Here is a 54,853-nt window from a genome sequence, read left to right as displayed (position 1 = left end):
TTTGTAAATCGTGAGAAATTGCTATTTTAACCAAGGAACCGGGACGTGTGAGCTATGCGTTTGAGGGAGTCGCCTGTCGATTGCGTCATATCTGCGTTACCCTTCGTTTCCACGCTGTTCTCTCACTGCAGTGTGAACAAGTGTCATAGCAGCCGCCGAGCGAACGTCATAACTTCCTTTTCAACAAACTCAGATATATCTAATATGATAAACAGAGTTGCGTTACCTCATACTCATGACTGGAAAAGAGGAAGTGGCGCCGGCGACCGTGTCATAATAAAAGTCCCGCCGGCGACTATGCCATAATAACAGTCCCGCTCTTCAATCGCTCCTGCGGCCTTGTTCAGCTCCACAACACTCGGTCCTGCTCTGCTTCATACTACAGTAATGTTAATAATCGCATCTATGAACATGATTTCTGCCCGAGTCCTATCCTGACTCTTTTCCACCGACTGTGAGGTGAAGACCACATCCCAAGATTCTGCGCTCAAACGTGGCGTCATCAAACTACGCCTTTGTTTTGAACAGGTGACCTCTAGTGGACGGAAAAGTTACATAGTGTAGCTTTAACTCAAAACAAATGTTAAGAAAGTAACTATTAACTTCCACGAAGCAACATGTAGCTTAACACAACGTAGCTCCGGTAACAAACCAAATTGGTAACTCAGCACTGATTAGGCAAAGCAAACTGCGTCCCTGGGCGAATGTCCCACGCAGCCACGGCAAGGAAGCTAATAACTCATAAGACACAACTGGTCTTTGCATAAAGTATCTGCAAAGAAATAAGACTTCAAACAACGAGACCAACGCTATAATATTAACTGGGATTAAATTACATCAGATTATACCCCTGAAATATAACAACGGTCAATTGATGCAATTTCACAAACGTACCGTAAATATACGATCTCCAATAACCAGATCAATCAAGCAGCTAACGACATACTGGGAGGCTGCGGGCTCATTCAGTCTCTGACGGGCGGCATGCACAGAAATAACACGAGTCCGTGCTGTAAGGCAAACACCTGTACTGGCTGTATCCAAATTGCTGACGCGACCCTCTGGCTACAAACAAACAAAGATGCTGCTACAATACAAACAAAGACAAAACCTGCATCCAAAACAGCTGTCACATACCTGTATAAGAGGAGCAGCGCCAACCAATACCGGCCAACGGCTGTGCTACTCTAAGGCTCTAGAAGAATAAACTAACATTAGCTCTAGTGTGTCATCAACAACCCACTCAACAGTTACCAACATACCTGCACGGCGACTAGGTGGGACAGAGGAAGAAGGAGGGCGGCGGCTTGTGACGGCATTGCATCCTGCTAGCCATTTATGTACACTACCCTTGCCCACCGATAGGGTAATCACGGAGTGGAATAACTAAATTACATGCAGCTGGAAAGGAGGTTGCTAGACCTGCCACATTAAGAAACAACTTGCGTACACAGTCAACAATTCAATGACAATGCATTCTTCAAAATGAAACATCCAGTATCCCATTAATATAGAATATTCTCAAATATAAACTCATCAAAGAATATATATATTGATCAATATCTCTCTCAGATGATGTCGCTATGATGCAGGGCCGGCGTTTGCTATAGGCGAGCTAGGCGGTTGCCTAGGGCGACAAATTTGTTGGGGGCGCAGCCAGGCGCCCTCTAGTGGCGCCCTTAAACTTACTTCCCATTAAGCATAGAATTAAAACAAGCGAAATAAAACATACTGTTTATTAAACATGATCATCCTTGGGCGCCCCCTCAGCCGCACGTTTAATTACTTAACCTGATTATTAGATTGAATTGATGGTGATCGAGTATTGTCGAGCACAGGCGTTCAGGCGTTAGGTCAGGCAAGTGCTCAGCACTGGCGCGTTCTTCAAAAATGACGCGGTCTAAACCCTCGAGTGCACAGGGACGGAAAAAGAGAAAGGCAGACGATCAAAAGAAAGCCCAGTATAGAGGTAAGTCTTCTCATCTCCGCCATAAAGGTGTCAAACGAAATAAATTTACTTCGTATTATCGATATTATCAACTAATATTGGACAGCATTGGACGTTTCATTACTGTCACTAAGCTATCACTAGCTAGCTAGTTATCTACATATTACTACGCATTTCACTGACAATAAGGAAATCCCGACGAGCCAAATTTTAATGCTGCGTCAATTTTGAAGGTGAATAGAAATGCTAGAAACAACTGTTCATCTTTTATTATTTAAGATAGGGATAGAGCTACACGAACTTGTATATTTTAATTTTGTAGTGGTAAGTACAGTGTATCCATAATGGCACTTTTGTTTGTAGAGGGTATAGTTAATCCAGTTTATGGGTCATAATTTGCTTAAGTGTCTTTACAGGTGCTTAAGAGAGTTTTTGCACAGTTTATGGAGTTAATATTTGGTAAATATCCTTGAACATTCTTTCTAGCATTTGTGTATGACCAATTTATTGCAGTTGATCCTTCAAGTCTTAATTTTCTTGATTAAGTGTTGGAGTGACTATAAAAGCATTTTTGTTTGTTCATCCATAGTTTGAGTCATAATTTGTTAAATATCCTCCAACGTTCTTTGTAGCATTTTTGTATGTGCAATTTATTAGAGTGTATCATTTAAGTCATAATTAGCTTTTTAAGTCTTGGAGTAACTATAGGAGCATTTTTGTTTGTATAGTTTTTATAAATACTTAACCCATTTGTGCCCAATTTTTTCTGAATGGCATGTTCTGCATTTATTTTCCCCAGGTTTTTGTATTTTTTCTTGAAAATCGTATTTGAATCTGTGGCAACTATAGTTGCCGGTGGGCAAATTAAATATGTTGTATGCACCCCTTCAATGTCAAATATGAATAAGAGGAGAACATTTAGCATCTAACTCAAAATAACTGCTTTCAATAGATCAATCTTTATTCATAATCAAATTTATTATGTTTGACAAAGTATACTAAAAACTATAGATCTGTTGTAAGATTTGTTTTGTTCGGATGATTCTAGAGACCTTCATGATTATGTTGATATATATATGTCAACAAAAACACTTATTAGGAACATGAAAATATCCTTTCTTTGGGAGGGTTTGCCTTCGTTGTGCTCCCTGGAAGTAGGGGTAGGAAGTGGGCAGTCTCATGTGACAGGAAGGAAGTTGATACTTTTTTTTTTTCTTGAAATCCTTTATTTGGTTGTCTGCTTGTGTGTCATTAAGATATAAAACATGGATTATCTAGAAAAATACTTACAGAAGGAAAATGACAACTATACACTGGGCTTAACAATTAAGGGGGGGGGGGGGGGGGGGGGGCGCAAAACTCAATCTCGCCTAGGGCAACCAAAGAGCTAGAGCCGGCCCTGCTATGATGCGAGAAATTCCATCTTTTGATTTATCAGAATATCAAACTATTTACTTGAAAGTGATGGATCTGAATGTGAACTTTGCTTATTTTGGAAACTTCGGGCAATGCTTTTTCTTGTGTCTCCGTAGACAAGAGGAGAAGGTGAAACTCTTCCCACATGAAGAGCACTGATGTGGCTTCTCTCCAGTGTGAACTCTCTCATGATCTTTCAGGTTTCCTGACTGAGAGAAACTCTTCCCACAGTGTGAGCACTTGTACGGTTTCTCTCCAGTGTGAATTCTCTGGTGTTTGTTTAAGTCGTTGGATGAACTGAAGGTCTTCTCACAGTCAAAGCACATATAAGGTCTCACACCAGTATGAACACGCTCATGCACTTTTAAAGAGTTCGGTCGTGAAAAACTCTTTCCACAAAAAGAACAGACGTGAGGCTTCACACCAGCATGAATTGCAAGATGTTGTCTTAAGTATGATTCTACAGCAAATGTTTTGTCACACTGATCACAGCTGAATGATCTCACTCCAGAGTGAAGGCGCAGATGATCTTTGAGATTGTTTTTCTGAGTGAAACTCTTTCCACACTGAGAGCATGTGAACGGTTTCTCTCCAGTGTGAATCATCATGTGTCTCTTAAGTTTTGATTTATCTGTGAAACTCTGTCCACACTGAGAGCATGTGAAAGATCCGTTGACTCTCTCTTCAGTCTTTGAAGCGACTGCGTCTCCATCTTCATTTGTGAAATTATGAGGTTTTTGCTGTTTGTCTTCATTCACTTCCACCGGGTCTAAAATCAACATAATTCAATAAAAGACAAACAAATGAGAAATAAAAAGAAATATGGTTCAATCTGAATTTAGCCCAAATACAATGTAATTAACTCAGGATTAGAGTTGTCACGATAGCAAAATTATGACTTTGATACAATACCAGACTATAATACCTCAATTCTGAATCGATACCACTGCAAAAAAAAGTACAAAATAATTGAATAATATGACAGAACTTACTATTCATTGTTTTATTTTATTTTTACTAAAAACTCACTTGGCCAGCATGTTCCTGTCCTGCTTTTGACCATTCCCTCCTCTTATTGCAATAATAATTACATGCCAGTGTGAACATCCTTACAGAGATTATCATCAATCATGTTAACATTCACTAACCTTTCACTATCCTGAACAGGATGGATGACCAAAATCTTACTTCATGATGCGAGTAATTAAAATAATTAAATGTAATTGTATCTATGTTTTGTTTTTTAATTAAGCAAAAATGCAAATTACAAGCAATATGACAAAACAGTGCTTTATTTTTCAGCTACAATAGGTCTATTTAACCGTAGCATTCAATAAAGAGACTTCACTCTATAAATTAACTACAAATACACTGATTCTTAATAAATATATTTCAGTATTACTTAATAAAAGTTATTCAGTCAAGCATGGGGAGATTTTCTATATTTCAAACCATGTGTAACCATATTATGAACCTCCAGATGTGTTCAATAACAAGTGTTTTGGTGGAAGAGTGAAGTAAAATCTCAGACCAAGAACTGGCGAATCTTTCTCAGTCCATTAAGATGAGACGCACTGTAGAATTTAACTTACTGACGGCTGCTTTTGATATTGAGCCCCGCTCTGTTCAGGTACTCATTATTACATTTCTGTTTGTCAAACATTTTTATTTACATATATAAATTTACTGGGAAAAAGCATTTCATTTTTTGCTGAGTTTAGGATCTAGCTTTAGATGTAGCCTATTGTTATACACCAACCTGTTTGTTCCTCTGTCTCTTCATCTTTTCTTCTGCAGGGTTCTTCCTCAAACTCCATCTTTACAATAGTATGTCTGTAGTTTCTCCTGGAGTAATTCCTCCTGCTTGCTTCTTCTTCTCCTGTGGGAAGATGGGAATATTCCCAGCATTTAAACTCTCATGAACGGCTGTGGGAGCGGCTTCACTGACTGAAGGTGTGAATTGTTGTCGCTGTTGCTCATTTAGCAGATGATCATCACACTCACAATCACTCTCAATTATCCAGCTTTAAGTGTTTTGCATAAAGAGTCATTTAAAACCAATTTCATAAATTAAGTTTCAAACTCATAGGTTTTAAATTATATTATCATAGATTTATTTTTGGGAGTTTTATGCTAGAACATACAAACACTCTTGAACTGAAATGTCTTTGTTATTATGGTAATTCTGAAGTAATGTATTCTTCAGTTACTCATATTGTGTTACCGCTTATGTCTACCAGGTTTTATTTGTTTATTACATAAAATATCACTTTACACAATTCATAACCTTCACAAATTTCAATGTGAATAACCATCTTGAGTTTTACGCATGTAATCTACAGCGGTTTATTTTTAATTGAAGTAATAGTTTCGGTCAAGTTATGATTCACCAAACATTTGGATCTTAATTTTACCTGATAAATAACACAATGAATGCACTTACAGATTGAAAAACACAGTAGATTTACAGCATCATGAACGGCTTTTAATCTCTCACTGGCGCTCGTGAACGCGGGCCGGTTTTGTTGTCTTCGGGAGTTTATTGTTGTTCTTGTCCTCCTGTCTCTTTTGTTTCCGTGAAAGCAACGGCTCTGGATTGGGCCAGTGTTGCCATTATTATGTCAGAATACAAATCCCCGAAAAAACAACAACAACATGGTTACTACATTTTTCAGACATCCCAAGTCTCCCGGAAGTTCCGGGAGTCTCTCGCATATTTATAGCGGCTCCCTGATGCCCGCAAAGTAGTAAAATTATCCCGCAAACTAGAGCGAGCGAGCAAGAGCGCGCATGCGAGACACAAACTGTGCACGCGCGCACGGCAAAGAGGGGGAGAGAGCGAGAGACCTTGCGTGTGTGACGGAAAGCATGGAGAGCATCCTGATTGGCTTGTTTCGGTAAGTCAACCAATCAATTGTCAGTGTGGGCGGGCTTTTATCTCTTCTCCCGAACCGAATTAATCAGTTCAGTGTATTTAGAAACTGGAGCGCCATGGCAGAGGGAGAGTGCCCCAAAAAACGAAAGTATAAAGTATAAACATAATTACAATCTTGCACGCTCTACAGTTTGTAACTGACATGTTATGGTTGAGTTAAACAAGTTTCATTTCATGTGCATATTTTTCAGGTCGGCTAGTTGCCAAGGCTACATGAAAACAACAAACTCCATAGACCTGTATAAAGTTGCAATGAAATATAAATAAAAGCAGTTTACATAAATAGTATAAGCAGCTTATGTAAATAGTAAAAGTGATCTACATAATTTTACACAATTTTTTTTAAAATAATTGCATAGGCCTATAGAAATGATATATTAATGAAATATTATATTTTACTATACAAGTAAAGAAATTCAATACCTTTCCTCCTTTCATGTTTTTTTTTTTTTTTAGAGATACCTCCCTGAAATGACTTTTTTCAGGTTGGGATGTCTGATTTTTACTATGAAACCATGGTTAATTTTCGTAAGGGTGTTTATCAGTAAAATGTAAATTGAACAGATGAAATATGATTAGTAAGGGGAAAACGCTGTAAATGAGAAGACGAGCACTGGGACTGCGGCAGATTGGTTGGGAAATAAATGTATTTGTTATTCAGAATGCACATTTGGAAGGGATATAGTCAACTTGTCCTGTTTTTGTTTAGTCAAGTTTTTGTCGACTAAATGTCTGAGCATTTTAGTCTAGTTTTAGTCTAGTTTGTTTGCTTCATTTCACCGCAGTAGTCGAGACTGGATTTGCAGACATATTGAGATTAAAACACAATGCTGTGCCTTCTTCTATATTGGTTCCGACAGGAATGGTGCAACACACTTATGTGAGTAAAACATGTTTTTTATATGTGATAGCATTGCATTGTTCTCAGAGAGAACAAAAATATTTAAGAGAGATAGAGAGGGGAGGCTTATATCCAGGTGTTCCAATGCAATGCACTTGTACATAATGATTAGATTTGGGATTATTTTCATAGTCGATTAATCTGTTGAATATTTTCTCAAGTAATCAATTAGTTGTTTGGTCTATAATATGTCCGAAAAATGTGGATCAGTGTTTCCCAAAAGCCCAGGATGACGTCCTCAAATGTCTCGTTTTGTCCACAACTCAGTTTACTGTCACATATGAGAGAACACACTAGAACATATTCACATTAAACAAGCTGGAATCAAAGAATTTTACTTTTGTCTTAAAAAATTACTCAAGCCGACTAATCGATTATCAAAATAGTTGTCGATTACAGTTTTTGCCAATTGCTAATGAGGCAGGTGCAGATTAACGACAGAAGAATGAATTTGGTGAAGAAGAACGAGAGCTTTGTGTTGATGATGACAGGGTGCAGACAGCGATCGCTTGCGATTGCATTTAGAATGTAAACTTTTGATGAATTTATGAGAAATCTACAGACGCAAACAGGAAGTAAAACTCCCATTGATTTTTCTCCATTAGGATTTAGATTATCAGCCATAATGTCTAAAACATCTGAGGTAGACTGACCACGAGTTGTGAAAGGAAAGTTTCTGCTTCTGTAGCTAGAGGTCTGTAAGAAAAACTACACTACCCACAGCCCTAAGATTAACAGCGACGCCTCTGATTGGTCCAACTCGCTGTTATTACCATAGAAACGTTTACCGTACCCGCGAACGGCTGTAGCGATAACAATAACTAGCTAGCTGACTAGCAAAGGGAGCTTGTTGTCACAAACTTTCAGTGGTTTAAATACAAGAGAATGCATATAATTACATCGTTATTTATCTGATAATAATGTATCCTGAATTTTACTTGTAGGCCTACATTGGCTAATGGGAAAAGGAAGAGGTGACTTGTTGAGTCAGTGGCATGAATCTAACCGTGAACCAAATTAACCCCAAAAACAAAGTTTAGTACTGTTTTCCGAGCTCACTCACTTTGGGCTTGTAGCCGAGCCCGTTTGCTGGCATTAGGAGGAGGGCTGCTGTCTTGACGGCGCTTAAAAAATTGCCGGATATCCATGTTTGAATCTTGGTTGCGTGTCGTTCATGAATGATTCGTTCATTTTGAACGAATCTTTTATATGACTCGGGACTACCGAGTTGTCTCAGAGCGTGATTCGTTCATTTTGTGTTGACCGCGCATGCGAGTCTTTTCCGAGTCTTTTGTTCTTCCTGTCAGTCCCATAGAGACGGAAAGAGAAAAGATTAGTTCATTTTGCTGAACGAGACTCAAAGATCCGAGTCAGTAAAATGATCCGAACTTCCCACTACTCACACTGACAGTTGCAGCGCAATATGAAAGACTTTGTCTAACTGTACAACAAACAACCAATGAAAATGAACAATATGAAACTAAAACGACATAAGGTTAATTTAAAATGGCTTAGGAACTGTAGGCTATTTAGAGGTGGATAAACTCAATTTAGAGATGGATAAACGCACTTTGGAGGTGGGTAAACGCTATTTCTGAATTTTGGGAGGTGCGTAAATGCCTCTAGCCTCCACTACATCCCTGTGTATGGGCGAATCATCAAAAATAGAAAATAGCCTATTACTTATTCATTATGATGTGTTTGAATGTAAAAAACATGCAAATGTAATAAGTTGACCTCAGACAATTGTATAAAATAATAAAAAAGCCAGTTCATGACACCTTTAAATACTCTACGCGTCTGAAAGGGAAACTCCTACAAATGTGCAATAAGGTCAGCTGCAAAAATAACCTTTCACCTTTCAGTGCTAGTTTTTCACTGCGTGTCTTTAGTAAATCCTGACACTAGTTTTTTAACCCCATAAGAGGGTTTGCACTGGCGCAAACTGTTAGTAAATCTGGCCCTATATGTTTACAATGTGCAGAGTCTCAGTCATTTCATTGCACAAAATAGTTTTCAGTATGTTCTCAATCAATCGCCTCTAAACATTGCAGTAAAATTCACAATGTGAATTAGCCGAAACGGACCAGCCTAAACGTAAAATTTTAATACAGTGCAACAGAGCAGCATCAAGAATATGAGATATTGGTGACGTCTGTCCCAATCGATGTCTATTGATATTGCATTAATGCAAACAGCTAGCGTCACACGAATATATCATTCAAAAACGAGTAAATTCTCCCTTCATTAGAAAAAAATATATATTTAAAAACATATTTCATATATTAAAAACATTTCATACGTATTATCCTTCCTATTTTAAAGAAGACACATTCCAGAAGATGTAGTTGGGTCTTGAGAGAATTGTCAGACAATTCAAAAATCACTTCTCAGTGCAAAATTCATAGGCGTAATTCTATGGGGGGACGTCCCCCCCAATATTCAAAGAAGGACAATTTGTCCCCCCCAATATTTGATCATACTGTATGATTATGCGGGCAATATCGATGTGATTGCAAATGCGTCTTTCTTTCCAGCTCCGAAAATATAAAATCCCGGCAGATCCATTTCCCAAATCCATTCGACTGGCCTTACACTATACACTAACAAAACCTATTTCTCCTGAAATCCATGTCATGTTTTCCCTATACCTTTAGTAGCTCGTGCACCGTCAGTGAGTTAGGAAAAAACAAACAGAAGAAGAAGAGTTAGCAGCGCGAAATCTGACAGACATTTGGCACATATGAATGGTAAATATCCTGTATTTGGCTGACATAATCCCTTAGATAACGACCAGGTGAATTTCACTAGAATTTCGAAATGTAGAATTTGTGAATTTCGACTGTCATACTATACAGCTTGAATGAATGGGAGGGACTATTGAGAAGCTAGCCGACAGCTAGCTAACGTTACTATAGGCCAGGGCTCGACATTAACGCTTGTCCGGGACAAGTGGATTTTTTGAAGGGGCAAGTGAAAGAGAATTTTACTTGCCCGACGGACAAGTAGCCTGATAAAACGTAATTAACAAAAATAACTAGGGAATCACCCAAATGTAAGAATGATTCTGCATTCATTACTGTAAGTGGCGATTGACAGTGAATGATAATACTGTATGAACTGACGGTAACTAACGTTGCACTGTTGACGCTCGCGCAGCCTCTCGAGGAGAAATCGAAACAAATGTGTGTTGCATTAATGCAAGTGTGTAAGTCTCTGTAATCAATGCATAAACGAAGGCTGTCATCTTTCTTCCTTACGCAGACGATTGGAGATGAATATGATGAGTTGGATTTTTCAATCCATCCTTGTGCTATGAGGTCATGCAAATATTCTTTCATTTCACGATACAAGGGTTTTGGCACAGACAAGTAACTGCGACTGACTGGCTCCTCATCCTTAAGTGAGATACTCAATTGCAAATCTCTGATGCACCCAATGTCATTGTCTGACTTAGAAAATGAATGGCATTCTTCTCTTAGCATTTGCTGTACTATCTGTTTCTGGTATTGACTCAGGTGACTGACATCGACGGGCGGGTCCCATTCATCAGTGCTGGTGAGGTCAAGACAGTGATCCGCAGCCTGGATGTGACATACTTCAACAGGGGTAGGGTTTGCTGACACCTCAAACATACTAGCAGGTAGGACATTCTTGACAAGCTGTACTGTACCGATCGGAGTCTGGCCCATAAGAGTAACATCATGGTCAGTGTCATTGTACACCTCAATTGTGATATTTGTTGGAGCCCCCTTTTTTAGCTTCACTAGACTTTCTGTGAATTCAAGCCCCTCCGCCCACTGGTGATTCACATCAGGTTCAAAAATTATTGTGCTGTCCTCTTTCACTGGCTGTATATACACTCGGCATGAGACCTGCACAGTACTACGTTTGGGGACGTTAACATGCTCTTTTGTGGTCTTCACTGTGTATTCACATGAGCTCTCTGCACTCAGAAGTTGAATGAATGCCTGGACTTTGCTCCTCTTTAGGCTGGGAAATGCAGTTTTCACAGTTCTCTCCAGTATTTTGTGATTGACGGTGTTTGGTTGTGCTTGTTCAATGGCGTTCACAATTTGTTCTATCACATTGAAACCTATGAGAGGGTGAGAGAGGTTTTGACCCCTTGCTACGAGCATAGGAATGACAAGTTCAGCTTCGTGAGATGCCTGTGAGGATAATTTAAATGTCACTTCCACATACCCAATATATGGTATATTAATGCCGTTGGCAGCTACAAGGTTCAACGTATTTGGAGCCTCAAGAATGTCAGACACATCCCTCAATGGTACTTCTGGTAAGTACTCCTGTTTCCAAACTTCATCAATGACACATACCTGAGAGCCAGTGTCCCACAGTGCTTGAAATCGTTGGCCGTGCAGGTAACATTCAACAAGACATTGTCTCCCAACTAATGACGTCACCAGGGAATGCTGGTTAACCTGAGTGCTGCAAGGGTTGTGAATACTCATTGTCCTAGAGAAGTTTGACATTGATTTTGTTGCGTCGATGCAAGTTTGCTTATGTTCAGCCCAATGGTGAGTTTGGCAGGTCTTAGAACAATACAGAATTTTTTTACATTGTGAACACTGCTTCATCTGCCTATCGGTCTTTCCACAGGCTGCACATCTCCGGGACTGATCAGTAGATCTGGTTACTCCCTGTCCCGCGGAAGTAACCGGTCTCCGTTTAAAGGAGTCTCTCTTGAAGGCCTAATGCCACGAATTCTGCATCCGGCTTGGAAGTGCTCACCACTGCCACATCGAAAACAATGCATGCAGCGTTCCTCTGTTCTTTGCTGCTGACAATTGAAGCATTTTCTTGCTTGTGAACGAGGAGTCGGTCCATAATATTGTCGAGGCATATACTGGGGTTGAAACTGAGTGTTCACTCTTGTTTGGTTGGCACCCGGTGAGGTCCAATAGGGCGGCACTTGAAACTGAACAACTTCTCTGTCAGAATTTCTCTGTGAAGGAATGGGAAATTGTGGTGAGGCAAAGGCTGGTTGCTGCAACGATTCCCTGATGTGAGCTATTTCAGCATTGAGTGTTTTTTAGTGAAGCTACATCATTTCTCAGCTCTTTAAGTTCGGTCAACATGTCAAAAGATGATTTTGGCACATTTTGAGTCACATTGGATTTCTTATCAGTCACTTCATCACTGGACTTAACTGCATGGACAACCGTAGTTGTGTGCTGCACATTGATTTTCTTTTTCTTTTGTCTTTCTGCCTCATTAGCACAAACACTGTTTAATTTCTCCAACAGAGCCTCATCAGTGGTTTTGGGGTTCAGAAGTAGGGGCTGCATGTCTACTTTTATGCTGTCACTTTGGAGGCCGGTGAGTACAGTATGTAGGAACATGCTTTGGACTAATGCTGGATCATATTTGAGGCCCGATTCGGCTTCTTGAGATGCAAACAGGATTTTCTGGCGCAGGTCAAGAACATGCATAAGGAAATTCTGTGGTGTTTCTTTGTTTCCTTGACATTCAGAGGTGAGTAGCTTATAAAGTTCAGTTGCATTTTTTTCTTGGAAGTGAGAGCGCAGGATTCGTCTTAAGGTAGGTAGAGTCAGGTTTGATTTTCCTTCTAAATAGCTTCTTAACTGTGAGCCTGGGGAAATGGCACGAATGACTGCATCAACAATCTCACATTCTGGGTAGCCTCTGCTCAACCCGTTCTCAATTTGGTGTGCTAAACTTGAAAAAGTTAAAAAAAATTTTTGACCTGGGTCACCAATTTGTCCAGAAATGTTTAAATCTTTGCGCCAATGTGGGCTGGGGTGTTGGGTATTCACTAATTGTTGTAGGTATGCAGCAATTTGAAGCTGAAAACACTAGGTTTTGCGTTCACTTCTTCCAGCTGTTGAATTTCACTCAATTTTAGTTTCATTATACTTTGTAGCTCATCTAACTCCCTTTGCAATCGATCTTTTTCTGTGACTTCACTTGTTTCTGCGATTTTCTTTTCAGTGACTGTATTTACTTCTTTAATTTGATCTCTCAGGCTTAACAGTACCGACATGCCGCCATCTTCTAGTTCTGCCATGTCTTCTTCGAGATGTTGAAGGATATGAGAGATCAAAGACATGCAAGATTTAGATGAAATATTCTCTTGATCTGCTATTTTCAGGAACTCACAAACACTAAGAAGCTTGTCTTTGGGTAGTGGGTTTAGCATGGCGATCACTTCAACTTGCATTTCCTCTAGCACTGTTGTTTCCATTTTGACAATAGAGTGGGCCTTTTCACTGAGTTGGGGCTTACTTGAGACTGACTGAACTTTGTGTTTCACCTGATGATCTCTGTGGCCTCAGGTTTCTGGTTCTTTGCCTCGGTCTTGCCTTTACTGCAGGAACTCAATCCACTCTTCACTGTTAAGCTGGGTTGTTTTAGGGGATGTACTGCATCAGGAAGTGTCGGCCAGGTATGTGACGACTGCCCTCCGAAGAGTATATCCCAGCGGTGCCTCCAAAATGTTGTACCCCTGAAAAGGGGGAGAAGATTAATACACACAAAACTCGCGCAGTTTCTCCACTGGAAGCTTTATGTAGAATGGAAAAAACCCGCAAGCTCTCCCCCTAGTGTTGACGCAGACCTGAACAATCGATCGTCCAACTTATCGTGCCCATAAACTGATCACAGATTAACTCAGTATAACTATAAAGTAACATATTTATATTTTATAGACTTTTCTACGTATTGTAAATAGTGAATATATTTATATATTCTTGTATATAATTATATATTACCGTGTACACAGACTTATGCATTTAAATGTACATTTTCAATCTGTCACATGTGCACCGCTCACACAGAGAAACTCAGTTAACACACTGCCGTAAAAATGTCGAGTTTATTTATATTTATAACATGATACAGTTGCAATGTCACATTACCAAGAGTGCTGTTTTCCTGAATAACATCATGACTGAAAATGACACTGATTTCAAATGACAGCTCCATTAACAATTATTAACATTAAGTCACTTACATTTTGATGCAATATTGAGTGTTTTTGTTCTATTTCAGCAGCGAAAATAGTTCCAAAAGATCACAGCAGAACGAGTCACCGCAACAGCGTGTTAGTGAATGATTCAGCGTTTTGAATGAATCGATAGAATCAAAGATTCAATGAACGATTCGTAAACTACTACCTCATTCTTGAATGAATCAGCGTTTGAACAAATCGACTCAATGACTCACTCATTCAGACGATCACCTGCTGCCACCTACTGGTGGTTTAGTTTCATCTGTCCAACATTTCTTATTTGTATATTCAAAAAATATTTGAAACAATCTCATAACATTATTTAATGCAGTTGTAATTTTTCAGTGTAAATTATTTAATTTGATTGGTAACAGCCCGTGTCGTCTTCTAATTTAATTTATTGATCCAATTTAAGAGTATAAAAGGAAATCTGAATCATAGCCTATATTTAATAAGATTAGGGGAAAATGCCCTTTATAAAAGGTAAAAATATCACAAATATGCATATGTCAAAGCTGATTGAACACTGGTGAGAATATTGCTTCAGAATACATTTTATTTACAACACACACAAAACATTTATAAAGATGTGTCAAGAATTTAATTGTGATGCAAAAATATTCTTCTGGCTTGAGCACTTCAGCGAGTTTATTATTAAACTGACAAGTTACTTTTGTTTAAATTTGTACAAAATAAACAGCATTTTCCCTCATTAGTACATAACTGTTTTACTATCATTGCTCAAGACTTGATATTAGAATATTGTTATCCTGTATCCTTTAATGTTTATAGAAGAATATAAGAGAGATCACTGGCCACTTTGTTGTCAATTCAGACTTGTAATTGATGCCGATGCTGTAATCATTACAGGGTGAGTATACGTTGGTTTGACGATCAGATGTAAGAAAATTCCTTGTTGTTACAAACATTCAAACTCTGACTTTTATTTTATTTTGATTAAAAAAATGTGTGCATGCGGCACCACAAAAAGTCCCACAGTTGTCCACCCCAATGTGAGATTGACAATTTCGCCCGTGGCAAGATTTCATAATCTATCATACATAATATTGTGAAAAGATTTAGGGAATCCAGAGGAATCTCAGTCCGTGTCGGATAAGGCATCAATAAATGCAACTCAAATCTGTTACACAAGTAGAAATCTACATTAGATCAATGCAAAGATGCTGAGTTCATCTCAGATTATCCAAATAACAGTGGAAATGTGAGCTGTGGTCAGAGGAGTCCATGTTTCAGCTTGTCTTTGTATATCTGTGAAACTTCATACATACATTTTCCTGCTTTAAAAGCCTTGATAATCTCTTTCACAAATGTTGAAAACTGTAACTTACATTATCCACACAATAAGTTCCAAGAAAGGATTTTACAGAGTAAGATGTTAAAAATAGCAGCAACTTTAAGGAAGTCAGATTAATTATAATGGAGTCCGATAAACAATTGAATTACGCTTGGCATCTTCAACTGCTTTTTGTTCTGATAATTGGTTCAAAACAGCAGCGTAATCTTCCAGCCTTACGGTCAACATTTTTTAATAGTTTCTAAACGACTATTTGAGCACCTGGTTAATTGAGAGTGATTGTGAGTGTGATGATCATCTGCTAAATGAGCAACAGCGACCACAATTCACACCTTCAGTCAGTGAAGCCGCTCCCACAGCCGTTCATGAGAGTTTAAATGCTGGGAATATTCCCATCTTCCCACAGGAGAAGAAGAAGCAAGCAGGAGGAATTACTCCAGGAGAAACTACAGACATACTATTGTAAAGATGGAGTTTGAGGAAGAACCCTGCAGAATAAAAGATGAAGAGACAGAGGAACAAATAGGTTCACAATTTTCCTTCATTCTCTTTAATGAGGAACATTAAGATGAAAACTGACATATAACAATACATCTAAAACTAAACTAGTGCTTAATTGTGACTCTAGTATATTTCTTGTTCTCATTTCTCCTTCTTTGAATTTGATATGTTTATTTTAGACCCAATGAAACTGAATGAAGATAAACAGCATCAAATTCAAAACCCTCATCTTTTTAAAAATGAAGCTGGAAAGTCGATTCAAAGACTGAAGAGAATTTCAAACAAGAACAAGCTGGAAAATCTGGAGTCAAAGGATCTTTCACCTGCTCTGAGTGTGGAAAGAGTTACGTATATAAAAATCTCCTAAATGATCACATGAGGATTCACACTGGAGAGAAACCGTTCAAATGCTCTCAGTGTGGAAAGAGTTTCACTCACAAAAACTATCTCAAAGTTCATCAGCGGCGTCACTCTGGAGTGAGATCATTCAGCTGTGATCAGTGTGAGAAAACATTTGTTGTGGAATCAAACTTTAGAAGACACCTTAAAGCTCATGCTGGTGTGAAGCCTCACGTTTGTTCTTTTTGTGGAAAGAGTTTTTCACTCCTGCAGACTTTAAAACACCATGAGAGTATTCATACTGGTGTGAGACCTTATATGTGCTTAAACTGTGGGAAGACCTTCATTACATTAAGCGACTTAAACAAACACCAGAGAATTCACACTGGAGAGAAACCGTACAAGTGCTCACACTGTGGAAAGAGTTTCTCTCAGTCAAGTCACCTGAAAACACATGAGAGAATTCACACTGGAGAGAAGCCGTACCAGTGCCCTTCATGTGGGAAGACATTCGCCCAATCATCTAGTCTACAGATTCATAAGAAAAAGCATTGCCCAAAGTTGTCTAAGTGAGCATATCATTCACATTTACAAAAAATGCTCTTACAAATGCTTTGACACTCAGTTCAGTTGCTTTGGTCCAGACCAAATACTTAGTTTTTGTTTTGTTTGGTTCACTTTCACACTGCCCTTTTTGAAAGTGAACCAATTGAGTCTTTTCTCAAGCACTGTAACATGATTTATAATGATATGATTCAACTTTACTGAACTTCAAACACTTGTTTTGCATTAAAAAAATTGCAATGAGATTCATTTTTTTCTGGTTTTGCTTAATATCTAGTCCAGGTTAATATTTTAAGTCATTATAGCATTTTTTTATTTATTTTTTGTTTTGTTTTGCAGTAGGTGATGATGATAAACGGTCATAAAACAGCCCTACAGGTGTTGCATTAGGCTGTAAATACATCAAATCTGTTCTGAAGGTCAATAGACCTTATTCAAAGAAGCATCAGGACAGGTATGAAAGCGAGGTTGTGAAAGACTTGCTGTGTTATCAGTGGGATCCGCTGTAAAAAGGTCCAAGATCACTTATAATTTTCCACAGCTCAAATTTCTTGGGAAGATATTTTTGCAGTGTTTTGTCAGAACAACAATCCAAAAACACAATAACAATACAACCCACTGAAGAGATGTCTATCCCTCAAAGCCTCGCTGTCATTCCCATTAAAAATCAAAGATGCTGCTGCTGTGAATAAGGTCAATATACAGCACCGCAGTGATCTTGAGTTTTTGTAGGCTAAATCGTAAGCTACTGAAATGTCTCCACCATTAAGCTTTTACATATCTTTCAGTCTTCATTCTAAAAAAATGTCCAATTTAAGTTGCATACATTTTGTTCTTGCACTGATATTAAATGTGTAGCCATGTTGCACTTTGACAGCCAGATATAGGCTAAATTTGAGTATTGTGTGTATCGCATAGTTTACAAAATCAAAAGTTTCTGACATTTTTGATGGAAAAGCATTTTGTAAATACCATTTAGACATCACAGATATTTGAGATGCAGTGGTCAAAAGGTTTTACTGCTGCTGTATTGCTGGGGTTATTTTAACCTCTGACTCTTCAAATCCTCATCCTTTGAATTTGCTTTTGCAGAGCAGAAAACAGCGTCTTCTTGACAGGTACACAACACAAACCAGCGACAGTGTTTGAGGGTGGGTCAACGTAGATGTTGTTCATGGGCAGCCAATGAAGACCCCATGGGTATTATGCAAATATGTTATCCAGTGATTTGTAGCCGTAACGAAGTCGAATTCGAACCCAGGTGGAAAAAAGTGCACTAAGATACACTTTATTTCAGTACACTTACGTTATACTTAAAGTGCTCTATTTTCACGCACTGATTTTGTACTTAATATAAATGATTCTTAAGTACTTCTTACAATAATCTTAAGAACATCTAAGTGTACTCAATTCTGCTATTTTAACAACATGAATATTAACTAAAATGTGTTTTCAACATACTTTTCTCTGTATTTACCCCTTGTAGTACACTTGAACCAAACTTTCATACACTTTTAAATATACTCATCAGACATAGAAAATAGACTCATGAATTGTAAGACTGGAAAGCTGGAAGAGAGGGTGACTGTCTGAGAAAACGAAGGAAATTAACATCTGAACTCTCTCTTGTGAAATGTGCATCCCCATCCGAGACACAACCACACTGAGTCTAACCTTGATTTACATTTCATTCCCTTCATCCTCATCTCTCCTCTCCACATGTTGAAATGACTTGAAATTCAGCTAAAATCTATATGGGTTATTGTGAACAAGTACTATACAGTATTATACACATTTGGTATCATTTGAAACGTCTCAGTGTGACTGATACAAAGGTCTCATTCCCACAGAAGTAAACCAAAAGGTAATAAAAGTTTAGAGATATTTTGCTTACTGTGGAGGGCAGATCCTCCGCCAATTGGTCTTTCATGCAAATTGCCCTCATTCACCAAAAGGTGTAAACAACACAGGTCTTTGACCATTGTCAATGTAAATTTGTATAGTAAGTTCCTGTCTCACCTTGGGCGATATTTAAGGATGAGTTGCAAAGTGCTCAAGGCACGATCCGGTACTCATGTTTAGCCCGTAACGATGTGTGTCTTCCACTGTAATTTTCAGATGTCAGGTAGCCTATGCATCTTTTACTCTTTACTTCAGAGCTTTTGATGTATTGATTATCTTTGAATTGATTATGTTATTGCCAATTGATACATTGATACATTTACCTGACTAATAATAAATTGTTACATTTGGTTTTATTCTGACTTACTCTGTATCAGGTTAGTAACGGACTGAAGTCCAGTTTTGGGTGGAGCATTGGGGCACGCCAACTGAGATTTTAGAGCTCCGCCTAACGCTTGGCATTAGTTCAAGTCAGTGGCTGCTGGTCAATAGAGGGCGCTGGGGCGCCGCCCCCATCAAAATTCCAGAAATATACATGTATACAAAAATGATATAAAAGTGAAATATATATAATAAAATATATAATACTATAAGAAGTAAAAAATAAAATAGTTTACTCATACGATGTGCTGGCTGTTAGTAAGAGCCTCAGAATTGAATAAAAACTGGCTTTGATGGGTTAACTATTTTAAATGTTCTTCAATATGTTTCATGCGGTTTCATGGGAGAAGGACGCCGGACAAATGGATGTCTATCTGAGTCTAAAAACAAATACGGGCAGCATGTGACCTGAAGCTGGTCTCTAATTGGTTCTTAAAGATCCTCCTCCGGACGCAGGTCGTTGCGTCCCTGGCGAATCAGAATTGGATGCGTGTTATTTATTTTATCCGATCTGATTGGTTCTCGTCACCTGTCATTCAACTTTACACTCTTGGCCACTAAAGCGAAAGTGCGCGGGCGACACAGTCACTCCGCCAAAACCTTGCTAGGATGATCCGTTTCGTAGAGATGGCAGCAGTTAAACTAAATTCTTTCACAAGGCGTTCGTTGGAAGATCCCGAACCGGACCAATGCAATTTACACATCCAGCAGCAGCAGGCCAGTGACAGGACGCAGCTGTACTCTGAGCTTCACGCGCTTATGAGAAACGTAGGTGGCTGGCTGGATGTGTTGTTAGCAATTCTCTTTATTGCTTTCCCTGTCTTTTATTTCAAAGTGTCGGTACAACAACGGGGGTAAGAGACCTCAAATATCTGACTGAACAATGCAAACGTCATGACACTACTGAGATGACTGACTTTAATCAGAGAGTCATTGAGAAATTTGCTGGCCAGAAAGAAAGGAGAGCAAAATGTATGTTCAAGTAGTCAACATGCTAGTCTGTTGTTGCTGTTTTCTTTTGCTTTTCATTTCCTCATTCAATTATATGTGGGAAATAATGTGTAGAAAGATAAAAGTGAAGACACTGTTTTCTCTTTAATGCTTGAATTTAGTCAACATGCATCTTGATAACCCCCCTATTTAAAGCACAATAATACATGCAAGAAACACCAAACCATCAAATACATACAAAAATATCCTGTGTCAAAATGACCGGCTTCACTTAATCAGAGTTTATGTCTAATAGTTGGGGTGTATTTTTAGATCTGTATTTGGTCTTAAAGGGGCAGCAGTCTAATAAACTCTGACGATTGTTCCATTAATGTGAATCAAACAACAAAAGGTATAACTTTAGATTTAATAAGCATTAATCCTTAATTTATACGGTGAAAACTATGCAGTGTTATTTTACATATGTTATGTTACTTACCCAAACAGTAATGTTAGTAGACCTTCCAGAGATTAAAGCACCAGATTTCATTGGTATCTTTGTTTTATTGTATATTTATTTCACCATTTGTTTGTACACTGGTGCATTTACAAATAGATGTTATATATTTGTTTTGTTAAAACATTGCTGTTCATAATACGAAAGTTAAAAAAATCGGAAATATTCAAAAAAGCATAATAGAGTAGGGGCAGTTTAATGCAAAACAAATCTTTGAAGTTCAGTAAAGTTGAATCATATCATTATAAATCATGTTACAGCGATTATGAAAAGAGAAGGGCAATGCTGGACCAAACTGTCACCGGATTCAAATGTCACAACTAATTTTCGCAAATTACCCTCTTGGATTAAATCACTCTATCAAAACAATCTGAATCAAAATTATTTGTAAGTGCAATGAGCCTCATTCATGAAACTTTCGTAAATATAGGAGCAAATTCTGACTTATTTGCACGTAAAATGAACCTTTACGAAAACTCTCCTCCGGATTCATAAACGCTTCGTATCCCACAGATTCGGTAGTTAAACGTGTGTATATTAATTGATGCCAAACATTAGTAAATAGGACACACGTGCATGCTCATTCATAATTAGCATAATCCCCGCCCATGAGTTACAACTGCAAATGACATGTGCAGGAACGCTGTGGAATCTTCTGGACTTCTTTCTCAGGTTTGGCTCCAGTATTTTGCTTAAATGCTAAAGAGACTAACTGACCATATGCCTAGAAATAAATATTAAATTATCATGTATCACGCGTTTTTCCAGTTGAGATACTTTGATTGCTATGATACAGAATATCTATGGCAGTAATGTGCTACTAGTATCTCATTTTGAAGAATATTACTGAATATAAAAAAATGCAGTAAAAAGCAGTATTAACTTCTCCATTATTGTTGTTCAGTTGGTGTACAAGTGGGATGATTGGTCGGTGTAGTTTTTGTCCCGCCCCTCCTCCACTTATTGGCTGTTTAAAACGGAGTGATTATCTGATTGGTTAAAGCGCACAGTTTCATTTTAAGCTAGAGGCGCCCGCAATATTGATTCTGAAGGCCTCAAGGCAGATTTCTTTGACCCTGGCAACATATGATGGCTGAAATATGATTGGATAAATGCTCTAACATAAATAAACACTACTGGAAGCAGCGCAACCAAGAGAAAAGCTATGAAATTAAGAAAATAGACTATTGGGAATAATTTAACACTCATTCATGGAAAAAATATATTAAAATTTAAGTCAGAGATTCTGATAGTGATTAGGCCAGCAGAGAAGGCCTTGCTGGCCCTGATGGCCCACCACTGATTTTTAATAAATTTGCAAAGACTTCAAACAAACTTCTTTAACACTGTCATTATGGGGTATTGATTCCAGAATTGATGAACAAAATTATGAATTTTATCCATTTTGGAATAAGGCTGTAACAACAAAATGTGGAAAAAGTGAAGCTCTGTGAATACTTTCCGGATGCACTGTACCTTAATAAACCAAATGTTTTATTAATTTTTATTTCAATCCAGTAGTCAATTTTGACCGCCCCCAAAGTTGTCAAACAATCAAACTTCACTACAAAGTTTAGATTTAATTTCTGTTACAAAGGCAATTCCATATTTTGCTTAATCTGAATGTCAAATATCCAATTATGGATCTGAACTCACTTTGCAGACGCCTCCGGGCAATGTTTTTTCTTATGAACCTGTAGATTAGATGATTGGGTGAAACTCTTCCCACATGAAGAGCACTGGTGCGGCTTCTCTCCAGTGTGAACTCTCTCATGATCTTTCAGGTTTGCTGACCAAGTGAAACTCTTCCCACAGTGTGAGCACTTGTACGGTTTCTCTCCAGTGTGAATTCTCTGGTGTGATTTTAATTTGCTTAATGTAATAAAGGTCTTCCCACATTCAGAGCACATATAAGGTCTCACACCAGTATGAATACTCTCATGCACTTTTAAAGAGTTCAGTTGTGAAAAACTCTTTCCACAAAAAGAACAAACGTGAGGCTTCTCACCAGTATGAACTGTAAGGTGTCTTCTTAAGTCTGATTCAAAAACAAATGTTTTCTCACACTGATCACAGATGAATGATCTCACTCCAGAGTGACGGTGCAGATGAACTTTGAGAGAGCTTTTGTGAGTGAAACTCTTTCCACTCTCAGAGCAGGTGAAAGATCCTTTGACTCCAGATCTTCCAGCTTGTTTCTGTGTGAAATTCTCTTCAATCTTTGCAACGACTGCATCTCCATCTTCAATTTTGAGATGAGGTTTTTGAAACTGATGCTGTTTGTCTTCATTCTCTTCCATCAGGTCTAAAATCAACATATTCAATTCCCATAATTCAATAAAAGAATTAATATAGTTTACTACTAGTACAGTTTTAGATCTATTGTTATATATCAGTTTTCATCTTAATGTTCCTCTTTAAATAAATGAAGGAAAACACCAACCTATTTGTTCCTCTGTCTCTTCATCTTTTATTCTGCAGGGTTCTTCCTCAAACTCCATCTTTACAATAGTATGTCTGTAGTTTCTCCTGGAGTAATTCCTCCTGCTTGCTTCTTCTTCTCCTGTGGGAAGATGGGAATATTCCCAGCATTTAAACTCTCATGAACGGCTGTGGGAGCGGCTTCACTGACTGAAGGTGTGAATTGTGGTCACTGTTGTTCATTTAGCAGATGATCATCACACTTACAATCACTCTGTTCAACTCACACAATTACCAGGTGAAATATTTGCTAAAAACAGTTGTTAGAACAATTCCCTGATTACTGAATTTACACTTTAGGCTGTCCCACTAAAGCTCCACCTGGGTCCCCATATGTGCCCCGCATTTTACACCTGTATCTGGGCCCAAAAGGAACATGTTTGCTGGGGCCATCTACAAGAAAATTACTGACAAACTATTATCATAACTTAATTTAGAAAACTTGTGCGATTTATTCTGAGAATCAAAACCACGCAAAATCTGCTTTTACATGCACATGACACACTTTAATGATATCCCATTCTAAATCCGTAGGGTTTAATATGGGGATGCCCCCCCCTTTGCAACTATAACAGCTTCAACTCTTCTGGGAAGGCTTTCCACAAGGTTTAGGAGTGTGTTTATGGAAATTGTTGACCATTCTTCTAGAAGCGCATTTGTCAGTGCCTGAACTGATGTTGGACGCAACACGGAAAAACTATCGGTGTGGATTTTTGCCGATAACCGATTGTTCCACCAATCAGCTATCGGCAAAACCAATGAATCGGACGACCTCTCATAATAATATTTCAAGAGTTGATTTGCCCCGTCTTTTTTATTTTATTTTATTTTTTTACTGTTCAACGTTGGGTAATAGCCCTGCCGTCCAATCAGGTGGAGGAGGGGTGGGACAAAAACTACACCGACCAATCATCCCACTTGTACACCAACTGAACAACAATAATGGAGAATACTGCTTTTTACTGCATTTTTCTATATTCAGTAATATTCTTCAAAATGAGATGCTAGTAACTAGTAGCACATTACTGCCATGGATATTCTATATCATAGCAACCAAAGTATCTCAGCTGGAAAAACGCTGGCCTTGCAAAGCGTTCTCAAGCACCACGAGCTGGCCGTTTTCAGAAGAGCACCAGGCGTTTTTTAGCTGGCTAAAATGCTTTGAAGGACACATGATAATTTATTATTTATTGCTAGGCATATGGTCAGTTAGTCTCTTTAGCATTTATGTAAAAGGCTGGAGCCAAACCTGAGAAAGAAGTCCAGAAGATTCCACAGCGTTCCTGCACACGTCATTTGCAGTTGTAACTCATGGGCGGGGATTATGCTAATTATGAATGAGCGTGCGTCCTATTTATTAATGTTTGGAATTCATTAATATACACACGTTTAACTACCAAATCCATGGTATACAAAGTGTTTGTGAATCTGGAAGAGAGTTTTCATAAAATGTCCATTTTACGTGCAAATTTCTCAGAATTTGCTAATATATTTACGAAAGTTTCATGAATGAGGCTCATTGAACACTTATTGACTTCTAGAGTGTTTTCTGTTCATATTTCTGTGTATTTGATCGTTTTATTTCTGTTTTAATGAACTTGCTCTTTCCATGTGTGCCATTTTCCATGTGCTTCCTAACAAGTGAAATATGTTTCCAATAGATGAAGCTGAAGCCACTTTACTCACTACTTTCTCTCTTCCACTGCTCTGTGCAGGTTATTGTTTTTGTGAAATGGTATTTAATAATTGATCGTTTTGTAGAGCATTTTTTTTATTTCTATTCATTTTATTCTGTTTAATGTAAAGTGGATGATTATTAACTTATATTAAATATATTATAATATCTCTGCACTGTTAGACTTTACCGCAATTTTACAGTTACTTACCGCAAAAAAGCCCAGTAAAATACCATTTATATTATTTACGGTTAGCTACTGTAATATGCACTGCATTATGGGTATTTTTAATGAAATTTACAGTAACTTACTGTATATGGGAATTTGCAGTATTTTACTGTTTACGTAAAAGCAGTAGTGCTACTGTAAACGAAGAATACACACGCACACACACTGGATGTTTAAAAGTTAAATAAAAACATGTGGATGGAAGGATGTAAAATTAGTTATTTGTGGGAGACAAAGAAGTAATTTTTATATTTAGTATTTTCTCCTACCCTTTTCACATTTTCGGGTTTCTCAGAGCGGAAGTCGTCATAGTTGGGTTAAATTTTATAGCGGTGAATGAGAGAATACAATAATTATATATTTTTTGTGTGCCCATTTGCTCAAATAGCAAAAGAAAACTCCACAATAGTGATTTCACAACTTTCAAAAAGAGGAAAAAATAGAGTATAGAGTAAAGTATTAGTGTTATAAATGTATTTCGAATTCGCCTCATAGGAGGAGCTTCTGCCAGCGGCTCGTCTCGTTGAGAAATGACTGACATGGGCTGTGTTTACGGTCTATGGTTTACACGTCTTTTTGTGTTAAAACTGTTAATGTGTGACAAAACGTAGTTTTAAGACTTTTTCAGTCGGTAATGTAGTTGTTTAAAGCTCAAATCTGTGGTTTATTTATAAGAAGAGTGCCTATTTTAACATTTTATCTGATGTTTTCGGAGTTGTGAGCTCCAGTGAGTCAGCGGCGTTCAGCGCTTGTTTACCCGGCGAGAGTAGACTTTCCTCGGCCAGTCCTTCTGACGTCTGCCGCTGGCTCTGATGTCTCTGTGGCGTCTCCAGCTATAATTAGTCTTGTGGAGATTTAACGGCCCATATTTGCTCTCATGGATCTATAATTTGTTCCCTGGCAAATCGTTTAGGCTGAGGGCAAAGTGAAGTTTCATTACTTGTTTATTTTTCGGCTATAACTGTACGTTGCAAAATAAAATGACGGATCATGAGATATAAAATGCTAACGGTAGGCTACACACACACACACACACACACACACACACACACACACACACACACACACACACACCTACTGTTAGCATTTTATATCTCATGATCCGTGATTTTATTGTATTTATTATTATTTTAATGCCAGAGTAATACAAGTACAAGTGTGGTGATATAAATGTAATTTTTAAATGTTTAAAAAATATATTTATAAACTTTGCTTACACCTCACACAATTTAAATTGTTTACTCGCGTGCCAAGCCCGCGCAAATGAGGTTTGTGTCGAGTGCGCGCATAACGGACGTCCCTGCCTGCGGATCGGATCGCCAGACACCAGCTGCGAGCTTTCCTGAGGTAAGAAGTTTTTATTTGACAAATTTGTCACAAATGTCTTTGATACTTTTCAAACGTAAACCAATATCCATTAAATATAGCTACATATATGAAGAAAGTAAATTATAATATCGAATTGCTATTACTAACGTTATATGACAGTCTAGGGGAACTGTTCGTTTTCCTCAAGAACCGCTTTCATAACCCATTAAATTTGCATACAATTGACTAACTGTTACCTGCATTGTACATTATGTACCAAATGTTGTATTTACGCGAACAATGGTTTCCGTCTTTTCACGGCCAGTTATAGTTACATATTTTCGTTGACAGTTAAATGTGTGTGACGCCATTTGAAGTAACGTTAGCGCCTGAGCGGTGTCAAAGGCTGTCTCTCGCGCCCTCTCTCTCTCTCTCTCTCTCTCTCTCTCTCTCTCTCTCTCTCTCTCTCGAAAATAGAACATTTACGCCAGTGTATACACCAGAGGATTAATATATATTCAATTAAAATAATAATTAGTTCAAGTATGTTCATTGTGGCTTCTTATTTATTATATTATTTCATATGAATTCATTTTTACTTGCCACTGAAGGCTCTATTATTGTCTTCTCTCTTTTTTCAGTGTTGATAGTCATTTGATTGTGTAAGTGGTCAATCTAGCAGTCATCCTATATCTGTGAATTATCATGTGCATAACATTTAGGCACCATTAGTCAATAAACATGAAAATTTCTTCTTTTTCTCTCTTGTGTCAACAGGAGCTAACAACACCCCAGAAAGAGCCACAGCACTGAGCATCTTTGGCTTTGTAGGTATATATTTTGACTAACATTATGTGATTAACGTCTTTTAATGCATAACATTTTATTATTTCAAAAATACTTGTTGCCTACATTTCCTACTTGGCATCTATTTGTTATCTTGTTGTGACTGTTTAGTCTCATGTGGGATATGTCACTGCATAACATGACAAAGTAATTAAAAATTATTCATTGTATGCACTTAAAAATTTGTGTAACACTTTACAATACGGTTCATTAGTTAACTACATTAGTTAACATTAACTAATAATGAACTGCACTTATAAAGCATTTATTTATCTTTGTTAATGTTAATTTCAACATTTACTAATGCATTATTAAAATCTTGCTAACATTAGTTAATGCACTGTGAACTAATATGAACAGCTGGATTTTTATGAACTAACGTTAACAAAGATTAACTAATGCTGAACAGAGGTGTTGTTCATGGTTAGTTCATGTTAACTAATGCATTAAAGGGTTAGTTCACCCAAAAATGAAAATTCTGTCATTAATTACTCACCCTCATGTCGTTCGACACCCGTAAGACCTCCGTTCATATTCGGAACACAAATGAAGATATTTTAGTTGAAAGCTGATGGCTGAGAAAGGCTTCAGATAGGCCTCCATTGGCATTCAGTACATTGACACTTCCAAGATCCATGAAAGGCACTTAAAACGTCGTTACAAAGTCCATCTCACCACAGTGGCTCTACAATAATTTTACGATGCGACGACAATAGTTTTTGTGCGCCAAAAAAAATCAAAATAACACCTTTATCCAACTTGTTCTCGACTTCCGTGTGTGCCTCCACGATGCATGCACGAGAATATTAAGAATATAAATTCAGACAGTTATAGGCTATACGTTATCAGCATATGTTAAAGCAGATTTATATAAATAAAGAGATATCTCTTGTCTCTGTGAGAATATGCGCCGAAAGCTTGTCAGATTTTACGTTCACTTTCAGTAGTGAATAATTGACCAGGTTTGAGACTTCACCGACTCTCGCACACATTGCGTTTTTGTGTGATATCCACTGACTCGCCTTCATGATTTAAAACGAAAAAGAAAACAAATCTATATTGCGCCGTGAAAATTGCTCTTGTTTCCCTCTGTACACTGCACAAACTATGAAGAAGATGTCTCCTTCCACTTCTGTCTTTATTTCTATTCTCATCTCTGTGGGCAGTTGATGTTAGGTTAAAATGATCTCGTTACATTGTGATGCAATATGTTATTCCATTTGGAAAGATATTTAATTTATGCTACTATAGTTGCAGCTTGAAGTCGCGCTGGTATTAAAAAATATTTTGAAGGTATTAAAAAAGGTAGTAAAAGGTATTAAATTCAACTTAAGAAGTTCTGTATATACCCTGATAGTGTATGGAATGCTTTTTAAAGAAAATTTGCGGGGGGGGGGAAAGGAAAATGTTTAGATGAAGTAATGGAGATGGTGTGAACATGGCCTTTACATGTTCCAGCGTGAGCTGGAGGGAGGTGTCTTCCGTCAGCAGCTTGCTTTCTGATTGGGTATTGTTGCGTTTCACATGATAATCTCCAGAGCGCGCAGGCTTGTCCTCGGGATAGAGATATATAATATAAGTATAACTATGAATAATAATAATATAACAAGTATAACTATGAATAACTGCTGTTGCACAAGTTGTTACCTCATCTGTCCATGAACAAATTTAGATGAGATAAACCATTTCTCACACATTTTCCCTCTGTTTTGTTTCAGATCAGCCATCAGTAGTTTACCAGTAGGGAGGCCAGCCAAGACCAACTGGGGTATTTTGTTCATACTTTTTGTTGCCATATCGTCATGATCTCTGCTTTGATTTGTTGTAATGAATTCAGTTCTCTATTTTTTTTTTGTTTTTTGTAATTGATTGTGACGGTGAATAAAAAATATACTGATGTACATGGACTCAAGTCTCTTATTTGGAATTTATTAAATGTATTATTTATTTTCTTGCATTCATGTAAAATATTCAAAATAAAGTAATAACATATTAACATATGCATATTTTGTAAAATAAAAAGTAAAATAAATTACAGTAAAATTACTGTAAAAAATTATTATACTGTAAAAATAAATTGCGGTAAGGGCATCATACTGTAAAATGAAATTGCGGTAAGGGCATCATACTGTAAAATTAAATTACGGTAAGGGCATCATACTGTAAAACACATTTACAGGTAAGCTACTGTAAAGGGGCAATTACAGTAACTTACTGGCAATAGTGCTGCCAGTAAGTTACCGCAAAAATACAATAAAATGTCTAACAGTGTGTCTATTCATATTTCAAATTGATATTGGAAAAATACTATACGAAGCATAACATTTAAGAAGCCAAATGGTATTGTTAAAGTATATAGAAATAATTTTTCAGAATTTGTTTTATTTCCGTTTAATACAACGTAATGTTAATCATTTGTTTATTGTTTTATTGATAGCAGCAGAGCTAGAGAGAACTGCTGGCAATGGAACTGAAGCTACTTTACTCACTACTCACTACTCTCTCTCTCTCTCTCTCTCTCTCTCTCTTCCACGGCTCTGTGCAGGACAATAAATATTGATCATCCACATTCTGAGTTGCGTGCTTTTGAAGGGTGAGACAAACTGGGCCAGAGCGAAACCAAATGGTCACATATTACTTGTCCAGACTTGGAAATCACTAAAATCAAATTCAATATTTGATTTTTCGAAGAATCCTATCTGGAGTGTGTTTGCTTCTCAAGCCACCAGTGGCGCTCACACGGACATTGACTCCTACACCTCCTCTGTATTGGATCATATCAATACCACCATTGACAGTGTTACAACCCAGAAACAGATCACCACATACCCAAATCAGAAGCCATGGATGAACAGGGAAGTGCGACTCCTGTTGAAGTCATGCAATACTGCCTTCAGATCAGGAGATGCACAAGCCTACAGTACATCCAGAGCAAACCTGAAGAGAGGCATCAAACAGGCCAAGCACTGCTATAAGCTAAAGATAGAGGGTCACTTTTCCAACTCTGACCCTCGACGCATGTGGCAGGGCATTCAGGCCATCAGTGACTACAAACCCACCCACTCCACCCCCGCAGCCACGGATGTCAACTTCCTGAATGAGCTTAATTACTTTTATGCTCGCTTTGAAAGAGACAACAGAGAAACTGGAGCTACACCAAGCTCAAACCCTCAGCTGACCACCCACCAATCACACTCTCCTCCACAGATGTCTGCAAGGCACTGAGCCGGATCAGCGCACACAAGGCTGCTGGACCAGACAACATCCCTGGTCGTGTTCTCAGGGCATGTGCGGAGCAGCTCGCTGGGGTTTTTACAGACATTTTCAACCTGTCTCTTGCCCAAGCAGCTGTACCATCATGCTTTAAACGCACTTCCATTGTGCCAGTGCCAAAACATTCTAGCCCCAGGTGCCCTAATGACTACCGCCCTGTAGCACTCACACCCATCGTCATGAAGTGCTTTGAGCGGCTGGTCCTGGAACACCTAAAAGACTCTCTACCATCCACATTGGACTCACACCAGTTTGCCTACCGCAGCAATGGGAGCACAGAGGATGCAGTTTCCATGGCACTGCACTCTGTGCTCACTCACCTGTACAATAAGAACACTTACGCACGCATGCTGTTTGTTGACTTCAGCTCAGCATTCAACACGGTCATCCCAACCAAGTTAATAGCCAAACTTGGAGACCTGGGAATCAACAACTCAATGTTTAACTGGATTTTGGACTTCCTAACTGACAGACCCCAGAATGTTCGATCAGGATCCACCTGCTTCACATCCATCACTCTTAACACTGGTGTACCACAGGGCTGTGTGCTAAGCCCGTTTCTCTACTCCCTCTTCACCTCCGACTGCAAGCCTGTGTATGGATCTAATTCCATCGTCAAGTTTGTGGATGACACTACGGTGATTGGTCTCATCAGCAACAACGATGAGACTGCCTATAGGGAGGAGATCCAGCACCTGGCCACATGGTGCACAGAAAAAAACCTGCTCCTCAACACCACCAAAACGAGCTCATCATGGACTTCAGGAAGGAGTCAAGAGGCACACACGACACCATCCACATCAATGGAATGGCTGTTGAATGTGTCTCCAGTTTCAAGTTCCTGGGGATCCACATCTCGGCGGACATGTCGTGGACGACCAACACCTCCAGCCTGGTCAAGAAGGCTCACCAGCGCCTCTTCTTCCTGAGGACACTGAGGAAGAATCAGCTCTCCTCGGCTATCCTGGTGAACTTCTATCGCTGCGCAATAGAAAGCATCCTGACCAACTGTGTGGCAGTGTGGTATGGGAGCTGCTCTGTTGCGGAGCGCAAGGCACTGCAGCGGGTGGTGAAAACTGCCCAGCGCATCACAGGGACTCCACTGCCTGCCATCGAACACATCCAGAGGAAACGCTGTCTGCATCGAGCTCGCAGCATCCTCAAGGACTCCTCGCACCCAGCCCACAGACTGTTTTCTCTCCTGCCCTCCAGCAGGGGTTTCAGGTGCCTCTGGACCAGGACCAGCAGACTAAAGAACAGTTTTTTCCCCAGAGCTGTCTCTTTACTGAACTCAAACCCCCACTGATCCACTTCCCTTATATACTGATAACTCTCCTCTCCCCCCTCACATCCGCCTTCACTTTGTTATTTGCACTACCGACTGTTTATACAGTAACAACTGTTTACTTATGTATCTTGCACTACCATACCTTAATTGGATTATGTTCATTTGCACTGCCGACTGTTATTTAAAGTACCTACTGTTTACATTTGCATTTTGCACTGTACTTCTAACTGTAATATGCAATCACTTTCCACTGCACTTTTACACTTTCTCGGATAGCTTCTGTCCATAATTTATTGCACTACCTTAATCCACTGCCATATTCCTCATTTTAGTCTAACATATCATTCTATACCTCTATCTGTAAAATTCTGTTTATAGTAATAGCCATCTGTATATTATATTATATTCATAGTACATACTCACCTTTAAATTCTGTTTATAGTAATAGCCATCTGTATATTTATTAACTGTACATATTCACGTGTAAATTATGTTTATAGTAATAACCATCTCTCTTTATATATATATATATATATATATATATATATATATATATATATATATATATATATATATATATATATATATATATATATATATATATATATATATATATATATATATATTCAGTACATATCCATGTCCTGCACTTATGCAACCGTTGTATATCCTGCACTTGCTGCTATTGCACTTCTGGTTAGACCTAAACTGCATTTCGTTGCCTTGTACTTGTGTAATGACAATAAAGTTGAATCTAATCTAATCTAATCTAATATTGTCCATATTGAGTAGAAACCATGACAATATCAAACTATATTATGGATGTAAGTTATGGATCTGGGGGCACATTACGGACACATCTTAACTTTAGAATCCTATCTTTTTGGTAACCATGGCAATTTCAGTTAGGACTGCATTTAGGACAAACACCATTACAGAATGACATTTCTTAAGTGCATAATCTTATTTTAACTATGATTAGGAAACAGGTATTACAGAAGCATCCTAACTCTACAAAAAATCCTAAAAGCTGTCTTAACTTTAGGACAATCCCACTGGTGTCCTAACTTCAAACCGTTTTAAAATCCAACTGAAAGAAATTACAGTACAAAAGACTGGAGACTTTCGGAGGACCCAGAGGATGTGCTGTGCTTTGATGATAAAACACTTGTAAATAATTTCAGACTCCCACGACACATGATTTTGCAGTTATTTGACGAATTGCGACCAACATTACAGAGGCCAACAAGCCGTCACAGAGCATTACCGGTCGTTCTTCACGAGACTAACGCCTTGCGCTTTTTTGCAAAAGGCAATTTTCAAAGTGAGGTCGCTTCTATAGCAAAAATGTCACAACCTGGCATATTTAATAATCTTATAGAAGTTGCCCAGGCACTCAGTGCTTTAGCGCCTACCAACATTTGGTTTCCAAGGGGAGAGGAGCTGTCGATCATCAAAACTGACTTTTTCCGGGCAAGTAGGATGCCGGCGGGAGTAGGACTAGTGGATGGCTCATTGTTTCCGATGAAGGCCTCTAGTGGAGAGAATGAGGTGGCGTATGTGTGCCGAAAAGGGTATCATGCTCTCAATGTCCAGCCCATAGGAGATCACAATATGATTATAAGAAATTTGGTGGCAAAGTGGCCTGGGTCAACACACGATGCCATCATTTTTAATACAAGGTAGGTTAGGGTTTGGTTAAATTTCATTACATTAATATAAATAGTATAATATAACCATTAATTTAGTGATGCCATAGTCACAAATTCCTTGCCAATTTAAACAAATAAACACTGGGGTTTACATTTAATCTTTTTTTTTAATCAACTCATAACTAAACTAATTACAATTATTGAAATAGTTATATGTAAACATTTTGTTTTTAGTTGTTCCTGACAATATACTCATCTGATAAACTTATGTCAACTGCATAGTCCTTAATACAAAAGCCTTTATTGCAGTGACATCAATGCATATCTGGAGGAAAGTGGACAAAATGGTTGGCTGCTAGGTGATTCAGGATATCCTTTAAAGCCATTCCTGATGACTCCTGTGATCAATGAGCAAACACCAGCGGAAATGCGGTATGACATACAGATGTAGATCTTTAATCTAATATATAGTGTCCTATACTACACTGTACAGCAATAATAATGTAATAGGTAAGCAGTGTTGCCTGTTATATTATATTTTGTTTACAACACGGATATAACCAGGCACATAAAAGATGCAGGAGCGTCGAGCAGATATTCCAAAGGAAAAATATTTAACCCCTATATGCTGTTGGGTACTGGGGCGACCACATTTTTGCATTTGCTGATATAATAATTATAATAATTTGTAACTTTTAGATGAAGATGTCATGTAAAGTGTCATGACACTGGAGGTTGTCTTGCACAACATGCAGACTTGCAGAAGAGGATGAAGCAAGACCTCAACCAGATGGACAAAACCCAGGGCTCTACATAAGCAATCAGCTTATTCAAATAATTTTTTTTTTTGCAAATTAGACGTAGGTGTAGAATGCCCCAAAATAACTTCTTTAATTTATATAAATTTGATTAGTTCAATGAACATTGCAGAGCACAATGACAATAAAAATGGCATTAAATAACTTTTTGAATTATGCATTTTATTTAGTTAAAACATTGCGGTGCATAAAAAAAAGAAAATGGGTGACATCAATCAAGAAAAAAAGCTTTACAAAGCTGTGACCTTTCCAGCTGAAGTTTTTCTTTCTCTTACTCCAACCTCTTCTTCTCAATGGCCACTCGCTCTCTGAACAACTCAAGTTTCTCCCTCTCTATCTCTAGCAACTGTGTTGCATGGCTCAAAGATGCGACTTTCTGTCTTTTTGCTGTAAAACAACGTAAGCTAAATTGCATGCACAGAATTCAACATAGAGACAATGGCCCTCATTTATCAGTCTTGTGTAGAAACGGGCGTATATATTGGCGTAAGATTATGCTTACACTCCTCTCACCGCCTGATTTATGAAGCTGTGCGCACCTCGATAAATAGTTTGATAAATGATAAATGCCGCGGCTGAAAACGATCGTCATTAGAATAACACGCCCCTAAATATTCAAGTCTCCGCCTCCCCCACGCCCTCATTTTACGCCATGGACACTCGGAAGACGGCAAAGAAGTGAAACTTCTCTGACGTGGAGATCGAGACCATCACCGGGGAAGTGGAAAAAAAAACAAAATTGTTTTATTTGGGAGTTTAAAGAGTGGGATTAAAGGCGCCCACAAAAGGGTGTACGGTGGAAATCCAGTTTAAATAGCTGTTTGGATGAGAATTACCTATCACAACATCATTATTATTGAAATAATTAGCACTTAATTTCGTATCACGTCACATGTATTGGGGTGTACAATAGTGATGATGATGTGATGTGGAGTACCATTCATTCACATTAATAATTGCATGACAATTTGTAAGATTCTTATTATTATTATGATTTGTATTATTAATGACGCTTATTGTTATTTAGAAGAATGTCGTTATTATTATTAATTATTTTATTATTATTTAAAAGAAGAAGAATGTCATTTTTATTATTTTGTCAGTCTGAATTATTTTCAGTCCCAGTCCCTGAAACGTCAGGTAAAGCGCACAGGCTCACAACTGGAGGAATACATATGCCTGCAAATCAAATGCTTTGGTAAAGTCACACAAATTAAACATTGAAGTCCATGTTGCACAAAAATAAACACTGAAGTTTATAATTACTATATCCCTATTCGCACGGGATTAGTAGCCTATGTGGGGACCTCTGGTGATTTGTAATAATTGCAGAGAATGTCTGTGATATGTAAAGTAAAAATTCCCCCGCAAATGACCTACCATATTTCGCCAAACACCGGTCCTGTGATAACATTAGTCCCGTGCGAATCGGCATCTCTGTGATTTGGCCGGGATTAGGCGGATCGTATATAATTTTTGCAAGGTTTTTGTTTCCTGTGCGCATTTCTATCTTTATCTTTCACGAAGAATGGCGCTCGGCTGCATATAATGCACACCGTTATGAATTCCCGTGCGGCCGCGCAGATTATACTTTCACTTTAGAATGAGCACCAATTTGGGAGTAAATTGCTTGAATGGTGTGTTTAATATTATTCTTAATGAAAAACACAAAAACAGAATAGTATAATAACAACTCGCTTAAATGGGCACTTTTACATTTAGCTTTGAAACTGAATCTTCCGTCGTATATTGTTATTGCTCAGTTACGTTTTTAATTGCGCCTGTTCTCTAACTGAACGAAATTATTTGTATTACTATAAAACAATCAAAATGATATCGATACGACTGTTTATAATTTCATACAGCTATATCTATAACGAAAAAACATTTTCAAGTCTTTACATCATATCCGGGAGATAAGTCAGTAAATTCGAGTAAAATCACAGCTTATCCCGTGCGAATGCGCCACGCAAAACTCAGATGTGGGGGAGTCATTTCTAAATCACACGAGGTCCCCAGATAATAGCCTACTTCCCGTGCAAATAGAGCTTTAGTTGTTGTTGTTGTTTTACAGTGGGTCATAATATAGCATATCTTTGTCAGTGCGTTTTCTGGTGTTAGGAATTGTTTATCTGCGCATTTTCGCACTAACTCAAAACGTGCGTACACCACCTCCTGAGCTGGCGTAGGATTTGAGCGTGCTGTACGCCAATGTCCATATTGATAAATCTCAAAGTCACCGTGGTTTTGGGTGTACGGTGGAAATTTGATAAATGAGGGCCAATGTGAGAATTAATGCATAACATCGTACATGGGGGTAACTGACGAGGCACTGATGAGATATGACAGCTGTATTGTTGACATTTCATGCTGCGCCATCTCCAGTCTTACCTCATAACCACCAGGGATGCCTGGGTCAATAACCAAATTATAGCTTCATATTAGCATTTCATAATAACCTCTTAACCAGTGCCCCTATTTTTGAGAATTTTCTGAAAACGATATACCCAAATAAAAATGTCTTCAGCTCTTAAACCCTATGGTCTATATTCATAAATATGGTCTTGTTTTAAACTAGACACTTGAAATTTTGTTACCCAAGAGTCATAATTACTAGCCTGACGTTGTCATACTCTATTCTAGTCAGAATATGAGTCTGATTCTGCTCCGTTGGGCTGTGATTATGGGCCGTGTTTCAACCGAACCAGGAAAGACCTCAATTGGATAGACCTACAACCAATCAGAGCAACGGAGCGACGCATAACGTTAGTTGTCAAATGTCAACAGAACTCAACTGCACACAGCAGGGTTGCCAACTTTTAAGATCAGGTTGGAATGAGATTTTCTTTTCTTTTTTTTGTTTATGGGGGGGGGGGGGGGGGGGTGTTCCGGGGCTGACGGTATATGACGGTATATCGATTTCAGTATCAATTCATAGCCTACTGTACATAAGGAAATAAGGATATGTACGTTATTAACATTTTAAGATTTCACATTTAAAGAAATCTAGTGTTTGATCATATCTAAACATTTATTAAAATGCAAAACTGCAATTCTTTTTTGAGCAACTAGATTTTGATACATGTATATTGATTAAAGAGTCATAAAGGCACCAGTGGGTACATTACAAATGGAAATTATTATTTTTCGAGCCACAAAATGACTCTAATTTGCCTCTTTGAATAAGAATTCTCTCATTTAACCTTAATTACTATACTAATTGTAATATAAATAATAAAAATATTAGAAGAAACATTTTTTAAGTGGTCATTAATGGACCATAATTATTGCACAAACAGTATTTAGTACCAATATATCTCAAAATATTCAATAAATATTATTGAACTAAAATATAGAACATTTATTCAATTGAAAAATAGTTAAGGTGTACAGTCACATTTGACCATCAATTTGTATGAGTGTGACCAATTAGTAAGGAATACCTGAGGGCTAAATACAATAATAAACATTAACATTAATGTTAACATTGTTGCATCTCCATCACTCTCCATTAAAAAAACGATCCTGTATGGTTGACGTAATAATCAATGCACACTATGCTGTACTGTTTACCAAAACTTGCTGCAAACACAGTGTAAAGTGGAGCTGTTGTGTATCAAGCCATTCAAATGCATTGACACAGCGCTAGAAGTATTGAGCTCCGTGAAGCACGTGACCGCGAGCGCCCACCGGGAGATGAGAGAACATGTCGTAACTCCGTTTTTCAACACTCTGGCTTTAACTGTTATGCCATATTAGCGCCAAAACGCTATTTATTGTTTGAATTTCGCATTAAAACATTAAAAAATGTAAAAGCTTAGACTTTGTTTAATATCAAAAGCAGGTTTGGCAATTTGGCGTGAGATTAAGTTGGGCAGCGTGAGAGCGTGAGACAGAGCCTGAAAGAGAGTGAGAGCTGGCAACCCTGACACTGTGTTGTTAAGTCCGCGGGCTGTTTTTCCATGTCCTCGGATTGAAGCGACACCATTTTTTCCTGGAGAATCCCCTATATTCTGCAATAAACTGCTAATTATAATGGATATACAGTTACTGAAAAACTAAAGCAACTATTTACAGAATTTACAAAGTGTAAAAAAATTATTTAGTTGATAAAAACAGTCATAGAGTCTGCGCGCTCCTAACCAATGTGTGCGCAAACTGAGAAGCGCCTGCTGGTTTGTGAATGTGAATGAAGACGCAAGCACAAGTAGTTTTTGTTGACAAAAAAAAAAATGCGCAAGATGATTGGTTTTGATTGGTTACTATGTCCATCCATCAAAACTTTGCTGTCAAGGCATTGACTGACTTTATCCAACTAAAACCATGGGTGCAATAATTGACAGCTTGCAGAGCCTGTAAAGTGCTTCCTGGATATACTGCGTCACAGTAAAGCCTGTGATTGAAGGAGAGAGACGAGGGAGGGCTTAATAATACTGGAAGATTCTAAGCTTGCATGGGATATCGCCAGAAACGGATTAGATTAAATATTTAATTGAAAATGAACATGATTGATTACTCCAACTCAAAAAACAAAGGAGGATTTTTTGTTTTTTTTCCCTATTTTTTTCCGTTGTTTTGGATTAAAAAGTGGGATGCATTTTGAAGAGTGGACCCTTACACTGACATGTATGCTTATGTTTATTGGTTTCGTCCGATGTGATCTGAACGACAGGAGATGAAAGATGAGTACTGCGTTTGTTATGCTAATGTTTAAATGGCCGGTCCTTTAGCATTTCATTTAACCCTTTCCTCTCTGGTGTATTTATTGCAAAAACAAGTTCAGAACATGAATTTTGAGTGTTTAAGCTTTAAAATGAGAGCATTTTAAATGCCCTGAACCTTGTTCACGTAGACGCCTCCGAGCAACGCTTTTTCTCATGAGTCCGTAGATTAGAGAACCCGGTGAATCTCTTTCCACATGAACAGCACTGGTGCGGCTTCTCTCCAGTGTGAACTCTCTCATGTTTCTTCAGTTGTCCTGACAGAGTGAAACTCGTCCCACATGAAGAGCACTTGTACGGTTTCTCTCTAGTGTGAATTCTCTGGTGTTTTTTTAAGTTTCCTGATGTACTGAAGGTCTTCTCACAGTCAAAGCATATATAATGTCTCACACCAGCATGAATACTCTCATGCACCTTTAAATATTTCAGTTTTGAAAAACTCTTTCCACAATAAGAACAAATGTGAGGCTTCACACCAGCATGAACTGTAAGGTGTGCTCTTAACTTTGATTCAAAAACAAATGTTTTCTCACACTGAACACAGCTGAATGATTTCTCTCCAGAGTGACAGCGCAGATGATCATCAAGGAAGCTTTTGCGATTGAAACTCTTTCCACACTGAGAGCATGTAAACGGTCTCTCTCCAGTGTGAATTATCACATGTCTGTTAAGGGTTGATTTATCTATAAAACTCTTTCCACACTGAGAGCAGGTGAACGGTTTTTCTCCAGTGTGAACTCTCATGTGTCTGTTGAGGTCTGATTTATTTCTGTATCTCTTTCCACACGGAGAGCATATGAACGGTTTTTCTCCAGTGTGAATTCTCATGTGTCTGTTAAGGGTTGATTTATCTATAAAACTATTTCCACACTGAGAGCAGGTGAACGGTTTTTCTCCAGTGTGAACTCTCATGTGTCTGTTGAGGTCTGATTTATTTCTTAAACTCTTTCCACACTGAGAGCAGGTGAAAAATCCTTTGACTCCAGATTTTCCAGCTCGCTTTTGGGTGAAATTCTTTTCAGTCTGTGAAACTACTGTTTTTCCATCTTCATTTTCCATCTTCTTTTGAAACTGATGCATTTTGTCTTCATTCACTTCCATCATGTCTAAAAAAAAATTAGAAATGAAAAGAAATTCAGGGAGTCCCAAATTATCAAAGTTTTCATCTTAATGTTCCTCATTAAAGAGAATGAAGGAAAACACCAACCTATTTGTTCCTCTGTCTCTTCATCTTTTATTCTGCAGGGTTCTTCCTCAAACTCCATCTTTACAATAGTATGTCTGTAGTTTCTCCTGGAGTAATTCCTCCTGCTTGCTGCTGCTTCTCCTGTGGGAAGATGGGAATATTCCCAACATTTAAACTCTCATGAACGGCTGTGGGAGCAGCTTCACTGACTGAAGGTGTGAATTGTGGTCGCTGTTGCTCATTTAGCAGATGATCATCACACTAAAGCCCAATCCCATTTCTACCCCTTAGCCCTTCTCTTTCCCCTACCCCTTCGTTTTGCGCGTTCATGTGAAGGGGTAGGGGTGTCTCGATTCTCTTTTGGTTGGAGTGGTAGGGGTAAGGGGAAGGGCCAGATAGCCCTTCAAACAAAGATTTTTCAGGACCACACTTCAAACGAAGGGGTATGAGGAGTTTCCCTCCACCGACTCCGTGCTGCTAGAATGTGTGTATGTTGCCACTCGGGATCGATCACTTGCGTGTCGCCTGCCTGCCAGTTTTTCTGTAGCTTGCTGAACACACTATTTGATTGATTTGAACACATATTAATAATGGTTTAAAAAATACATATCTGGTCATCCATCATTACGCAGTCGATATTTACAGCACATATCGTCTGTAAACTCTTGCGTTACCAGGGCAATGACTGACTTGACGTATAACGTATGAACATTATCGCAGCACCACAGTAGATAATGAAACCATATCCGTACCGGCCGGGCTCGGATCAGCACGGAATGGAATGGTTAATAAACAAAGAGAACAGTTTGGCCGGATGGAAAAGCGGCTTCACCAGGCTTGTATCATTCTTTATCATCTTAGGAAACTGGCTCACACGTTTTTGAACTGAAAATGAGCACCGTTTTCCATCCATCCATCCATCTTCTTCCGCTTATCCGGGGCCGGGTCTAAGCAGAGATGCCCAGACTTCCCTCTCCCTAGACACTTCCTCTAGCTCTTCCGGGGGGACACCGAGGCGTTCCAAGGCCAGCCGGGAGACATTGTCCCTCCAGCGTGTCCTTGGTCTTCCCCGGGGCCTCCTCCCGGTTGGACATGCCCGAAACACCTTCCCGGGAAGGCGTTCAGGAGGCATCCGGAACAGATGCCCGAGCCACCTCAGCAGTCCCCTCTCGATGTGGAGGAGCAGCGGCTCTACTCCGAGTTCCTCCCGAGTGACTGAGCTTCTCACCCTATCTCTAAGGGAGCGCCCAGCCACCCTGCGGAGAAAGCTCATTTCGGCCGCCTGTATCCGGGATCTTGTCCTTTCGGTCATGACCCAAAGCTCATGACCATAGGTGAGAGTAGGAACGTAGATTGACCGGTAAATCGAGAGCTTCGCCTTACGGCTTAGCTCTTTCTTCACCACGACAGACCGGTACATCGACCGCATTACTGCAGAAGCTGCACCTATCCGTCTGTCAATCTCCCGTTCCATCCTCCCCTCACTCGTGAACAAGACCCCTAGATACTTGAACTCCTCCACTTGAGGCAGGAACTCTCCACCAACCTGAAGTAGGCAAGCCACCCTTTTCCGACTGAGGACCATGGCCTCGGATTTGGAGGTGCTGATCCCCATCCCAGCCGCTTCACACTCGGCTGCAAACCGTCCCAGTGCATGCTGAAGGTCCTGGTTAGAAGGGGCCAACACGACAACGTCATCCGCAAAGAGCAGAGACGAAACCGTGTGGTCCCCAAACCTGACACCCTCCGGCCCTTGGCTGCGCCTAGAAATTCTGTCCATAAAAATTATGAACAGAACCGGCGACAAAGGGCAGCCCTGCCGGAGTCCAACATGCACCGGGAACAAGTCTGACTTACTGCCGGCAATGCGGACCAAACTCCTGCTTCGGTCATACAGGGACCGGACAGCCCTCAGCAAAGGACCCCGGACCCCATATTCCCCCAGCACCCTCCACAGGACGCCGCGAGGGACACAGTCGAATGCCTTCTCCAAATCCACAAAACAAATGTGGACTGGTTGGGCAAACTCCCATGAACCCTCCAGCACCCTGTAGAGGGTATAGAGCTGGTCCAGTGTTCCACGACCAGAACGAAAACCACACTGTTCCTCCTGAATCCGAGGTTCAACTATCGGCCGAATTCTCCTCTCCAGTACCCTGGCATAGACTTTCCCGGGGAGGCTGAGAAGTGTGATCCCCCTATAGTTGGAATACACCCTCCGGTCCCCCTTTTTAAAAAGAGGAACCACCACCCCGGTCTGCCATCCCAGAGGCACTGTCCCCGACCGCCACGCGATGCTGCAGAGGCGTGTCAGCCAAGACAGCCCCACAACATCCAGAGACTTGAGGTACCCAGGGCGGATCTCATCCACCCCTGGTGCCTTGCCACCGAGGAGTTTCTTGACCACCTCGGTGACTTCAGCTTGGGTGATGGACGAGTCCTCCTCTGAGCCCCCAGCCTCTGCTTCCTCAATGGAAGACCTGACGGCGGGATTGAGGAGATCCTCGAAGTATTCCTTCCACCGTCCGACAACATCCCCAGTCGAGGTCAACAGCCGCCCATCACCACTGTAAACAGCGTTGGTAGGGCACTGCTTCCCCCTCCTGAGGCGCCGGACGGTTTGCCAGAATCTCTTCGAGGCCAGCCGATAGTCCTTTTACATGGCCTCACCGAACTCCTCCCAGGCCCGAGTTTTTGCCTCCACAACCACCCGGGCTGCAGTCCGTTTAGCCTGCCGGTACCTGTCAGCTGCCTCAGGAGTCCCACAAGCCAGCCACGCCCGATAGGACTCCTTCTTCAGCTTGACGGCATCCCTTACTTCCGGTGTCCACCACCGGGTTCGGGGATTGCCGCCTCAAACAGGCACCGGAGACCTTGCGTCCACAGCTCCGAGCAGCTGCTTTGACAATGGAGGTGGAGAACATGGTCCACTCGGACTCAATATCTCCAGCCTCCCTCGGGATCCGGTCGAAGCTCTGCCGGAGGCAGGAGTTGAAGATCTCTCTGACAGGAGACTCGGCCAAACGTTCCCAGCAGACCCTCACAGTACGGAATATTAGTGGAGCGCCGTTTTATTAAGCCCAAATACAGCGCAAAACTCTGTTGGGAGTGAGTAATTTGTTAAACGTGCTCGTGCCTAATATAGCCTACGCACTTAATTTTGCTGTTTATAATGGTTAAATGTCACAGGACAATAATAAAATGAACGGGGTATGATGACGTGTAATGGTATAGTAGTGTTGTCCCATTTCTTAGTGGAATATTTTCACCCCTACACCTTGGCACTCTGTTTCAAGGGGCAAGGGGAACGCGTAGGGGTAGGGGAAGGCAAAGGTGTATAAAATAGAATTGGGATTGGGCCTTACAATCCAAAACCAAACCCTAACCGTAACTCTATAGAAAGTACACATTACTCAGTACTTATTTGAGGAAGTACAAAGTAACTGTCACCTTAAAATAAGTGTAACCTATTTTTTATCTTTTTACTTTTGGAGCGCAGCTGGAAAAAAACAAAACTGGAGGTTTTATATATTTCGTGGAAAGAGAGCATGATTGCAGTAAAAAACTGCTAGATCTGCTTATTTCTCGACTCTCTTAGAAGAAAACAAACACAACCCTAGGTATTTATTCGATACAGTGGCTAAATTAACCAAAAATAAAGCTTCAACTTCTGATGTTTGCAAACAGCACAGCAGTAATGACTTCATAAACTTATTTACGTGCAAGATTGATAATATTAGGAACAAAAATTATAACCATGCAGCCGTCTACTACAGTATCACATCAGACAGTGCATTGTAGTGTCACTGAGGAAAAATTACATTTATATTTAGTCATTTAGCAGACGCTTTTATCCAAAGCGTCTTACAAATGAGAGCAATAGAGCAACTAGAACAGTCAAGGGCAACAATATGCAAGTGCTGTAACAAGTCTCAGTTAATCTAGCACAGAACACAATTTTTTTTTTTTATAAATTAGACAGACAGAAAATGAATAGAATGATAAGTGCTATTCTTGATTGGTCAGGTGCTGCTTGAAGAGATGTGTCTTTAGATGTTTTTTTGAAAACTTAAATTACATTCGTTCACTGCTATAGGAGAGGAAGAATTGGCTAAACTTGTAAATCTTTTGTCCTGTTTCATCCAGACCAGCCCGCATCACCCCCTCTGCCCCCTGGCTGTCTGATGTTCTCCATGAGCATCGCTCTGGACTCAGGGCGGCAGAGAGAAAGTGGCGCAAATCTAAAAACTCTACTGACCTTACCCTGTATCAGTCTCTTCTCGCTTCTTTCTCTGCAAGTGTCTCCACTGCTAAAACTTCATACTATCAACACAAAAAGAACAAATGTGAGGCTTCACACCAGTATCAACTTTAAGGTGTCTTCTTAACTTCAAAAACAAATGTTTTCTCACAATGATTACAGCTGAATGATCTCACTCCAGAGTGACAGCGCAGATGATCATCAAGGAAGCTTTTGCGATTGAAACTCTTTCCACACTGAGAGCATGTAAACGTTTTTTTTCTCCAGTGTGAATTCTCATGTGTCTGTTTAGGGTTGATTTATCTATGAAACTCTTCCACACTGAGAGCATGTGAATGTTTTTCCTCCAGTGGGAACACTCACTCACATTATCAACACCTCTCTTCTAGGGTTGGGCGATGTCCCCTAAATTGGCAGTTGACGATGTTTACAGTAAAACATCGTGATGGTCGATGATATCGTCGTTTTAGTTTTTTTTGGGGGGGGGTTAGGTAAATAGGTAAATAATATACTATCTTTACATAAATAGCTACTATTCTCTTAAAACTATAATTTCGTTATTTTTACTAACCCAAATAATGACTCATCCGCTAGTTTGCACGTGAGGGGAAAAAAATGGGTTCCTTCCACTTAAGAGTTGAGCTCTTTTTATTTTAATATATCTCTTTACATAAATACTATTTTCTACTTTAAAAAAAAATTACTTCGTTATTTTACTAACCCAGTGTTTTGTATGTGAACGTTGTTTCACGTGAATATTACCACAGGAGTGAAGCACAAAGCTTAGCCTAGAAAGGAAATAATGGTCAGAGAGCACTTTTTCATTCTGTTTTGCGATCTGGATCTGGATCTGGTCACTTGACTTTCCGTGAATTTTAACAATAGGCCTAGTCCATTTTATCCCAATGGACATGGACATCTCATTTCTTTTCCCAAATCTTTACTCGCGTCGCACCCATGTTCACAGGGGATTATAAACGTTTCTTCCTTTCGTTTGCTTATAATTAAGTATGTTATAACTATTCACATCCTTTACTGTGGTAAAGTATAAAAAACACTGTAGGACGAATACCTTATTACTTCAAATTTTATTTAACACAGTTTGTTATTAAACTTGGTAAGGCGCGTCAAGTTTGGTTTATTTGAATAGCGCATTTCACACACACACACACACACACACACACACACACACACACACACACACACACACACACACACACACACACACACACACAGCGCGCGCGCCGGTGATTTTAGTTTCGTTTTCTCTGGCAGTGAATAATCAAAGATTGCCTAAATGTCTTGACCCCGTGGAAGATAAAATTCGCTCTTCAGACCTTTTACAACAAGTGTTGCTTTGCAACATCAGTAGAACACATGAAGATGAAGATATTCGAGAAGGTCTATCCAGCTTGTGTCCCGCATTCCTCTCAAAGCGCAGAGCGGTATATGACGCATCTTTGCGGGGAAATGGTATGAATCAAATATTTTTCTAACTAATTAATTTTCTTATATTCTTGAGGTTACCATTATTTACTGAAAATCATTTAAATGTTTTATAGGCTGTGTTGTTTCACTGACGGAAGTGCTTAAATAAACACGCATGCTTATGGATGTTTCAGCCTCAAATAATTTCAAAATGTAGGCTATATATATCTGGCATAGACTACAGTATTTAAAATAGCATATATGCATTAGTTACATTCTCAATTTAATTTACAGAGCAATCCCTGCTAAATGTTTAGTTTAACTAATACTATAGAAGAGGATTTGTGTGTGTCGCACTCACAACAGACTCGCAACGGGGGCGTGGCATCACGATGGTGGCGCTCCATCGTGATATCGTCCATCGGCACAACCCTACTTTCTTCACACCGGGACCTTCCCCACAGAATTTAAGCAGGCTCGGATAACCCCATTGCTTAAGAAACCCTCTGCAGACCAGTATCCCTTCTGCCTTTCATTGCAAAGACGCTTGAACGAGTTGTGTTCAATCAACTCACTAAGTTCCTTGAACAGAACAACCTCCAGGACAACAACCAATTCGGCTTCAAAAGCGGCCACTCAACTGAGACCGCCCTGCTCTCGGTTACAGAAGCACTGAGACAGGCAAGAGCAGCTTCCAAATCCACAGTACTGGAGTTCCCCAGGGCTTAGTGCTTGGACCACTTCTCTTTTCCATCTACATGTCATCATTAGGATCGGTCATTCAGAAACATGGCTTTTCCTATCACTGCTATGCTGACGGTGGGGATGGGCATTTTTGTCAATTTCTCATTTCGATCATCGATAGGTCTCAAAAACGAGTACTCGAGTACTCGGGGGCGGGGCATGTGCAGGGGGCGGGGCATGTCCGTCATTGAGATAATGAAAATACTGTTATGAAAATGGTTGTTGACAAATACAAACGTGACATGAAAACAGGTATATGAAAACATGAACATGAATATAAAACTAAAAATAACTGCTAGATTATGATGCATAAATGTCTTTGAAAAAGAAACATCTTTATAAAATGACCGTTTCAAATAACCAAGTCAATAATATCAAGGATTGCCTTTGGGCTCAAACTGTGAAATAACACCACCCTGCAGAGCTTGCTAGCTGGTTAATAAACTCAGCCAAACGCACCCTATATCAATTACGACATAAATCAACACAAAAGGACGTGAATGCGCACGTGAACTTCAGCGTGCTAGATTTTACAGGCTATGGTTTGAAACGGAACATCTTGAATGCGCTCTTCCCTTAACAACGCTGATACACGGACAACGAAAGCACACACAAACAACATTTTATTAACATCGTGTTCTCATTATAATGCTTTGACAGATTGACTCTGCACATCATGCACTTAATTTTATTATTCATGATCGAAGCGTTTACAGACATCACTGCGCGTTTTCGAACTCATAACGAAAAACAACTTTAGATAAACTAGGTCTAGCCTTAAAAAATACGAGAACAGTATAGCACTGCTGCATTACTAATATCAATGATTCTGAGAAAGAAATAGCCTATCTAAAAAGAATATGACTGTCTCTAAACCATCGAGCATGAAATATGCGTTTGAGCTGAAACTGAAGAGAATGAACAACAGCCGGTATAACGGCAGCGCTGCTAGCTTATTAAGCTCAACCAAACGCTTCTTATATTAGATTAATCAGATAGACAACATAAAAGTAATCTTACAACGTGCATCTGCAGAAAAGGACGCGAATGCGCACATGAACTTCACACGCTAGTCTGAGTGTTCTCGCCAGTTTCTCTGTGTATCAGCTGATAAATGGGGAACTAAGCACAGATCATTTACAGCATTCTATTTCCATCGTGTTATCATTATAATGCTATGTAGGCTGTGACAGATTGGCGCTGCACATCTTGCACTAACCATTCAATGATCACAGTGATTCCAGACATCACTGCAGTGCACGCCTCAGTTTCACTTTATTTCGCCACGGTCAGGAGGCATGTTGTATAACGCTGACCAATCAGACCTCAGGTACCGCGCAAAACGACGCAATAACCAATAAAAAAAAGAGACGCGATTTTTCAGGGCGATCATCGTTCTCATGATCGATGATCGCTGTCACGTTCGAGTACTCGATTACTCGACCACTGTTGCCCATCCCTAGCTGACGGCTCTCAACTCTACTTCTCATTTCAACCAGATGATCCTACAATTGGTGTTTGTATCGTTGACTGCCTGACAGACATTTCTGCCTGGATGAAGGAACATCACCTGCTACAAAGACCCAGCACTTCAACATAATCTCTCCATTCAGCCAGGTTCATCAACTCCATAACTCCATCCAGGACAGCCAGGAACCTTGGAGTTGTGATTTATGATCAGCTAAAATTCACTGACCACATTACTGCAACAACCCGGTCCTGCAGATCTGTGCTATACAACATTAGGAAGATTAGACCCTTCCTATCAGAGCAGGCCACACAACTCCTGGTCCAAGCTCTTGTTCTCTCCAGACTGGACTACTGTAATGCTTTTCTAGCGGGCCTTCCAGCATGCACTACCAAACCCTTGCAACTGATCCAGAATGCAGCGGCGAGGGTGGTCTTTAACGAGCCGAAGAGAGTGCAAGTCACGCCTCTCTTCATCAGTTTGCACTGGCTGCCAATAGCTGTTCGAATCAAATTCAAGGCACTGGTGCACGCCTACAAAGCAACCACAGTCTCTGCACCAATATACCTAAACTCGCTTGTTCAGACTTACCCTCCAGAAACTTGCGTTCAGCAAGTGAACGACGCCCCGTGGTGCCATCCCAAAGAGGCATGAAATCACTCACAAGGACCTTTTCCTGGACCGTTCCCACCAGGTGGAATGACCTGCCAATCTTAATTTGCACAGCCGAGTCTGTAGCCATTTTCAAAAAACATCTAAAAAGACACATCTCTTACAGCAGCACCTGAACAATCAAGAATAGCACTTATCATTCTATTCATTTTCTGTTTGTCTATTTATAAAAAAAAAGTTATGTCCTATGTGTTCTATGCTAGATTAACTGAGACCTGTTACACCACTTGCATATTGTTGCCCTTGACTGTTTTAGTTCCTTCTGTTGCTCTTATTTGTAAGTCGCTTTGGATAAAAGCGTCTGCTAAATGACTAAATGTAAATCATCAAAATCAACAACATGTATGCTCGACCCCATACTGACTAAGCTACTAAAAGAGATGCTTCCAGAGGTCATAGATCCTCTTCTTAATATCATTAATTCATCCTTGTCATTAGGATGTGTACCGAAAACTTTTAAGTTGGCTATTATTAAACCACTTATTAAAAAAACGCAACTTAATCCTAAAGAATTTGTCAATTACAGGCCAATCACAAATCTACTCTTTCTGTCAAAAATACTAGAAAAGGCAGTGTCCTCATAACTATGCTCCTTTTTAGAAAGAAATTATATCTGTGAGGATTTCCAGTCAGGATTTAGATCGTATCATAGTACTGAGACTGCTCTCATCACAGTTACAAATGATTTACTCTTATCAGCCGATCGTGGTTGAATCTCTCTATTAGTGTTACTCGATCTTAGCTCTGTATTCGATACTATCAACCACAACATTCTTTTGAATAGACTCAAAAATTATATTGGCATTAGTGGAATTGCATCGGCAGGGTTTAAATCATACTTATCTGACCGTTATCAGTTTGTAGCTGTAAATGAAGAGATGTCACACCGATCACAAGTTCAGTATGGAGTACCGCAAGGCTCAGTGCTAGGACCGTTGCTTTTCACCCTGTACATGCTACCACTGAGAGATATTTTTAGGAAGCATGGCATTTTTTTTTTTTCAATACTCAACTCTATATCTCTTCACAACCTGACGAAACTTACCAATTCACAAGATTAAGGGAATGCATAGCACATTCCAGGGCCCAGTTTATGGACACAGATTCAGCTGTTAATGAACAAATGAACGAACTCTTGACAGTTCAATCTTTTTCCAACATGTTTGGTGCCTATTAGGGGTGTAACGATATTCAAACCAAACGAAAAACCGCGATACACCACCCACGGTTCGAACCGCAAACCTCTCATGTCAAACCGAATGCGCCCCACCCCCATCTGCCCCAGCCCAGCTCTCACTTCACCTTATGCCAAAAAATATTTTTTTCTTCCTTGATATTAGATGAAATAGTAATTAGTACACATTAAGAGCTGTATTTTTACTAAATATTATTATAATATTATTTACTAAGTATTCACTAACTTTTGTCTTCCAAGTGCATGTCACGTGACCTGGGCGATCGCTCAAGTTTCATGGAAGGGCAAAGAGAACCAGTTTCCCCATTTAGCCAGGTGGGCAAAATGGTACCTTGGAGTCCCAGCAACATCATCATTTTCGTAGCTTGTTACAAAATAATAATAAAAAAAATCTCTCTCACCTCAGAAAACCTCTTTCCTGTCAGCTGTTAAACTGCACTCGTAGCGCACACTCTTTAATTACACGTGCACACGCGCCAGCGTGCGCCCTTTCACGGCATATATTATAAGCGCAAGAGAAACTACGAGCATGCAACGTTACGATGTCAATTTGTAATTCATGAAATAAAAGTAAAGTACCAATAAATCACGTAACTGGTTTGACGTGTTAGCTGGGAAGGCATTAGGGCTGTAACGATTTGACCAAAAATAAAAACCTCGATTACGATTAATGAACGATTATTTAGCTTTTTCTTTTTTTTGCTTTTCATTGTTTGCCCTCGTAATGTTTTTGAGTAAGTTCCTGATAAGGTTTGTACTGTAAATATTTCCTACTATTAAAGGTGGAAATTTTTTTTTTCTAATGAAAAACTGCATTTCTTTGTGATTTTAAAACACTTGAAGGAAACAGTTTACTTTCAGCAGTTATTGTCTATGGGGCAGATTTCTGTTTGTTGTACATCAGATACAGATAAATTGACACAGTAGGCCTACATTACATTTATTTGAATGCTTTAATGAGAGCGTGATTGTGTTTGTGAATTACTCTTACTGTCTCTATTCATTATGCAGCTGTGGTTTGTACTTCAAAAGGTATTAAAATATATGCCTATAACGGTTGAGTTTCTAAGCTACTTTAGTGATAAATCACAGGACAGTGTTGACACTGCGTTTCTACGCTCCTCTCTGCGCGCGAGCTTCTGTCTGAGTGTTTGTTTGTAACAATATATCAGGCATTAGTTCAACACAATACACATCTGATTGTCTAAACTCGCTTTAATGTTCAAACTGCCAGGGCTTAAAACATACAAATGACAAGCTTTGTGAGGACGCAGGTGATAGAGGTCTGCCTTCAGGGTGCGCGTGCGTTGTCAGAGACGCGACACGGCTCGGCTCTCTGTCACAGAAAGAAGCTGAGCACTGAACGGATACGTATTGTTGTTTTTGAATAGTGCACAATCGCTTTAAATGTTGAAACTGGCAAGCCTTTAAACGCATTTACTTGACAAACTTTATGAGCACGAAAGTGAAAGCGATCTGGCTTCGGGGCTTGCGCGCGCCGTCTCTCTGTGTGTGTGTGTGTCAGCGCATAGGCTATAAGAACAGCAATTAACTGACCTGTATAAACGGTGTAAAACATGCATTTACTATAGTGAGTCTGGGCATTTATAAACACAGATAACTGCTCCTGCTTCTCTCTGTGTGCCCGCAAACTGCACTTGATGTGACTGACGGGGCGGAGTCACGTGAAAACCGAAATAACCGACATGGGAAAAATACGTCGGTTAGAGGTTCTGAATGTCGGTTTCGGTTATTTTTCGATTAATCGTACAGCCCTACTTTCAATAAACAGGAAACAAATCCTATCCGGTTATGAAGTGTTTTCTGTGTGTTGACAAATCTTTAGCAATTTTCTAACAGACAGGATTCGCACACAATGTGTCTGCTAATGTCCGATTCGCCACCTAATGACTCCTTTGAACCGAATCATTTTAACGACTGGTTAGAACAACTGATCTGTCCAACACTGAACTCACGAATCAGTTTAATCATTTACTCTGAACACATCTGAAATGAGAACACAAGTGTGCTTACCCAATTTAGCAAGAGTGGATAGTAAGAATTAGTTTTAATTATCCACAGTCTTTCAGCTTATTTATGTGGACAATGTGTAGTAAAATAAATAGCCTAAAATCATTTAGTTTAGACTGGAGTGAGGTGAACCCAGAACAAAGTTGTTGTTAGCTAGCTGATAATTTTATGAAATTGTATATGGCAGAAAATTAGGCTATTTGTAAATTTTTTTAATACTATTTTTTAATATTGATTTGATTATATACCAAAACAATTATCAGCAAATAGTGTAAAAATGAGGAACAAAAACAAACATCAAGGAATCAAAATAAGATAAACAAAAGTTACAAACTTTCTTTGAATTTATCTAAAATGTGTTGTCAGTAGTATTGCGCTTGCAGATCACGTGGGTAGTTTTTTTTTTTTTTTTACCGTGCGTGTATGTGTGTGTATGGATGACCATGTCTGTCAGCCACCACCGAAGACCATTTTTGACCCAGGAAAAACCCTGGGCTTCTCATATCACTGCTATGCTGATGACACTCAGCTCTACCTTTCATTCCAACCAGACGACCCCACAGTAGCTGCACGAATCTCCAGCTGTCTGGCTGACATCTCTGCATGGATGAGTAAAAATCACCTACAGCTCAACCTGGCAAAGACTGAGTTCCTCATCTTTCCCGCCAGTCCCACTATGCAACATGACTTCACCATCCAGTTAGGTACATCCCTGATTTCCCCTTCAAAATCAGTCAGAAATCTTGGAGTTACATTTGATGACCAGTTGTCCTTCAGAGAACACATTGCTAAGACCGCTCGCTCGTGCAGGTTTGCGCTCTACAACATCAGGAAGATCAGACCGTTCCTAACAGAACACGCAACACAGCTTCTTGTCCAGGCCCTGGTTATTTCTAGACTTGACTACTGCAATGCCATTCTGGCTGGACTCCCCTCTTGTGCGATCCAAACACTTCGAATGATCCAGAATGCAGCGGCACGTCTGGTCTTCAACGAGCCCAAAAGGACCCACGTCACACCACTCTTCATCTCTCTGCACTGGCTACCACTCGCTGCTCGCATCAAGTTTAAGGCGCTGACGCTTGCCTACAGAGCCACCACACGCTCAGCTCCTGCATACTTTGACTCGATTCTACGCCGTCACACCCCCACCAGAAGCCTTCGTTCAGCTAAGGAGCGAAGGCTTGTGGTACCATCACAGAGAGGCAAAAAATCCCTTTCCAGAACATTTTCATTCAACGTTCCCAGCTGGTGGAACGATCTGCCCACCGCCATCCGAAATGCGGATTCGTTGACAACATTCAAAAGTCAACTAAAAACTCATCTCTTCCATGAGCACTTAACCTCTTAAAAAAAGAAAAAAAAAATCTTTCCTTTCCTCTTTCTCCTCCTCTTTCCCTCCCTACTCTAGCCTGTGCTACACTGAGAAATGTACACGGACCAAGTATTTCAGGCACTTGTTGCGCTCACTCGACTCTTCACGACCAATCGCTTATTGTACCCCCAAGTTGTAAGTCGCTTTGGATAAAAGCGTCTGCTAAATGTAAAATGTAAATGTATCAAATAATTCATTTATATTATTTAAAGACAACGAATATGGGGCAAAAAAATAATCAATAGATTAATCGATCATCAAAATACTTTTTTGTTGAAGTCCTACTTAACCGTCATTAAAGAGAATGAAGGAAAACACCAACCTATGTGTTCCTCTGTCGTTTCATCTTTTATTCTGCAGGGTTCTTCCTCAAACTCCATCTTTACAATAGTATGTCTGTAGTTTCTCCTCCTGCTTCTTCTTCTCCTGTGGGAAGATGGGAATATTCACAGCATTTAAACTCTCATGAACGGCTGTGGGAGCGGCTTCACTGACTGAAGGTGTGAATTGTGGTCGCTGTTGCTCATTTAGCAGATGATCATCACACTCACAATAACTCTCAATTATCCAGCTTTAAGTGTTTTGATCAAACAACAAACAATTCAACTCCTCCAGCTGATTTTTATGTTGCTCTTACATTAGACATGATTTACATGCATTCAAAAACTTTGTATAACTTTTTGTTTGCCAGGTAATTACTCATAATCATCACAACTCATAATCTTCACATTATAATATGAAATCCAGTCAGTACAGTAAAGTTTACGTTTCACGAGTGTAATGAACAACATGAGTCGGTTCATTTCGATTCATTTCTGAGTGATTCACTAAATGAACCGACTCGTTTAGTCGTTTGGATTTAGATTTCTCCTACTAAATGATAAATGAATGTACTCACAGTGCAAAAACATCAGATTCAGAGCAGAATGAACGGCTGTGTTCCACTTGTCATGTTTATGTTCTTCCCTCGCTCACTTCTCTTCTTCTTCTAGACTCGATGTGTGTCGTTGCTTCGCTTGCTCGAGCGCCTCCACTGGCGGAAAACAATCACTATTAAACTAATCTTTATAGATTAGAATGGATAAAACGTCAATCGAGATAAGATCTGTTATCTTGGTTGATAATATACAAACACAATTTATCTCCCCAAACATGTTTAATTTAAAATAATTAAGTATTGATTTAGAAATAACATTATAGGTGACACAGCTGTTTCACCATAATAGATTGTTTTGGATAGATTCAAACTTTTGAGCGTGTTTACCTTCTAGTCTCCTTAAACTGTTGTGTGTTACTGGTGTTGTTCGCTTTAATATAAATCTTGGCTTAATTTTAAAGTTATAGTAAAAGTATTACTTACAGATAAAAATGTGAGAGTTATTAAGAGAATATGAAGTTTTACCTTAAACACCCCAGAACTCTGTCAGAGCAGCTCAACGCAAGTTGTCCGATTTAGATTCAATAAAAATAAAATTACAGTCTGATAAACAGTGAATTATATCAGTTAAAGGTACACAGTGTAGCTTTTGGCACTTAATAAACAAAACTTAATGCGTCTTGCG

At 39.3% G+C, this 54,853-nt stretch overlaps 2 protein-coding genes across 6 annotated transcripts in view; both read right to left on the bottom strand.

Moving 5' to 3' along the window:
- The window catches only part of LOC307137524 (uncharacterized protein), a 6,878-nt gene extending 685 nt beyond the window's left edge, over positions 1-6,193 (bottom strand). The window contains exons 1-3 of one of the 2 annotated variants that reach the window (XM_079835222.1): positions 5,808-6,193; positions 5,124-5,243; positions 1-4,133 (exon numbers count right to left, since the gene is read on the bottom strand). The exon at positions 1-4,133 is cut by the window's left edge and continues 685 nt beyond it. In XM_079835222.1, the coding sequence (XP_079691348.1) occupies positions 3,436-4,133; positions 5,124-5,181 (756 nt within the window). In that variant the 5' untranslated portion in view covers positions 5,182-5,243; positions 5,808-6,193 and the 3' untranslated portion in view covers positions 1-3,435. The remainder of the gene's footprint in view (positions 4,134-5,123; positions 5,244-5,807) is intronic. The other variant, XM_079835223.1, reaches the window with a different exon arrangement.
- A 6,234-nt stretch (positions 6,194-12,427) lies between these two features.
- On the bottom strand, positions 12,428-54,297 carry LOC307136826 (uncharacterized protein). 4 transcript variants are annotated; one of them, XM_079834136.1, is made up of 4 exons: positions 54,190-54,294; positions 53,614-53,717; positions 40,139-40,258; positions 20,704-22,945 (listed from the first exon to the last, which is right to left on the bottom strand). In XM_079834136.1, the coding sequence occupies exons 2-4, from the start codon at positions 53,669-53,671 to the stop codon at positions 22,293-22,295; spliced, it is 831 nt and encodes a 276-aa protein (XP_079690262.1). In that variant the 5' UTR covers positions 53,672-53,717; positions 54,190-54,294; the 3' UTR covers positions 20,704-22,292. The 4 variants fall into 4 exon arrangements, 3 of the variants coding, with proteins under 3 accessions (XP_079690262.1, XP_079690263.1, XP_079690261.1); XM_079834137.1 differs by lacking the exon at positions 40,139-40,258 and adding an exon at positions 23,084-23,203; XM_079834135.1 differs by lacking the exon at positions 20,704-22,945 and adding an exon at positions 37,074-40,037 and having other exon boundaries at positions 54,190-54,297.
- Between the last annotated feature and the right edge of the window lie 556 nt (positions 54,298-54,853).

The sequence above is a fragment of the Gobio gobio genome, assembly GCF_949357685.1.
Source record: "Gobio gobio genome assembly, chromosome: 14".
In the NCBI taxonomy this organism is placed as follows: Eukaryota; Metazoa; Chordata; class Actinopteri; order Cypriniformes; family Gobionidae; genus Gobio; species Gobio gobio.
The sequence above is the reverse complement of the archived record's forward strand: the minus strand, read 5'-3'. Positions and strand labels throughout refer to the sequence as shown.

Coding starts and splice junctions, on each gene's coding strand:
- LOC307136826 (XM_079834135.1), bottom strand. CDS start 53,671: ATGGAGTTTGAGGAAGAACCCTGCAGAATAAAAGATGAAACGACAGAG. Junction 40,259..53,613: donor AACGACAGAGGAACACATAG/GTTGGTGTTTTC, acceptor ATCTTCCCACAG/GAGAAGCAGCAGCAAGCAGG. Junction 40,038..40,138: donor AGAGACAGAGGAACAAATAG/GTTGGTGTTTTC, acceptor ATTTTTTTTTAG/ACATGATGGAAGTGAATGAA.